The sequence below is a fragment of the Pleuronectes platessa genome, chromosome 3, assembly GCF_947347685.1.
Source record: "Pleuronectes platessa chromosome 3, fPlePla1.1, whole genome shotgun sequence".
Lineage (NCBI taxonomy): Eukaryota > Metazoa > Chordata > Actinopteri > Pleuronectiformes > Pleuronectidae > Pleuronectes > Pleuronectes platessa.
Window position 1 is genome coordinate 4,496,931 of NC_070628.1, and position 60,948 is coordinate 4,557,878.

The 60,948-nt window shown below is 43.2% G+C and overlaps 3 protein-coding genes and 1 non-coding gene across 9 annotated transcripts; 1 reads left to right on the forward strand and 3 right to left on the reverse strand.

Moving 5' to 3' along the window:
- Positions 1-15,812: 15,812 nt before the first annotated feature.
- Positions 15,813-24,934, reverse strand: c1qtnf6b (C1q and TNF related 6b). The gene is made up of 3 exons (XM_053418512.1): positions 24,693-24,934; positions 19,853-20,046; positions 15,813-18,017 (listed from the first exon to the last, which is right to left on the reverse strand). Exons 2-3 carry the CDS (start codon positions 20,031-20,033, stop codon positions 17,470-17,472), a joined length of 729 nt encoding a protein of 242 aa, XP_053274487.1. The 5' UTR covers positions 20,034-20,046; positions 24,693-24,934; the 3' UTR covers positions 15,813-17,469.
- A 12,464-nt stretch (positions 24,935-37,398) lies between these two features.
- LOC128437556 (transmembrane protease serine 6) lies at positions 37,399-50,892 on the reverse strand. Its single transcript, XM_053419765.1, has 17 exons — positions 50,854-50,892; positions 47,605-47,737; positions 47,382-47,524; positions 47,200-47,267; positions 46,573-46,763; positions 45,408-45,612; positions 45,144-45,280; positions 44,834-44,946; positions 44,600-44,709; positions 43,657-43,799; positions 43,446-43,544; positions 42,687-42,803; positions 42,358-42,474; positions 42,051-42,219; positions 41,178-41,455; positions 39,888-40,024; positions 37,399-38,818 (listed from the first exon to the last, which is right to left on the reverse strand). The coding sequence occupies exons 1-17, from the start codon at positions 50,890-50,892 to the stop codon at positions 38,645-38,647; spliced, it is 2,373 nt and encodes a 790-aa protein (XP_053275740.1). The 3' UTR covers positions 37,399-38,644.
- On the forward strand, positions 37,533-37,605 carry trnar-ccg (transfer RNA arginine (anticodon CCG)). The gene has a single exon. It is a non-coding gene; the product is annotated as a tRNA-Arg (tRNA).
- A 755-nt stretch (positions 50,893-51,647) lies between the features above and the next one.
- Positions 51,648-60,456, reverse strand: LOC128436870 (interleukin-2 receptor subunit beta). Of its 6 annotated transcripts, none has more exons than XM_053418769.1 (11): positions 60,285-60,456; positions 56,928-56,975; positions 56,092-56,298; positions 55,893-56,007; positions 55,708-55,822; positions 55,182-55,269; positions 54,971-55,104; positions 54,368-54,590; positions 54,008-54,101; positions 53,850-53,937; positions 51,648-53,100 (listed from the first exon to the last, which is right to left on the reverse strand). In XM_053418769.1, exons 3-11 carry the CDS (start codon positions 56,198-56,200, stop codon positions 52,207-52,209), a joined length of 1,860 nt encoding a protein of 619 aa, XP_053274744.1. In that variant the 5' UTR covers positions 56,201-56,298; positions 56,928-56,975; positions 60,285-60,456; the 3' UTR covers positions 51,648-52,206. The 6 variants fall into 6 exon arrangements, with proteins under 6 accessions (XP_053274744.1, XP_053274749.1, XP_053274748.1 ...); XM_053418774.1 differs by having other exon boundaries at positions 53,850-53,913; positions 60,285-60,453; XM_053418773.1 differs by having other exon boundaries at positions 55,708-55,801; positions 60,285-60,452.
- Between the last annotated feature and the right edge of the window lie 492 nt (positions 60,457-60,948).

Consider the following 60,948-nt stretch of genomic DNA (forward strand, 5'->3'; position numbering starts at 1 on the left):
AACCCTGTGAACTAACTCTGATTCAACAACTGCCAAATCGTTATTGTTGCACAGAAGAACGAGACGCCACCTTTCCTCCGGTGGAGAAAAACACACACAACTCAGATGTTCGTGTTTGGAATCAGAAGAGAAATGTGTTTTCATTGTGTTCGACATTACAACAAATCATTTTAGACCCATAGGGAACTCTCCTCGCAGATCTGAAGATGCTCCTCAGCTACACACATGCAATAAGATATACAAAAACTAGTAGGAATATGTGTAATAAGGAAGATTTAAGGTATTTTCGACTTTTGAAATGAGCTGTGAAATGGCACATGGTCCATTTTTTATTGGCTCAAAAACAGTTTAAAGTCATTTTTTATCTGATCCGTACTAAATTAATCACAGTTACAGACCCACATGATTTATTCTCTGAGAACGATTTAATTCAAAATACTTTATTCGTCCCTCAAGGCGAGTGGGAGAGCGAATGCAGATGATTCATGCAAACACACAAAAGATAAGACTGAAGACTGAAGACTGATAAAAACAAATATGTCAAAGCAGAAAAGAGCCAATCACCCACGAAAGGTCGGGGGGGGGGAACGTGACGTTGTTGGTTTTTAAAGCTCCGGTCGCCGCACACACTCTTTGCCATTTGTCGTGTTTTCATTCCTTTTTTGTGTCTTTGTGAAGTCTCTGGAACTTCAGCCTTCACCTGCAGTTCTCAGAAACTCGACGCCCCTGAGCGGCAGCCGGCCTGAAACGAGACAGAGGCCGAGGAAGGGAGGAGGAGGAGGAGGGAGGAAGAGGGAGGGAAGGAGGGAGAGCCTCCAGGGGGGGTTTGAATTCCCTGCAATCAGAAACAGAGACGGAACGAGGGAGCGACTGCTACTTATAATCACAGACTCCCCCGCGTTTCTCTCTCTGCCGCTTCGATGTTTTTCCCTTTGTTTTTGCACTTATGCTTTTTATGTGAAGTCAATCGACGTGTCTTCTTCTTCTTCTTCTGGGGTTTTTCTACTTTCACAGTTTGAATGTTGTTCGGTGGAACTCTGAGGAACGGAGGGAGGAGCGTCTCTGTTTTTCTGTTTAACTTTGTTTTGTACTTTTCTTTTGTAACTTTATCCACTTGGCAGCTTGATATTTAATGTCTTTTTAAGGCAACGTGTGTGTGTGTCTGTGTGTGTGTGTGTGTGTGTGTATTGTGTGTGAGCTCATGAGCACTGTCTCAGCCGACTGCCACAGGAGACTCCACCTCACAGATCTCTGACCTCCCTCGATGCCGGAGAAAACTCCTTCTTCTTTTCTTTTTTGACTCATAACTGATTTCCCTCAGTTCCCACAGGGCAGATAACTACAAACACACACATTCACAAACATAGGTTCACACTACATAACACCCCCACACACGCACACACAGTACAGCCTCTGTGTTGTTGTTTTTAACTGTGGTGTGATTGTGGTCGTGTTAAACAGTCGGACACTGTAGCTGCTCTGTCTGGGGCCTCGCTGTTGTGCGATGGCCATGAAGGCTCGCCATTGTGTGACCAAAAAACATTTTTGTCGTCGCCCGGCCACTCAGAACCGGTTTGGGCCAGAGACCCGACCCGAGAGAGAGAGAAAGAGAAAGAGAGAGAGATGCCATTTCTGTCCTCATCTTTTGTTTAATGTTGTGTGTCTGTCACACAACAAACCGGTGCTGGTTTCATGCTTTTATTTTGTATTCCCTGACGTCCTGTTTTCTTTTTGCCTCCAAATCGACAAAGATGTCAAAACAAAACAAAAACAAATTACAAAAAAGGAAAAGCTGATTATTTTTCTTTTTTTGGGAAGAGATTTGAGTTGCTTGCTGAGAAGCAGAAAGTTCTTCTGCCTGTAAAACTATGAATTGCACCTTATCGGGGGGGAATGTGGTTTTCTTTATATTTTTATTTTATGCGTAGATAATTATGTATATATATATATATACGTGGGGGATGTATGATGTTTTTGTGTATTTTGGATTTGGACGGGAGATGGAAGTGTTTCTTAAACAGGGTTTTGATTTATTTTAATTTTTTTTCATGCTTATTGACGCCGGGTTTCATCAGAATTGTTTCAGGCACTGTTTGTTGTGGTGGGACGGCTTCATCCAGCAGCGGCAGGGACCGGTGAATTATCATGACACTACAAAAAAATGACAAATCTGATTCTGAATCGTGAAACTGAATAAAACAGTGAGAGAAAAACGTGTTTCTCTATAAACGTGCGTCACAGAAACAGGTGGTTCAGACTGAAACCTTGATTTGACTCTGACAAACTGCTGCTGCTTAGTGAAGCCTGGCCCACACACACACACACACACACACACACGCACACACACACACACACACACACTGGCCAGTCATCACACAGCGACCACTAGGAGGCGCCCTGCTTATCCGCTCACATACCGCACATAGCAAACAGCTCCTCGGCCTAACCTGTCTAGTCCTTGAAAAAAGGACAAATGACTAACAGACACAGGACGCCATGTTGCACACTCACACACTCACACACACACACACACACACAAACACACACACAGACACACACACACAGATGACTGGCAGCAGACACGGTGCTGCCACCCGGCCTCACGTCCCCGGGGCGGAGTTCTGTCTGCAGCCAATTAAGCAGCAGGGCCGGTTGCCAGGTCCGTAGCCATCTAATCCCCTGCGCCCCCCCCCCCTCCCCCCACTGGGTTGCCAGATGTAAACGCCCTCTCTTTACTCTCTACACACTTTGTTGTGTTTAAAAACAAAAAGGAGTAGATTCAGGTTTCACGCTGAAAGTGGTCCGTCGTTGTCGAGACAAAGGTCCAACACACACACACACACAAACACACACAGACACACACACTCCTACCTGATTAGCCACGTTCTGGTGTAGCCCTTTGTGTGTCAGAGCTGTCAGCGAAGGACAGAGGAAGGAAATTACACTTGTTCCTTTTACTTATTGACACCATGGCTTCATATGAGTGTAACACACGACCTGTTGTGGCATCAAACATTGACACAACCTGTGTGCCCTGCCTCCCTCTGTCCCCCTGCACTGATAATGATTGTATATGGCCACATTATTTTTTTATTTTTTATATCATTGTTTGGGGTTGTTTTCTGGGGTTTGTTGATTATTTTGTGTTTTTGAAATGGTTTGTGTTGGGTCCTTGTTAAACAGTGTGAGAGAGAGTGTGTCTGTGTGTGTGTGTGTCTGTGTGTGTGTGAGAGAGGAGGAAGCGATGGGGTGTGTTGTTCAGTGGCTCAGCTCCCAGTACACGTCAGCCCTTTGCTCGTGTTCATCATTGTGCCAGTGTGTTCAGGTGTTCCCTTACCTCCACATCTGTTCATCCAAATGGAAAAGAGAGAGAGAGAGAGCGGGGAGTGAGGAGGAGGAGGAGGAGGAGGAGGAGGAGGAGGAGGAGGAGGAGGAGGAGGAGGAGGAGGAGGAGGAGGAAGGCCTTTTCCCTCAGGGGGGAAAACACACGTATAAATGAGAAAAGAGACTTTTGAAAAAAGGATATTTTTCTCCTGTTCCGTCACAAAGAAGAGTGTAAATTTCTAAGTTAATTGAAAATGATGAATAAAAAAAACGTGTTCTCTATATGAATGGCTGTATATGTTAACCAGGAACAAAAAGTAATGAGTTCTATGACAAAGACATATAATAAATTAATTTTAAAATTGTATCCCCCCGCCTGTGTGTGTGTGGTTGTGTGTTTCTGTTTCAGCTGATGTGTGCAGATGTGACTCGATTGCGGTGGTTTGCATCATCCACGTGTCAGCTCACTAGGGGGCAGCACTGCAGCACTGCAGCACAGGACCACAGCTCATTAGGACGCATCACTCAGCGTCACACTGATCCAGATCCACTTTGAACTGAGGACGTTCACACGCTCCTGAGGCAGAGAAACGGGTTTCACACTGAATCATGTTCTCACTGCAGCTAAACAGCAGCTTGGGTCTGAAACTCACAGTTGGATTAGAAACATGTGTTGTTGTGTTTCAGCTGCTTTGTTCAGGACTTTTAAATCATAACCACGTTAACCAGTTAGAGTAAAGCTGGTTTAGTGTGTGTAGTTGGGCCTCGGTTCAACCTTCTGGTTCTTCTAAGTTCTCTAATATCCTGAAGTCCCCTTAAAAATCAACCTCCTTCCTTTGGAAAAAATAAAGTGTGTCGGTTGATTTGAGCTCATTTGATTGGATATAACTTAAAGTAGGTGTATGAACCAAGTAAGGAAAACATAAACTAAAGCTGGAAAGAAATTAAATTCCCGATAGATACAGATTTGTATTTGGATAAATATCAGTGATGTAAACCTGCCTGTTTTTTTCCATCAAGATCAATGAACTCTCTGAGAAAATGTATGAAAAATGACAAAAAAACAAAACCTATCTCACAAAAAGATCCTGGATCTGCCCCTTTATCCAGATCAGCGGATAAAATGTCCTGGGTCCTGTCTTCACTCAGGCTCAACAGCCTCCTCACAATCAATCAAGCTGCTCACTCAGAGACATCAGTCTTCGAAATGAGCCGGATCTTTGTCATCAAGATTCATGATTATTCTCGGCAGGGAAAATGGTGAAAATGTTAAAAATATGCCAATCTCTGAAAGTTAAAGAAGGTTCCTGGATCTGCTCCCTGATCGGGATCCTTAAAAACCTTAATTAGCCTTGAAGGTTTTTCTTAAACCAAACTGCTTGTCAAAGATTCATATTTGTAAAACATATATAATCAAACTTCCCATCTAACTCTTCCTTTATTCCTTGATTGTACAAACGTCCTCACCATGTTTGTCTCAGATCACCAGAACATTTCTTTGAACGCGGTGCAGCTGCCAAATGTTTCCCAGTTGTAATCCAGCTTCTCTTTTACTAACATGTCATGAATTGACCCCAGGTGACTGTTAAACTCCAGAAGCACATGTGCACTGGGACTGTAACTGGGCTGAAACCATCAGGAGTCACCAAAACCCCAACGTAACTACAGGGTGTGTGGACATGAACCAAAATACAACAAGTACACTGGGAAAAACAGACATATCTACAAAATACAACCACAGTGTCTTTCCACCGCCACACGTCCAGATGTGAGGATCCAGCTGCTGCGTCTGATTCTCCGGTTCAGGTGCCAGAGGAGCCGCGGAGGAACCAGGGTGTCACAGCCCCGGAGCTCCACACACTGAGGAATGTTCTGCTCTGGTTCTTCTGAAGCTGAGACAATGAGCCACGAACAAAAAAGCTCTTTAAATATCCGAGGACACGTCGAGGAAAAAGGCAAACAGCCTGCGTGCACTGTACACACATGAAATATACATGCAGCTGCAGAGACGCATGAATATGCACACCGGCAAAAACAGATGTGAATATTAGAGCAGCAGGAAAAACCATGACAACTGTATTCTAATGCAGGAGACCGGTTGTGTTCATGTCCCATTAGTTGAGAGCGCTGAGAATAGTTCATATCCCACTGACACCTCAGCAGATGGTCTTAAGATGGGCGGTGAATATTCATGACGGCCACAGGTTGGGTTTTATCATTTCTGTCAACAAAGGAACACGAGACGCAGATTTGTTCTTAACTGACGCTTGAGTCTGTCCGAGGCAGAATCTCCAGGAATCTGAAGAAGAGGCTGAACCCAGAACGTGTCCCGACCACAGACATGAACCCAAAGCGTCTCCACCACCGACTGGTCGCTGGCTGCAGACATTAACCCAGTCTCCTCCCTGTTAGTGGACAGGACATGGACCAAAGTTTTCGTTTTAAGTTGTTTTTATCACACTGATGTTTAAGTGTTAAGGTTTCTGCATCCTTCAGATAACAGGCAGCAGAAAGAGAAGTGCCCCAGTCTCTGTGAGTTTGATGCAGGAGGTTATTTCTTTTAAAAATTCTTCTCACTAAAGAAAGTGTTTTTAATTCAAGATGCAAACAACACGTGTCCTGAGCTGCTTTTCATTTGAACTGTTTCCATTCACCTGCAGGTTAAGACCAAAGCCTGAGGGTGGATGACATCACTGCTCCTGTAGAGTGAAGCCAAAGCATCTTGACTGCCACCTGGTGGCCGGCTGCAGTACACACCATAAATCTAGCCTCTGTTAACGGATGAGACACAGACCATAAAAAATAAAGTACAAGTTCATGACAAGTACATTATTATTGTATTTTAAGTTAGTTCTTATCAAACTGATCTTTGTTCCAGCGCTGACATTTCCTTTAAGTTTGGTGTCAATTATATGATGCTATAAAATCAGGGTGAAACGTCCTGATTGACAGCTGACACCGACTCGTGATTGGTCGATCATGTGTCCTCACTACCATGGCTCCACCCCCCAGTTGCTCCACTCTGGCTGCTCATGTGCAACGAGGGTTCATATCTGGGATATTTCAACACTTCAGTGTGTGTTTGCAGACTCTTGAGTCCAGAAGCAGCTTCTCAGGTCACACTGCTCCTCAGGAAATCATGGGGGGGTGCTCAGACTCAACTCAGACTCTGTATTTGCAACCAAAAATAAATAACTAGACGGAGGCCGGCAGCAGGTCACTGGGCAGAGTGGTGTGGCTATGGCCGCTCTGACAGAGCAGCTCAGGATACAGAGCAGCCACTGGAATGAGTTCTGGTGGTTTCCAGTGGGACCTTCACTTGACAGGCTGTAAGATAAAGAACACGGTTTGATGATGTAAATAAAAACAGAACCGTACTGTGCCTGATCGTTTTGTGTGTCAAAACCAGAATCCTAATTTGTAGACGCACAAACATCCTCCTGCGACCCACACACTCTGCAGCACACACACACACACTCTGCAGCACACACACACCAGTACAGATGTTTCCATCGAGTGGAGGATCAGCTGACGCTCTCTCGGCTCTGCACCGACACCGTGCAGGCAGCAGATAAGAGTTTGTTCTGCGGCCCAGAGAGAAGCACCGGGGCAGATCCAGGATCAGAGGAGACGTCTCATCCGTCTCCTGGAGGATTCGCCCTGTCAGCTGCATTCTCTGGCTCCGAGAGGCAAACGACTAAATCAGCCTCTGATGGGAAGATAAGTCAAAGAGAAAAGGTTGGTTGTTGTTTTTCTGGTGATTCCTCGGCCTCAGGAGACATCTTGCACAGAACCCCGGCCTGGTTTCTACTTTACAGATGTAATGACTGTGTAGTGCTGCTGAAGAGACGCAGGTAAACCAGGACATTGTGATATTCTGGAGCACTGAGTGTGAACTGCTCAGGAAAACGTTTACTGATGTTATAAATCAAGTCATTTTCTCACGAGTTCTATAAAAATTACTTTTGCAACCAGTGGAGTCACCCTCTGCTGGCCAATTGAGAGAATACAGGCTTCAGGGCTATTCTTATACCAAGTCTGTGTCTTAATCATTGTTACCTTTCACAAATACTCACAAGTAATCAGGACAGAACAGAACATGTGGTGGACTTAGATCCTGAAGCCTCTCGTCTGTCAGGAGCTGCTAGGAGCCGTCGGCAGCCGGTTTGGGATCTGGTTACTGATCGGCTCGTTGTTCATGTTTACTCAGGCTTTAGAAAATATCTTCCAGCTTCATTATTACCCCGAAATGCTGCTATTGTTTCAACGGATTTTTGATTCTTTGGCCTCTCAGACGTTTTTCTGGAGAAGAGAATAAACAACTCGTAAGAATCCAATGATTCAAGAAATCTCTGTTTGTCTTCTCTTCTATTCACGATGTGTATTTTAAAGTATGCATAGAATAAAAGAGTTAAGATATAAAATGTATACAAATATTTGGGCTTGTACACTATGTATAGTTTATATTTCGGGTGAAGTTATACATAATGTATAAAAGCCCTAAAAGTAAATAAATCATATATAAATAGCTGTAGACGTCTTATCGTTGCCACTCTGAACGTTACGTGACTATAAACAGGTGTCTCTTTAAAAGTGTCCGTTACTTTAAGAACGTGTTTTTCTATAGTTTGGCTGAAAACATCCTTCGACAGGAAGTGAGACGGACGAACTAACTGCAGGTGTTCCTTTCATCTGATTGGTCCGTGATTGGTCCTTACGTTTCTCTCGATATGATTGGTTAAGGGGCGGGACTAACAGAGGGAGGAGAGGGAAGTGTGAGAACGTGTTGTGTTTGTAGCTAACGTAGCTAACAGCTACTAAAGTGACGTGTTATATGGCTAATGCGTGTGTTCTGACTGTTTTTTGAGAATTCAGGAAGTTAAACTCGACTCTCTGACTCATCAACAGAGAATCCTTGACTGACTGATTCCAACAGATCGACCTGTCGGTTGTCGAGTGTGAGCGGATTCCAGATTTCTGTCCTTCGGGAACATATTCAACCTGAATCCACTCGTCTCTGCTCGACTGTGATCTTCATGAATAGATGAGATGAAGGCAGCAGAGCGGGGAGCGGTGTGCCCCCCCCCGGTTGGATTCAGCAGCTCTCCTGAGGCCTTTAGCCAATTATTAGGGAGTGAAGCTTTAACAGGGGAAACACGGAGGAGTGAGTGATGACGGACGAATAGAGACACTTTGATATATAAGTGTGAATAAAGGACAGAGAGGGAGTTGAAGTGTTTCATTTCATTTACAGTTATTTAATATTCAAGTCATAATTATGATTTAAATCGACAAAGTCAGAATTCTTGTGCCAGTGTCTGGAGGCAGAGTGTTTTCAGGTTGCTCTGCGATATCTCAGGAGTGCTTCGACGAAAATTCATCAAATTTGGTAGAAATATTCACCTGGACTCAAGGATGAACTGATTTGATTTTGGTTAACAAAGATCAAAGGTCAAGGTCGGGGTGACCTCATAAAGCACATTTCTCGCCTTGAGGAGCCGATAGCTAACCTTCCCATTCACAGGCAGGACTCTGTGGAGAACCAGTCGACACCAGCTTCAGCTCTCATCACCACAAACTCTCTGGACATTCCTCATCTCTTTCATCCAGACACATTTGATTCCTTTTCTATTTCATTTTTTTGCGTCTGTTGCTGTCAGAAATGTCATCAGCACTCACTCACAGTCGGTCCTGCAGAGGATCTCCTGCTGTGCTCTCACATCGGCTCCTCCTGAGTGTCTGCAGGCTTTGTACCAGGGGGCCAGCGGGAGGAGGTTAGAGAACCCGCTGGGAGCCTCTGGAGCTCGGTGCACGTGTGACGGCTGCTTGAAGCTGTTCAGTCTTATCAAGGGTAAACGATAATGTCACCTGCATCCGAGAAAGAACTTCTAATTGTAAAAATGCTCTTTAAATTACATAAATACAAATGTGACTTCAATTCTTGGACCGATCCAACAGTTTGTTTCATTTTTAACATATTGCAACGAATCCTTAAAAAAATCTTGCAACTTTATTTTGGTGCACGCTTCGTCTTTTTCCGTCTCCGCTACAACAACTGCAATGTGAGGCCAACATACATGACCTCAGTGTGTGTCCATTAGCTAACACACACACACAAAGACACACATACACACACACACAGACACACAAACCCACACTCTGCAGCTGTAGAAATGCTGTTGCTTACATTGGAGGTTATATAAAAGGTTTGTTGGCTCTCTCTCTCTCTCCCTCTCTCTCTCTCTCTCTCTCCCTCTCTCTCTCTCTCCCTCTCTCGCTCTCTCTCTCTCTCTCTCTCTCTCTCTCTCTCTCTCTCTCTCCTCCCGTCATCTCTGTTTATGCAGCACTTCTTGAGTGTAGATGTAGAAACTATAGATTTTACTTTACAGAGTCATATCTTTGTGGATTTTCTGCTTTTAAAGAGATGTAATTTTCTTTCTTTCCATGAACTTCCCCTCTTCCCGCTCTTACCTGTTTTCTCCCTCAGCGCTGTCTCCCTCTGATGAGCGAGGTCAAAGGTCACGTGGATGTAATTAGGAGAGCGCCGCCTCAGAACTCGCCTGTTTCTAATCTGCGAGAAAACAGGTTTCGGTTTGGTCGCCCCCCCCCCCGCCCCCAACCTAAATTAAACAGCCTTTAAACTGTCTTCATAGGCTCATAACATCCAGTCATCATTACCCTCCCCCTGCCACGCTGGCCCCGCCCTCCAATTTCCCCTCTGCATCAGTTACACAAGTGCGGAGCTGGAATGCAGGAGGCCTCACGGAGCTGCGCTGATACTGTCTCTATCTGCCCCCCCCCCCGCCCATCCGTTGCTTTTACAGACTAAAGGTATTAAGATGTTAGTTTTGGTTCATTGGAAGAGATCCGACTTTATGCTGCTGCTCCTCTTTAACTCCTTCTGCTCTGTTTCCCACTTGCACCTCCTCCGTCCGACAGGTGGCTCTTGTTAACCAGGTTCGGTCTCCAGCTTCCTCCTGCAGGTCTGTGAGTGGAGAGAGAGTCGGGCTGGTGCTCCGTGAGAAACCACGTTAGAGAAGAAGACAAATGCTCGACCTGTGACCTCCACAGTAGAAAATGATCCACCGGTGTTTACATCTGTAGTTTTACTCATTTCTCTTCATACGCTTCACATCACTCATCTTTGTGCAGCCTAAGTTAAAAGGTTTTATACGTCAATAAATGTTTGACGTATAATACATGTTTTTTCAACACATTTTGATAAATAAACAGATGAAACATATTAAATTATTTCTAAATGTATAAAACGTGCAACATACTGCATTAAAGTTTTTTGAACATTGTACTTTCTTTCTGTTGTGAGACACAAACATAATGACATCATCATAACTGCATTATGTAATGAGGCCTCGTTTTTCTGACTCTTTTAATCTGCACATAATGAAAAGTGATGTAATAATATCAGAGAATTCCTATTTCCTGCTATTACAGGGTCCGGTTTTTACGTTTTTTCTCGGAGACGTGAAAAACTGACAAGAGATATCGAGCATTTATGTATCTTCCAATTCTGTCCAGCTGTTTCAAACACATCAGTGTGCAGACAGTGATTTGTTGTAATTGTATCCGTGAGTGACACCCACATACTTAACCTCGACTAATAGAAGCTACAGTATGTGGACAATGCAGCGGTGAGGAGTTCAAGCTGCAGCTGAAGCCTCCAGCTTCAACATGTCAGAAATCCATCATCAGGATGGCTCACAGGTGAACGAGGGAGGAAGAGAGGAGACCACCTGGGTTTCTGCACTGTGTGTGTGGGGGGGGGGGGCACAGATTCATTAGAGTGTTTGGAAACTGTCACTGCAACACACTTATCATCCAATTGTTGTTTTCTAATTGCGACACACTGATGACAAGATTTTTCATGTTTTAAAAATAAATGGAAATAATGCGATGAGTGTTCATTTGCACATCTCACATCTGTGACAAGAACCTGGATGAGAAAGTGACATTTTAAAATATCCACTCACACGTTTTCCATTCAAAGCTGCTGATGTGTTTTCATAACAATAAACCGACAACAAATCTTTTCTACACACTCAACAGCTTCACCTGTCAACAAATAAATACCAAATAGCGGAAAGTTTTATCCAATTACAGTTTTTTCCTATCGTTTTCGGTCATGTACCCATACTATGGTCACTTTTCCCTATCACTTAACACAGTGGGCTTTAGAGACACACACCTCTGCATATCTGTTAACCTTTGGTGCAAAATGCACTACAACAACCACACCACAAACAATGCTGCCATAACTTAACACATGTTTCCTCTCAGAACACTATGACCTAAAAAACACTAACATCTTGAAGCATTGCCAATTGCATATATAAAATGTTGCTGTGTCCTCCAGTTTGGCCGAGATTTCCTGTAGTGTTGCATTGAAAAAAAGAGAAAAAACACAGACAAACACTTCTTTGGACTACAGTAATAAAGTTTGTAATATTACAGTATGACAATCCAAGCCAAGTATCTGCTGACAGTGTTCATATGTCGGTTTACCTCCCACAAAAGATGTCACAATTGAGTGTGGTAAATGTACTGTAATTGTAAATACAGTAAATACTGTAAGTGTTTTATGAGAAACTGAGAATAACAATTTTCAGTTTTTGTAATGCAAATTACATACAGTAAGTACGTAATATATGATCCAGAAACCTTCACCTCCACCTCACCTTCACCTTCACCTCCACCTCCACCTTCACCTTCACCTTCACCTCCACCTCCACCTCCACCTCCACCTCCACCTCCACCTTCACCTTCACCTCTTCCTCTTCCTCTGCCTCTTCCTCTGCCTCTGCCTCTTGCTCTTGCTCTTGCTGCATCCATTTTCCTATACCAACTACGTAAAGAAGTCCAAAGCAAATGCCAAAGAAGGCCCTTTTTCAACGAGGCACAAATTACATGTAAAACACCTGAGTAGGTCTTTAGCTGAAATGACCACCAGGTGTTTTGCATTGCAAAACTTATCCTCTGTGTTTTGTACAGATCATTGTATGTAGTGTTGCAGTTTTTTCCTATCGTTTTAGGCAATTTACCTAAACCATGTTCACATTCCCTAAACACTTCACACAGTGAGCATACCAGTAGACCATGTGAACCAAACTGTGGTTACTTGCCCCTATGCTAAGATACAAATGCTGGCAATGATGCCTTCTTCCAAATTTCATGGATACCTGCCCCAGTCAATGTTCACTACCGGCAAAACGCTGTGGAACTACAGCATATTTTACCAATGTTTAGATACTCTGTTCAAAACAGTGAACTTTCTGTTCAAAACCTAACTTATCAGTAATTTAGATCACTGTAGATGGAAAGATGCTGCATTTGGACAGACAAATGAAGTTACATGTTTGAATAAGAAAAAATATTTAGTTTATAGTTTATTTACTTTATTTTACAGTAATTTAGATTTTTTTCCCCCTGTGCACCATAGTTCTTGGTGAATTGGCATGGAATTACTTTTTTTACGTAAAAGCAACACTACATACAATGATCTGTACAAAACACAGAGGATAAGTTTTGCAATGCAAAACACCTGGTGGTCATTTCAGCTAAAGACCTACTCAGCTAAAGACCTACTCAGGTGTTTTACATGTAATTTGTGCCCTGTTGAAAAAGGGCCTTCTTTGGCATTTGCTTTGGACTTCTTTACTTAGTTGGTATAGGAAAATGGATGCAGCAAGAGGCAGAGGCAGAGGAAGAGGCAGAGGAAGAGGAAGAGGTGGAGGTGAAGGTGAAGGTGGAGGTGGAGGTGGAGGTGAAGGTGGAGTAGGAGGAAGAGGAAGAGGTAGAGGAAGAGGAAGAGGTGGAGGTGAAGGTGAAGGTGAAGGTGGAGGTGGAGGTGGACTTTGTAATGTATTTTCTGTTTTGTGTAACACTTGCACTGTGACAAAATCTCCAAAAAGTAAAGCACAGTGAAAAAACCTGTTGTGTTTGTGATTTGTTTCTGGATCATATATTACGTACTTACTGTATGTAATTTGCATTACAAAAACTGAAAATTGTTATTCTCAGTTTCTCATAAAACACTTACAGTATTTACTGTATTTACAATTACAGTACATTTACCACACTCAATTGTGACATCTTTTGTGGGAGGTAAACCGACATATGAACACTGTCAGCAGATACTTGGCTTGGATTGTCATACTGTAATATTACAAACTTTATTACTGTAGTCCAAAGAAGTGTTTGTCTGTGTTTTTTCTCTTTTTTTCAATGCAACACTACAGGAAATCTCGGCCAAACTGGAGGACACAGCAACATTTTATATATGCAATTGGCAATGCTTCAAGATGTTAGTGTTTTTTAGGTCATAGTGTTCTGAGAGGAAACATGTGTTAAGTTATGGCAGCATTGTTTGTGGTGTGGTTGTTGTAGTGCATTTTTCACCAAAGGTTAACAGATATGCAGAGGTGTGTGTCTCTAAAGCCCACTGTGTTAAGTGATAGGGAAAAGTGACCATAGTATGGGTACATGACCGAAAACGATAGGAAAAAACTGTACGTAAAAAAAGTAATTCCATGCCAATTCACCAAGAACTATGGTGCACAGGGGGAAAAAAATCTAAATTACTGTAAAATAAAATAAATAAACTATAAACTAAATATTTTTTCTTATTCAAACATGTAACTTCATTTGTCTGTCCAAATGCAGCATCTTTCCATCTACAGTGATCTAAATTACTGATAAGTTAGGTTTTGAACAGAAAGTTCACTGTTTTGAACAGAGTATCTAAACATTGGTAAAATATGCTGTAGTTCCACAGCGTTTTGCCGGTAGTGAACATTGACTGGGGCAGGTATCCATGAAATTTGGAAGAAGGCATCATTGCCAGCATTTGTATCTTAGCATAGGGGCAAGTAACCACAGTTTGGTTCACATGGTCTACTGGTATGCTCACTGTGTGAAGTGTTTAGGGAATGTGAACATGGTTTAGGTAAATTGCCTAAAACGATAGGAAAAAACTGTAATCAAGTTAAATAAGTAAGAGTTTTGATATATGATAGATTTTTTCTATAGCAAATCTGTCAACTCTGCAACCTCTAAAAAGGCTGTTTTTTTTTAAATTGTTGTATAGAATTTACATATATACATTAATAAGCACCGAGTCAGAGCCCGGACTGTGATTTCATCCTCCCATCTCTTTGTTAGTCGGCGTTAAACAGTCTGTGTGTTGGTTTGTTTGTGTTAAACAGTGTTAAACCGTCTGTGTGTTGGTTTTGTTTGTGTTTAACAGTGTTAAACCCTCTTTGTGTTGGTTTTGTTTCTGTGTAACAGTGTTAAACCCTCTTTGTGTTGGTTTTGTTTGTGTGTAACAGTGTTAAACCCTCTTTGTGTTGGTTTTGTTTGTGTGTAACAGTGTTAAACCCTCTGTGTTGGTTTTGTTTGTGTGTAACAGTGTTAAACCCTCTTTGTGTAGGTTTTGTTTGTGTTAAACAGTGTTAAACCCTCTGTGTTGGTTTTGTTTGTGTTAAACAGTGTTAAACCGCCTGTATGTTGGTTTTGTTGGTATTAAACAGTGTGTATCGCTCAGCGGGGATAATTACAGGTGATTTTACAGTGAAGCTTCATTGTTCCAATGGTTTTCATCGTTCCTGTAAAAGTGGAGTTAAATGAGTTGATTGTTGCGTCTGACTGGGAGGGTAAGTGTGTGCAGTTATCTTTAATGGGAAACAAATCGAGCGTGAATACAGAATAAAGTGTTTTAGGTGGAAACTTTCTGTTTGTGGTTATTTATACGTTTAGGTTTGATTGATTTATTACCTGGATTTGGTCATAAAGCATTTTTACCTTAAAGGAGGTTATGTTTTCACCTCTGTTTGTTTGTTTGTTTGTTTGTGATCAAGATTCCACAGAAACAAGAAGGACCGATTCCCACAGAGCTCAGTTAACTATTCTCTCTGCTGTTATTCTAGATTTCAAACAAATGTTTAAATATTCTGCTCAAATGACAGAACTAAGTCCAAACTAACCTGAACTGGACCAAAACAAATCATTTCATTTGACCCACTTGTACATATATATGATGAAGTGAACTGAATCAGCCTGTGCTCACTTGAACTAACATCTCTCCTACTGTGCATGTTGGAACACCCCCCCACTGGTCTGAGCTGATGATCCAGGAAACTGTTGAGTTGTGTCCTGCTCTGTTTCCCTGCAGAGCTTCTCAGATCTCCACTCGGAGCTTAAAGTATTTATAGCGCTGCAGTCTGCCTTCCCTCCAGCACAAGCTCCCTCAGGACGGTGTTACAGCTAATGGGAGACGTGGCCGAGCAGATGGAGCCGGCTCGCTGACGAATGCTTCTCTCTTTGTTTTGTTTATTGGCCGGTTTTTAAAGGTTACATCACAAAAAAACATTTCCCGGCTCAATGGTGAGTCAACTCCTGCACTCTGGTGTCTGGACAGGGATGAGGAAAGTGACCATGTGATGTGTGACGTGTGATTGGCAGAAACAGGCGTCTGGTTCTTTGGAAAATGATGAAAACCTTTAATTTCTTCTAATCAAGTGTCTGGAGGATGTTGAGTGATGCAGAACAACAAAGAAGGAGAAATAATAAAAACACAAACACACACAGTCCAGCCCCAACAGCATTAAGTGTTCGCACAGATATGAGCTATTATACAACTATTTACATACACTGATCTGCAGTCTGTGACAATACATGACAATTCATCATCAAGAACCATAACACATTCCTGCATCTGATAATAAAGCACCACAGTTGTTTTTATTATTTTTTGATATGTTATGAAATGTTCACGTTTAAAGGGTCAGTTCAAGAAATGGCACAAATTATTTTACGGCAACTTTCAAAAACGGTCTCAATGTCAATTTAGTTTTTTAGTTTCATAGATCAGGGATTTTGTCTGAGATTCAGGATCAGCATCTCTGAGACGGATCTGACTGTAAATGTTTTGACCTGGTTTGTGGGCAGAGGAAGAATCTGTATTTTTGAAAAGCGTAAACACACAGCTCGACCATTTCCTCCAATTACAGACACCAGAAATGAATCATGCTTATGTAAAAGCTCTTCATAGAGTCGACCTGGTCTCTCACCCAGATGATCTAACTTTTTCTCTTACCGATCAATTTCACCTGAATCGATGCTCGGTTGTTCTAACGTCATTTGGTCTGTACCCTGGTCGGTGGTCGGTGACCATCCATAAAGATTTTACTGTCTTCATCAGGCAGGTAGGACTCAGCACAAACTCAGTAGATACCAGTGATAGTGAGTTTACAGGCATCGAGACCACCGGGACCATCACCCTGTTCAAATTAAACCTTCTGCTCGTGATGGACAAACGAGAACATCATGACAACGAACAGGTTCTAGAGGTAAACGTTGCATCTGATGCTAAAAACACTCCAGGGCCGAAATATCATAGGGAGACATTTAAAGTCATTGAAACCACATTTAAGTTTAAAATACTAATTTCTAGAAATAATTAAACTGGATCCGACATCATATTCCATCCAATTAGCTCGTTTACAAGCCTCTGAGGTCGTGGGCCTGTGAGGGAAACGTTTTTAAAATCTCCTGCAGTGGATAAATCATCATGTAACATCTATTTAAACTATTTGCTTGGCCACACTCTGTCTGGAGAAGTGAGGAGAAGTGAGGACGGCTGAACTGACCCTTTAAACTGTTCTTCTGAAAGGCACCAAGCAAACGTGCTGAGCAGACACATTTCAATCTCACTGCTCATCTCAGCACCAATATAAAAACGATTGCACAGATTTCATGATTCCTGACAAGTGAGAGAACTTTAACACAAAGTCCCTGATGTGAGAGGAGAAGCAGCTCAGCACAGAAGAAGGAAACATTGTGGGCTTTGTACAAAATTGTATTTCTGGCACAAAGGAAGTGACTCAACATTCTTTCCTAATCGTGTGCTTCGTTACCTTTTCCTCTTAATTATTGCTCCTTTTGATTCTAATATGTTTTATGGGAAGTCCTCGTTTACGTTTGTTCATTTCCAGGCTGAGAGGAAAAAAGCACCAAACTTGTAACGTCCTGTAAAGTTTCATCTGTTTTGGGACAAAGTGGAATCCACGGCCAAAAAAAAGTAAATAATCCGACCCAGAGCTTTGTGCCGATCTGCTGGTTGTTCCCAGGTTCTCACTGGAGGCTCGGCGCCACCAGGTACCCGTTGAAGGTGATGTAAACATCCACGTCATCGCTGTACACGGCGTTCTCCCGCTCCCGCTTGTAGAGTCGCACCCACACCTCGTCGTTCAGCGCCAGGTTCAGCATCACGCTCTGACTCTGCATGATGGAGCGCTCGCTGGGCTGCGCGTACAGGATCACCTGCTCCTTGTCGTTGTGCATCAGGTGCAGGTAGGTCTCCTTGAAGTTCCAGGTGTGGATGTTGATGTTGAAGAGGAACACCCCCGGCACGTAGCAGTAGAACTTGCCCTTGAACATGTTGAAGTGCTCGTCCAGGTTGACGAACACGGTGTCGAACACCAGCGCCTGGTAGTAGTCCACGCTGTGCAGGGCCTTCCGGCGGCCCACGGAGAAGGAGGAGTGAGGGATCTTGCAGGCGTCCCCGGGGGAGCCCGCCTGGCCTTTGCTGCCCTTAGTGCCCGAGGGTCCTCGCCAGCCGGCCGTGCCCTCCAGACCGGGCTTCCCAGGTGTCCCTTTATCTCCTCTGTCTCCTTTGTCCCCTGAGAAGAACAGAAACATCCGAGGTTAGCGTTCCAGATCATGTCTTTGGCACAAGATGGCATTTTGATGGCACACTGGTTTTCATCTGGGTTATGGGACCTGACAACATGCTCTGAAAATGATTACTGAGCCAACGTCCACCCACTGAAGCATCACTGCTTAAACTCCATCCTCACATCTCAATGAAGCAGATGTAAAACAAATAAAAATGCCTCAGAGCTGTGAAAACATTCCCTCGACAATAAACTGAGAAACTTTGCAGCTTATTGAAACTGTTGAAAGTGACCATGTTATATGAGGGATGACACATTTTCCCTTCATGCAGCGCTGAATAAATCTTTTTTAAATCAACTTGGTGAATTCAAAACCATGAGCCACACATGAATCTCTCGTCACATCTCTGTTGTTGTTTCTAGGAGGGAGCCTTGTTCCCTTCAGGCAAGACGTGAGCCCAGCATGGGCTGAGTTCACCACAGTCATCCCCCCCCCCCCCCCCCCCCCCCCACACACACACACACACACACACACAGGGATCTGTCTGCCCACACAACAAACCCAAGACGAGACTCTTTCCACAAACAGCAGCTCAGCAGCCACCTCTGCTCTCACAGCCATATATGGAACTGATCCTTCGTCCTGAACTCAGACACACTAGGCCGCCTGGTGACTCCTCTTCCTCCTGCTCAGTCTTTGTAAAACTGAAGTATCCACTTTGAGAGAAGTCACTTCCTGGTTCCTGCAGTGACCCTCAACCTGTCTCCCACCAATGAACAACCAGACAATCACTCAAGCCTTCAGGGATCATAAATCAAGTTGCTGATGGAGTTTGGAGGGAGGCTCTTTCTTCAACTTGATCTTGTTTGCATCAACATCGTGCCACAAACATTTTATACCACAGTGGAAACTACTGTATTTTTATACCAGAAGGTCGAAGGTTCGATTCCAGTCTTTTACATCTGCATGCCAAAGTGCCCTAGGGCAAGATCCTGAAACCCAAATGGCCACCTCTTAAATGTTGAATGCACTAAGTTGAGGTCAATGACATGTGATGTAGTGTGATAAAGGTGGAGTTTTGGAGAGTTAATCCTTAATCAACTTTACCAGGACTTCATGTGCAGTGGTGCAGATCATTGTGCGACCTAGGGCAGTGAGTTTGTGGCTCATTGGAAAGTATTTTTGAGAAACCAACTGTGTCCAAGAAATTAAAAGTTGGACCGAAGTTCTTCAGATGGAAACTTTCACTGTTTCTCTGTGGTGTAACAAAGCCTTGATTAATCCAAACTATGTGTGTGCTAGTATCTGGTGTGTGTGTGTGTGTGTGTGTGTGTGTGTGTGTGTGTGTGAGAGTGTTTTTGTGTGTGTGTGTGCTAGTATCTGGTGTGTGAGAGACCAACAGAAGGATATTTCTTTGGTTTGTGGTCCAGCAGTTGGACTGGTTTCGGGGGGGTTGCTGGTGGGTCAGATCAGACTTGGCATGTTCACTAATCCAAGAACCAGCAGATTAAACAACAGAGTGATGACTCATCAGATGGAAGCTGGCTGCGACGTCTCCGAAATCCAAAACACATGTTCTCACAAAACTCTCGGATTGTGTAGCTGTCGAAAAACTTTTGTCTATTTAATCTCTTTTCGCACTATTCTGCCTCGTTCTCTTTTCCCAGAGGTTTTCAAACTGAGAGAATTATTACTTGAACAAATACCAGCGCGATAAAAACTTCCTAAAATGAGATTTGACCTGGACTCTGAATTATAAGTTTGCTACGTGTCCTCTCTGCTAACGTGGAGGAGGTGGAGGTTCACGACCTGTGGATTCCTCGGTCAGTTAGTTACTCACCTTTGAGGATGGTCATGTTGATGACCGTGCGGACCTCGGGGATCTGGTACTGGCCGGTGGGCGGCGACGGCTCGATGTGGTCGCAGCAGCGTCTGCAGAGTCTGGAGGGGGGGCGGGAGGGGGAGGGGACACAGCAAACCAGGGGGAGGAGCCACAGCAGCCTCAGGCACAAAACCATCATGGTGTTCACTGACCTGAGAGGGGGAGGAGAGAAGAAGGGAAGAGTTAAAGGAGAAGAATGGTAAATTGGACATTCATATTGTGCAGCAGCAGCTCAGCCACAAGGTTCTTCAGACTGAGTCTAGATCTAGAACGAAAGCTGCCACCATGGTTTCCTTTGGTCTTTAAATCTGTCAGATGATCAGCTACTCGACTGGAGTGGAATCTAAATGACCAATCAAAGGAAGGGATCCTCAGCCACTGGCCCCGCCTCCAAGGTCTCTAAGTTCAACCAGCTAGAGAACGAAAAGCCATGAAACCAAAACCAAAATCGTTTGTGTTAGTTAGTTGTGTATTTTATTACATTCATGTGGAAAACTGGCCAAGTGTCAAGATATCTCCAGAATAAACTTGTTAGATTTTGTAAGGTTTCCTCAACTCAGGATTTTAAAACTCTGACAGTAAATCCCAGGCGTTGATGGAAGACTCGTGGTTTTGTGCCCATGTTTAGTCCGTCCAGAGAAATCCATCGTAAAAGTAGCAGAGATTAAAGTTTCTGCAGGAACAGATGTCTCAGTTTGATCAAAGTGCATCGCAGCCAGGACGTCTCAGCCAGCTCACACTTCTGCTTCGTTCTTAATAAGCATGAATTCATCACATTTATTCTCTGGCAGCTGTTGAAAGGTTTCTGGAAAATGTGGGAAATCCTTCATTCCACGTGTCGGATTAAGAGAAAAGCCTTCACACCGAAAAACGTAAATTACAACCAACAGATTTAAATCATCTCAAAGTGTAGAACAGGTCGTCTGAGGGAAGTCCCTGAGTTTCCTTTGATTTATTCACTGAAGGTCAAAGCCAGAGATTTACACTTGTGTGTCGTATGTGGGATCCAGTTTCGAATAGAGCGATGTAAAAAACATGTATTTGACCGTCCACACACAGACACACACCACACACACACACACACACACACACACACACACACACCTGGAGCGAATCGAATATAAAAACATCAGCAGTTATTCGATGCTCTCTGAATCTCTCTCACAAACATTCACACACTTTTCCAAGGACGATATGAGCTGCTGATCTTCCCTAGGAATGCCTCATCGAAACCTCCCCACATACCCCCACACAAACACACACACACACACACACACACACACACACACACACACACACACACGCACACACACACAGACACACACTATCCCTGTGGGGAACAACTCGTTGACATAATGCTTTCCTTGGGAAGTTTATGAAACCAGGAGATAAGAAATGTCCTCAAACCAGCTGATGCTGCTCTGGGAGCCGGCCCCTCTTCAGACGTGGCTTCTCCTCCGATGTCTGAAGAAGAGTCCGTGCCATTACTTTGGATGTATTTAGAAGTTTTTGTGAGCGTCAGCTGGTGTGTGGACATTTAACGTCTTCTTATAATGTTTTCTTTATCCTGACCTTAACCATCAGACCACATCCCTGCCCTCAACTTGTCCAAACCCTTCTATTAAACCACTTGTAGCCTGAATTCCCCAAAAAACTAAGACCTAACCCATGAAAAGCAGCCTCTACCCACGAGAGACTCAATGTTAGTCCCAGTTCGTTTCCTATAGTCTCCAACTAGGAATAAAAACAAACACAAACACACCCACAGTTGTGTTACTATAACTTAGGAGGACATTACACTGACCTAGAATCATTTCCAGGAGACTCACTCTGACATTAACCATAATTACAGTTTGCTGCACTTCTATAAACAGATTCTAGATGTGAATCTGCAGAGTCTGAAGCAGAGGGACCAGATCTTTGGGTCAATGCTGTCAACCCCTGACCCTCTGAACTCAAACTCAAGTCTCACACCTCAGTCAGACTGTAAACAGTGACCAGCGAGCAGAAGAAGGAGACTTGAACCAAACTCCCACTGTTTACACAGGAAGCCCCAAAAGATACTGGACATTGTCCCCAGTGGATAATTTGTCATCAGACGATAGCCGAGGTTTGTTATTAGCCAAAGACTAACAAACACAAGTCCCAGTTTATTGTCCTTGAGTTTAAAAATAAGTATCACTTGTAAAAAACAATACTAAAACATGACTTTGACTTTTTCCCCTCATTCAACTTCATCAATAAACTCCCTCTTGTCTCCCTCAGCTTCCTGTCATCAATCCCCACGTTAAGCGTCTTCACTTCCAGTTCCTCACATGCCGACATAAATCATCGGAGAAGAGATCTACAGTGAAGAGAGGAGGAAAATACAAAAGGCTGGACAGGTAAGCTGGAGCTAAAGAATAAAAGTAAACAGAGGAGAGAAGGCCGGGGGGAGATAAAGGAGAGAGTCCCTGAAGCTTTCACTGAGACGGATGAATGTGAACACGACCTGAGATGATGGATGAAGCTCCACTCGGAGAAAATGTAACTCCATATTTCTCTCCAGCTCCTGATGATAAAACATAACCATAACTGTTGCTGCCTCACTGTCACAGTCAGGCTCGGGTCAGAGGAAACAGTTCTATCATTCATTTCCTCATATCGCTGTTAATTTGCACTGACTGCAACAACAGACAAATGTTGTCTCCTCCATGTTGGGAGTTGGGACAAGTCAAAGTTTGTATTGGGTTCATTTCTGGGTCGTGGGAGAGAAGTAGAGATGTGTCACCCATCTATGTTGTTATCACGTTAGCTGATAGAGCCAGAATTTAATTTATTGTGATTCCATAATGAACACTGGAAGAAAAATGCTGTTCTCCACAGACCAGTCAGATTAAAACAGAGACACACTAAAGACATATTTAAAAACAACAGACGGGTTTTAAAAGAAGCTGATGATACGTTTAATGTAATAACTTTCAAACTTTAAATGATGGCAGCCTAGCACCACTGAATCTAAAATAGAAAAGTGCTGATGTAACTGTGCTCCCATTAGACACAAACACAGTCTAAATAAACGGACCAGTAGAAGCTGCTGAGCTCCGCTGCCAGAAATTATGAAACCTCACTAGGAAACTCTCTGATTTATGTTTCCATCCTATTTGACACTGAGGACTTCGAACACTAAATAATAGAAGCTATAAAGCTATAATATAATTTTCATTGAGTGTTTCAACTTCCTCAGAAACCTTAATACATTATAAAGAGAAGGGGACAGTTATACTATCTTGTGTTTCTTGCCAAAAGAACTCAAGCATAAAACATCTGCTGATTCTCCAAGTTATGAAATATTTGGCAAGAAGCTCTTTTCCCCGATCAACTGCTAATGCTGACACGCGGATTTCTGTCATCTGTCAAACATGCTTAGACACAACGTGATCAGCGCTTCAACACAAGGTGGATGTGCCACATATGGGTTTGTGTGTTTGTTTCCCGCCCTGTCCTGTCATGCACCAGGGATAAAAGAATGAACTTTATTCATATAGCACCTTTAAGTCAGAGCTACAGTTTGTTCTACAAGTTAATCTGGGGGCAATTAATTTAAAGCAATTGGAGGATCACACAATATTAACGCACAACTGTGAGAATTTGTCTCTGTCTGTTTGTGTGTGGAAGGAATAGAAGGAAGAGCAAGTTCAATATTCATAAACTTATCTTTATATAGCCAAGGTTTAGTGTTCTTCGATGTCCTTGGATAAACCACAGCAGCAGTTGGCAACTTGTGGACCTCAGGCCAAAACTGCCGCCAGAACATTTTCATAACTTGATAATTTGTATTTCATCATTTGGAACAGATCTCAAGAATCAGAAAAACAATTCCTCTTTGACAATTTCTCAACAAAGTTAAAGCAAAATGTTGCTTTATATCCAGCTGAATCAAAGAGATGTTATTTTGAAAGTTGTGAACTTAGGTGTAGGACGCTTCACAGACTCTGAAACCATAAATCATTCAAACTTATATGAGCCACACACGTGAACAGTAATTAATCAGATTCAGTTGTGTATTGTGTTGACTTAATGAACCAGGGAGGATGAACACAAAGTTTTCTAACTTCAGCTCCGCAGCATCAACACAAGAGAACAGAACATTCTCTAAAGTTATACATCATCAACCCCCCCCCCCCCCCCCCCCCCCCACAGCAACAAGCACAATTTGCACCATGATCTTGATAACACACCAATAATGAACTGACACAAACAAAAACACACACAAACTCTCTCTCCCTCTCTCTCTTTGTCTAACACACACACCCACCCCCCCAAACACACACACACACACACGCGTGCAACAACGGAGTCATAATGAAATCATTGAGGGAGCCACGTCTACAACAGAGCCAGAGCATCAGTTTGGCACGCGCCTGCAGTCCGGAGAAACCACGCGCGCACGGCTGAAAACACACAACATGCACACACACAAAACAACACGCACACCCGCACACAAAAATCGTGCACGTATCGATAAATACGTGCATGCAACTTTATAACACACACGTACACATCCACACACACTGCTGCTGAGTTGTTCGACTTGTGAATAACTTCTAGAATCCTGCACGTCTCTGCACGAACGCAAACGCGCCGCCGGGTGTTTCCTCCTCTTCTCCTTCTTCTCCTTCTCCTCCTTATTCTTCTCCTCCCTCTCTTTATTTATCAATTTACACCTCAGGTCTCTTATTGTCCCGCAGCGCAGCGGGACATGTCGTCAGAAAGTGTCTGTCCCCGGGTCGCGGTGTGTGGAGGAGGATTGTCTTACCTGCTGGAGTCTCTGCAGCCGAGGAAGAGGAGGACAGACTGCTGGTGTCAGCCTCAGAGGAGGAACTAAACCTCTCTCTCTCTCCCTCTCTCTCTCTCAATCCCTCTCTTCCATACACACTCTCTCCCTCCCTCTCTGTCTTTACACACACACACACGTCTCTCTCTCCATACTCCTTCCATAATGTCCTTCATCTCCTCCCCTCCCGTCCTGCCTTCTCCTCCTGTTCCTCTGTTCCTCCTCCATCCATCCGTCCATCCATCCTTAAACTCCACATCCATCACTGCTCCTCAGAGAGTCCAGACTAATGGGAGTTTTATTCATCCCATCACAGAAGTTTCCATCTTTCTGACTCTTTTCTTCTTCTTCTCCTTTAATCAGCCCCTTACCTTCCACCTCCCATAACTCCCCCATTGGAGTCCTTGAATCACACCTCGCTGCAAAACTTCCTTTATATCCATCATCTGCATAAACCTGTCATCTCATCATCGGTCTCATCCTCTATAGAAACATCTTATCGCAGAGTGAAGAATGAGAAACAGAAAAAAACAAAACACATCTGCTTGTTAAAGTTAATGTTTTTACACGCTCCACATAAATGTCTCATCTGTAAATACAGGGTAACATCACTCAGACGTGTGACTGCTCCTCAGCAGATGTTACTGTGGTGAGAGCTGCAGACAGGGATCTGACTCAGGGGTCACGGCTGGTCTCAGGCACAGTCATCTGTCTGGCCTTGGTAGAGGTTTGTGTTTTTAACCATAGACTGTTTTAACAGCCATGATAAGATAAGATAGGAAAAGATAAGATAAGATAAGATAAGATAAGATAAGATAAGATAAGATAAGATAAGACAGGATAAGATAAGAAAAGATAAGATAAGATAAGACAAGACAGGATAAGATAAGTCAGGATAAGATAAGATAAGAAAAATAAAAGATAAAATAAGATAAGATAAGAACAGATAAGATAAGATAAGTCAGGATAAGATAAGTTAAGAAGAATAAAAGATTAAATAAGATAAGATAAGATAAGATTAGATAAGATAAGTCAGGATAAGATAAGTTAAGAAGAATAAAAGATTAAATAAGATAAGATAAGATAAGATTAGATAAGTCAGGATAAGATAAGAAGAATAAAAGATCAAATAAGATAAGATAAGATAAGAAGAATAAAAGATCAAATAAGATAAGAAAAGATAAGATACGTCAGGATAAGATAAGATAAGATAAGTCAGGATAATACAAGATAAAATAAGAAAAGATAAGATAAGATAAAACTATTTATTTAATTTATCATTCCCTCACCGAAGAGAAGAGAATCAGGAGACATAATGCATCCATATAAATAAATAAATGAAAAATACAGTATATATATATAATTTACACCTTTTAAACAGAAGTTGTTTTTATAGAAATATAAAGAGCAGTGGCACAAGACGACTGAGTGTAGACTGCGTATATGTTTACAGGCAAATATACATGGTAAACAAAAAGAATATGACAGTATATAATGCTACATATATATACTCATATTCAATCCACAGTACATTCTGTATAGTCCAACTTGTTGAAAGGTAATTTGGGAATTGTAAGACTACATAAACGTCAGTAGAGATGAATCGTTAAGTAAAAATCCCCCAGGTAAAACAGAATAATAAAACATCAATGTGGGGGGGGGGGGCTTTGACAAGCAGACCCTGTGATCTGGAACAAAGCCCCTCCCTCCCTCAGCAGCCTCGGCCCGAAGCCAGCTTCAGCTCATCTCTCTCACTGGTTAAAACCCACTAGGCCTTGAGGCTGTGATGGTTTTAAAGTGTCCAGTGAAGATGATCTGTTCCCTGCTGCACTTTAGCTGCTTCAGTAAATTCCTGCAACATGTTCCAGCCCAGTGTCGCTTGTCCTGGAGACCACTGGAAACATCAATCCAACCAGTGGACCCAGGGATGATGTCATGAGTTGATCTGACCGTGTTCCTGTCGCTGTCTTTTCTCTTTTCTCCTGTTCTGCACATCTGTAAAGTTCTTCTCTTAAATTCTCCGTGATCTGTCTTTGTGCTGTTTTTAAATCCCTCCCTCTCCTCGGTCTGCTTCACCTCGGCTGCCCTCCTCCTCTCACCCGGGTCCCGGTCGTGTTCTGCTCGGCCTGTTTCCCGTCGCCTCGCTCTGCTCAGAGGTGAAACAACAAAGTGGAGCAAACACACAGAGAATAGAAATGAAATCTCATGTGTGAGGTAAAAGAACTTGTACTTCTGTAATGAGGACACAATGTCCCGGCGGATAAGAGTGTGAGACGCTCCCCCGAGGCCCCGGAGACGTCAAGACTCCTACAGGCTCTGTAAATTACCTCTGCACTGATTCTTCAACTCAACTTAACAACAATTGAGCTGTTTTCAGCCTGAACACCAGAGTTTCTCCTGTAATGACCTAGAGGGGCGGTTTGAGAGAATGCAGCGCTCAGTAGCTCTGGATTTACTTTTTTTCCTGAGAATAGAACGTCTGACTGAGCCCAGAGAATTCACCGCAAGAGGGTGAATGTTGGACAAGACGCTCACTTGCTCCTGGTGGATTCTCCGGACGCAAAGATAGACGACAGACGCAAAACTGGAGAAGCGAACAAACAAATATATCAGAAGAACAAGAGGAATCAGACTCGTAGAAGAATCCAACGAAGACGTCCTTTTCTTTCTGCACCGTGTGAACTGGAGAGCTGAGAATCTCCTGATGAGATCTCGGTTGACTCATGTCTGCACAGTATTATCTGGAGTTCATGTCTGAGAATGTTTTATGACCTATGCAGTGAATATATTGACTTTTGACCCGTGTGTTGTTCTGTGTGTTGCAGCAGGAATAGCTTTAGTTTGCATTCCTCTATTCCACTTCCACTAAATGCAGAACAGGAGCTGCAACCTCAGTAAAACTCCACTACAGACGTAAAGTATCCATCTTTATGGAGACATCTTTCTTCTGTGTGCTTAGCTGAGCCCACGAGTTCAAGAGTTCAACACCGGATTTGTGTCAAACAGGAAGCTTGAATGCAGAAAGTTTATAATCCCTATAAATCAAACTCTCCATTTAAAGTGTCATGAAGTGAGGGCGTGGAGTTTGGAAGGTTTTTGAAATATATGATTTTAACAGTTTGTTTGAGTTTGTGGCTGCATGAACCTGAGATGTTCAGGGAGTGGCTTGTGTTGCTTCCACAGAAGGCGACCAGGGAGACACAGTGTTCTTCTGCAAATACACAGTTCCTGATTCATCTTCTTATTCAGTCTCACGTCTCGGCTGCAGGACGCTGAGCAGCTGCACCGGTGTAGAGAGAGACATTCATCAGAGTAGAATATGTAGTAGCTGGAATCTTCAGCCTGGCTGGAAGGATCATCTCATTTATCTGTTATTAATGATGAAGGTTTGTTTCTCAGTTCAGAGGCTTCATCTGAGGACGTCACAGCGGCGCAACCATTTCAAAGGCTCTTTCATCACGTGGCCGACAAATGTGTCTTTTCATCCGTGATTTTGGAGCCGTGGTTATCGTAGTCCCACTTATACACTCTATAGACCAATCACGAGTCAGTCAGTCATTTCACCCGGTTTCTTATGTTAGCCAATAAAAACTTACAAACTTACTCGAAAAATGTTCATTCGAACGAACACCAGTGTTATAAGAACAATACCAAAAATTACAGAAAAAATGACTTTTAACTTTCAGCTGAGATGGGGGCGGAGTTTATGACCTACACTGCAGCCGGCCACCAGGGGGCGATCAAGACCCTTTGGCTCAACAATTGGGGAGCTGTCGTCCATCTTTATTTACAGTCTTCGATTTGGAATCCCTCAAAAGAAGGAACACCTTTTGACTAAATTCTGTTTTAAATAAGAAAAAGTCACTTCAGGATCTCAGCAACTCAAAAGTTACAAAACCCTTTGAACTTCAAAGATACTTTTTGTATTTCATGCTGCGACTCCTCTGAGGAGGATTCAGAATGTCAGGAGACACAAACACATCAGAAAGACCAGAGCACAGCGATGAGTGAGCTAAACGTCGCTCGGGGCTGATCGCCGGGGGTGTGGGGGGGGGGGGGGACGGAAGAGACCGACAGGTATCACTCACTCCATCGCCTGTGATCTTCAAAGCCGATCATTACAGAACATTTTCCCAAACGCAGAACGACCGTTTGGCCTGAGCCGCTCGTCAGTTTCCTTTAAGTCTGCGATCGGAGTTCTGTGCTTCCTGCGGCCTCCATATGTTCCACGTTAATCCACTCTCCCTCTCTCTCTCACTGGTCCCATTCCCATTCCCCTTGGCTCCCAGTGTATGAACGCATGTCATCAACAGCCGGCCGAGCAGGATCAGAGTCTCCTGCAGGACTTGGCTGCAGATGTGGATTTCATGTCCTCGCTCATTTGATGTGGAGTTTGAGACGGGGGGGGGGGCTTTACAGAGAGGGAGAGGGTTCTTCTAAATCTTATTTTGTAAAGAGAAGTAAGTTAGGTTTTCCTTTCACGTGTCCAAAATATTCTCATTTTCATCTGGTAGCTGGATTCATGGATGTAAAACTTTTATATAATTGGCTCAGAGCTCAGTGTGAAACCTTTGGGCCCGATGCAGAAACTCAACGTGGTAGAAGAGACAGATGTAGGGAAGGGCGGGGGGAGTGTGTGTGTCTGTGTGTGTGTGTATGAATACAAGTACTTTCTGCAGTCTCTCTCTCTCTCTCTCTCTCTCTCTCTCTCTCTCTCTCTCTCTCTCTCTCTCTCTCTCTCTCTCTCTCTCTCTCTTTCTCTCTCTCTCTCTCTCTCTCTCTCTCTCTTTCTTGTGTATATCTGTGGGTTAGAGAGTTTGCATGGCCGAGAGCATTAAACCAGTTAAAAGCTGAGCGTACCTCTGTGAACATGAAAGCCAATTACTGAGGAGCAGTGCATGTGCAAGATGTTAAGTAGTTACAGGACAAACTTCAGAACAAACGCACACACACACACACACACACACACACACACACACACACACACACACACACACACACACACACACACACAGAAATACCTTTAGTTTGTGTTGATCTCTCATGCAGCGTCAGTACATGAACATATAAAGTGTTGCACATTAGGTTCACTCATCTTCTTCATTCGGGCTACAGAAGGTCAGAAGTGTTGCATCATCGCCCAGCGGCTCACAACTGTAGGCAGGTGCAAAGAGAAAGGACGATGATTGGTTTACCGACAGTTGTCTCTGAAATGCACCAATCAGGAGAGAGTATAACACGTGTGACTCATGTCTGGTGCAGACACACGTCTTTGTTTGGCTGTTAAACCAGCAGACGTGTATTTGGACACTTGAGCCGTGTACTTTGGACCAAGTGCTCAGTTTGTATAAGTGGAGTCCTGTGTCCGTCTTTTGCATAATCTCTAATTCTGACTTGTTTCTGTTGCATTTGGGGGAAAAGGAAAATGTTTTGTCGTCCCCTTGTCTCCAATAACTCTGCATTTATGAGTCAAACCTTGGATCAACCCTCTGTGAACTTTTCGCTGAAGCTCCATCGCACCAGGCCGGCTTTGGGTTGTCATGGAATAAACTTAGATTTTTCACTTCATTGTAATTCAATGAAAAAGCCACTGGAGGAGAAGTTATGACACAAGATGTATGATTATTAATAACCTGCTGACTGGAATTATGACTGAAACTATGAGAAGGAGCAGACTTTATTTATTTTATCGGACTTTAGCACCTTCTCAGTCCGCCTCTCGTTCTATCTTTCTTTTCCTTCATCTCTTCTCTCTCACTCTAAAATCTTCCTCGCTCTCTCAATCCAATTTTCTCCTCCTCTGTCCGTCTGTCCCCCCCCCCCCCCCCCCCCCCCCGCTCCCTCACATCACTGAGGTCTTTTCATGCCGTCTCTTCAGCTGAAGCTTGACATGATGGAGTTTTCCATCATGTGGCTTAGCGGGTCATTTGGGGTCTGTGTGTGTTCATCCCCCATATCCTCCTCTCATATTGCTTATTTTTCATCTTTCTTAAGTAACTCTGAATCCTCTTTCCTCTCGCTCGCCCCTCTGCCTCGTCTCTCTCTCTCTCTTTCTCACTCGGTTTTATTCTTTTTTGTGCGTCGCTCTCTGCCTTCTCCCTTTCACTGTGCTGTCTTTTTCAGAAGCTTCTACTTCTCCCTCTGACCTTTTCTCCGCTGTTGCATGTTCTGCCTTGTAGTCCTCAGCCTCCCACGGTTCTTCTCACTTGTGCCCCAGTTCCATGTTCTTAAACTCTTTTGCCATTTAACAGCAAGGGAACGGTTTGTCAGCCTCAGCGGTTTAATGAAAGATTCCAATTGTTTATGATCTTTGTCAAGCACAACAGATTGGAAGGAACATCAGAGTCCAATCAATAACTTACACTTCCCCATAACTGAAGATAAGATGAAGTAGTAGGAGTACAGAATAACCCACACCAAATTATCTCTCACACTACAGAGACAGTTGGAATCCAATTCTGACTGGGGTGTTTCCATTATTGTTATTACTTTATTGACTTCTGTGGATGCTTGACACCAAAACATGTCTCCAAAAGAAAGATGTTTTAAAGCGAGATCGAAGTAAAGGAACAAAATCTAGTTGTTTGTTTGTTTGTTATTTGTTCTGTATCTCTCTCTCTCTCTCTCTCTCTCTCTCTCTCTCTCTCTCTCTCTCTCTCTCTCACACACTCAAACAATGATTGACATTCACATCCTATGGTTTTATTTACAGTCTTGTTGTGTTCTGGCTTCAGGAGGAATAAGGAGAGAAAACTGTCACCACCATCTGATTGCAAAAATGCTGAAAATCCTCCAGTTGATAAAAAAAAAAAAAAACGTTTGACTTGTAAACTTCACTTTCTAACTGATCCAAATGAGTGTGTTTGGCTCCAAGTCCCCCCCCCCCACCCCTTACTTCCTCTTTACAGTGTTAAACTGCATTCAGTGGCGATGAGCCGCAGCCGTTCAGAGCCTTGATTAAACAGGACTTTCAGAGGGAGTGAATGTGGGTCAGGCTAATCAGCGCTCGGCATGCGCTCGCTCACAAACGAGTGAAACCTAACGAGGCCTCTCCATCTCTGTCTGTCTGTTTCCTGTCATCTCTCTCTCTTCAGCCAGAATCTCTCTCGTCTGATCTCTCTTTTCTCTTTTCTCTTTCTCGAGTGATGTGGTTGATGTTTACCTACTTCAACGTTCTGAAACTGCAGTGCTGCTTCTCGTGATGAATCACCCTGTGGCCCCGAGGGTGTTTAAATGTTAGACTGTGATTTTCCATATGGTTATGTATTTCATTTTGTGCTTTTCTCAGAAGCAAAACCCACACATCTACTTCAAAGCTCTCGAGCTGAGTATCCACTCCTTCTTCTCGGCTCTTATTTTTCTCTCTGGTCGTTTTCTTTCCCTCTTCTACAGGAAAAGCATACATGCTTAACCCTCCCCCCTGTTTTCCTCTTTATTTTACAACACCACCAAAATAAAGAGCATTGTGGCATCGGGGGGGTACTGGTCCCCATACAGCCATGAGCATCACAGCGGGAAAACAAGAAACACGTGATCCCTATTAACCAGAGTATAAATACACAAGTGGTTTCACATTACAGGGGCAAGGCCGGCTCCTTCCCAGTCTTCATTTCAAGGCCGACAGTCAAAGTTGTCCCATAACAAAGGATCCTCAGTTTGAGCTGAGCACGATTCCCAAAATGATTCAGGGTCTTCTCCTGGCTGAAGGTTCAAGGTTTAATTTCACGCTCCTGCATTTCTGCGGGAATCAACACAACCCCCTCAATGTGGGGGGGGGGGGTTCCAGCAGATGAGTTCAGGGTCATCTGGCAAAAAAAGTTTAAATCTAGAGGATCTGTTATGTCAGATGGAGTTTGTGGGTCATACTCAACGTCCCTGCGTCTCTGAAGCTCCCACCTTGATGTGTCTTGATGCTACACAAACCAACTGAACCACAAGTGTCGCTCGTGCCCACGTTGTTGATGTGACGCACACTCGGGTTCCACAATATGCTCAAATTTTCCAATGTGTGTGTCAGTGTGTGTCAGTGTGTGTCAGCACGAGTAAGACAGAGAAAAAGTGAGCGAGCAAAGTCAGGAGGGACTGAATGAATGAGAGAATATAATAATGAACATTTATATTCTAAGAAGTTTGCAGCTTCCATGTGGTGCATCACATATTATGGTTTGTTTCTATGATATAGACTGTAACACCATAATGCATGATCCCAAATCCCTCTCCGTTAAATAGCAAATACTTTTTTTGACTTTATTACTTTAAAAACTATAAACTTTCTGCCAAAACATCGATTGAGTTGCAGAAAGTATTTTTTTTTTAGGCAAGGAAACACAGAAAGTAGAATCTCAGCTCTGCGTCAGCCTGTAGAGAAAACATGTGTTTTAAAGTGTTGCCTCGTTCTTCATCCTGTCTTCAGTTCTTTTCCGTCTCTCTCACTTGTTTCCTGCTGGACCTCTGCACACCCTCCTCCTCTCCTCCCACATCCTCCCTCTCTCCCAGCGTAACCGCGTCTCCCAAGATACATCGAGACCGCAACGAAAACACACAGCCGTCAGCCGGTCAACCCATCAGCGCCGAGAAGGAGGGGGGGAGAGGCCCCAGGGGAGCGGGGGAGAGATGGAGGAGGGAAAAACTAAGCTGAGTTTTTCTTTTTTACCTTTTGAAAAATGTACATAAAATAAAAAAGCTCATAAACAGCTGAAGGCAGGAATCACAGACGAGTCGAGGGGCAGCGTGAATCATAACATGGAGGCTGTGGACGGTGAGACTGACTGAACTAGAAACATTTTGAAATTACAAGATTATTTCAACGATTCAGATAAAAAAATACGTCTCGTACATTTTAAGCAACGTTCTACTTTGACCTAAAATAAAAGCTTTCAAAATCATATTGACTGAAATATGATTTTTAAACTGTGAGGCCGAACTGTTGATGAGTTAAAAGTCATTAAAAAACCCATTGTTTGTCGCCAATATTCAACAAGCAGACTTTTAAAATATCATAATTAAGAATGGAGTTTGGATAAGTTTAGGCCATCAGGATTAGTTTCCACTTGTGGCTGCAGAGGGCGCTGTGGCTCAGTTCAATTGACACGGTGTTGATTTAACTGGCCAGGAGTGTTTCAAGTAAACTTGGGGACCCCGTGGTAAAAAGGGACCCCCCCCCCCCCCCCCACCACCACCACACACACACACACGCACACACCTAGGAAACACATGATAGACATGATGGGGGGGGGGGGGGGGGGGGGGGGGGCGGTGTCCTTGAGGGTTTTTAACTTTGCAGAATCTTTTTATCCACAAACCAGTACAACACACACACTGAAAAAACATCACATGTCTCTTTAAAAGCTCCTCTCTCTCTGACTATGGTTGGGAAACAGAAACAACCACTCACAGCATCACACAAGGCACAAATTGCACACAAAAAAATTGAGGTGGAGCTTTTTGAAATAGGCCGTAGATGAGTGAGAGTGAGAGAGAACAGCAAGTGTGACCTTTACCACTTCAGCAGTTGAATAAGTGATGCTAGTAAAGTGCACTTTACAGCAGTTTCCTGTTCAACACCACAAATCCTGAAGAGCAGCAACACAACAATAGAGCTTTTCAACAGTTTTAGAGACGAGCAAGAGGTCGACAGCAAAACTGAACCAGCAACTTTCTACTGGTAGTTTGGATGGTTCAATACAAAACAAGGGAAATGTGTGTTCACACTTTTAGTCTAATGTGGAAAAAAGGGGTTTTCCCACCTCCTCTCTTTTATGTCACCTGACTAACTATCATTCCTATAAATAGAAGCATATTCTACGGAAGCGTTTTGCACCCACTTGAAAAAAAACGACTCTACTTCTAACTTGATTTATAACGTTATGTTTTCAATCTTTAGTTTCAAGTCTTCTTCAATAGTAGATGATGTTTATTTAGTATATTATGATTCCATTTGCAGTCAAATAGACGATAAAGCGCAGTATGCATCGAGACGTGAATACCACGTGATTGACAGCTCAAACTGTCCAATGGGTGCAGGTCGCAGGTGTAGGTGGGCGTGCAGTGTCCTTGAGCTCTCAGTCAGGCTCCACCCCCTGCTCCTCCACCTGTGGTCACTCATTTAAAAAAAAAAAAAAAGATGGCGGTGAACAGAATATCAAACTCAAGGCTTCAAAACATCTGCATCCTGTTGTTTCTACTCTTTTTGAAGGGTAAGAGGTTTCTTTAAAAAACGATGTATGCAACTTGTGCCTCTTTGTCTCTTTGCTGGTTTTGCTTCACTTCCAGCGCACGTGTCACGTCTCTGAGTTATGAAGATAAACACGATGCTTCTGAGCCTGTGTCCACGGCGCTGGTTCCCCAAACCGTGAAGAATTGGTTTGTAAATCTCATCGCGCACGAGGCCACTGCTCACACTGCGAGGCCAGTCTCCACGGTTCAGCGAGTGCAGTGAAGATGTTTTAATCTAGCAGCCCCCGGGGAGAGCGAGTAAACTACTCCATGGAGATGAAGTGGATTTCATGTTGCTGTGGACAGTTGTTACCACAAACACACACACACACACACACACACACGCAGACTCTTAAAAGCCATGGCTGCAGTGTTAAGGCGAAGACTGAGCAGAATGTGTGATTACAGTTTGACCTGTTTACGAGGACGTGATGTATTAAATATCAAGGTCAACGTCTTCTCACTTTCCTCGATCATGGGCGAATATCTTTCATTGATTCAAACCATTAATTCAAAACAACAGATTTTCTACTCAACTGTGTTTGTGTGGTTTGAGCAGCTGTGAAGAGTTTGATAAACGGCTGCTCAGTTGTGCAATGTGAAATATGTTCCAGTGAATGAGACCTACTGGAGGCTCTGGGGTCAGAGAGGCCGTTTTGGAAACTGCCGAATACTTTAATTTCATCTCAGGGCGTTTTTCACTTGGCCTGAAACCCTTGAATCATTTTCTTTCTGACGAGAGGTCTCTGCTGCGGCGATACGTGACACATTCAAACAATCACTCTGCACCAGCGTGAAGTGGAAGGATTGATTTTCAAATCAGCCGTTGGATATTAGACACAAGGGCTCGTTTTCTGAGCTGCACCCACGTCCCAAATATCACACAGAGAACGGACCAGAATGAGGTTTGTGTAGGTCTATAGATCTGTGCATGGGACTTTAGCCCAGGGGAGCATGTCTGGTTGCTCACTGTGGCTCAGGCAAATTGTGTACTTTTATTTGTCCTTAGAAACTGTGACTAAAGTGTCCAGCTAAGTTGTAGTAGAGCTACTACCAACCCTAACCCTAAGTCGTAGGAAGAGGGGAAAGGCGTATTCACTAAACCCTCCTCCTCACCTCTAAAAGCCTCCATGACCTTGCTGCACAGCATCCGTCTGACCTCCTCCAGCCCTCGACCACATCCCAGGGTCAACAGCCCTCGGAAAAGTAGAGTATCTGCTCTCACTCCCCTGCATCGACCTGATAACTCTTGTGAAGCTGCAACCAGCCAACAGATGACGGAGCAGAGAAAAAACATCTGCAGACTGTCATCACTGTCTTCAGCCAAGAAAAGTCGGTCATGGCATTCGTCAAACTTCGGCTTCACCTGGCAGCCGCTCCTCTGCAGACTCTGGTCATTCAAGGGCTCCAGGGGCTCCTCAGCTTTTATTTGACTTCCCAGTGATGAGAAGAAGAAGAATCCTGGATCCAGAGCGTAAATAAAACCTGGTCCCAGAGTCAATATGTTCTTTTTTAGCCTGTGTCCCACCCATCCAATGGTTTTTTGAGTAATCTTACTAAACAGACAAACAGCAATGAAAACAAAGCTTCCTTGGTGGAGGTACAAAATCTGAATAACAAAATATGGAGATTTTTACTCATTTTTAAAGAACGTATCCTTCATTTCGCTTATTGTTCCTCCAAGTATGAGCTTCTAGACTCTGACGGTAGATAATCATGTTAACAAAACCATGAAACACTCTGACATTCAAAGCAAAAGTCCCTCCAGCACATGAGTCTCATTGTTATTCGATTTTAACTTGTTTCACTGACGCAGAAAAACAAACAGTGTTTCGTGAAATATGGCTCTGCAAAGGCTCTGCACTTCTAAAAATAGATTTTCATGTGGATGATGATGTTCCAGTGCAGCGTGTCTGTTCATGAATGTGAACGCCGCGGTCGCTCGCCTAATGAGATTTGAGGAAAGATGGCACTTGTTACTGTGTGGGCTGGAAATAGGTCGGCTCCATCTGTTGTTACAGGCAAAGCAAAACAAAAGAGCAGCAAAATGGCCGATGTCCATGATTTAATCAACGTCCTACGCTGCTGACCTTCTCCTTCTGGCTCCCTCTCCTCTGATAATCACTCCTCTGCTCTGGACCACACTCGTGTTCCTGGTGAATTACACTGATTGGAGTCTGAGGCCGATCTGTACGACACGAGGATGAGCTGCCGAATCGTCTGAATGCAGAACTGATTGGCTTTCTGAAGAAGAACTGATTGAAGAGGCTGCAGACGTTTCCTTTGATTCAATCATCTTCTTTCTGCTGCTCTCCTCACGATGCAGGAAAAGCAAACTGAGACGCCACAGTTTCCTGAGACCTCCCAGGGAAACGGTTTAACGATCTCACACAGTGGATAGAGACACATCTTTTTAATAAAAGCATTTTATTTTCAAACAATAAATAAATACATTTTATTGTGATGGAGGAAATTGAGGATACGTGTGTGATTTTAGTTTTTTCTCTAAAAGAAGAACAATCGACGATGAACCTCAGATGAGAATCATGTTGGTGCATCTCTGTGGCTGCTGGTGTCATTAGTCACTAACCATCACTGCAGACTATCAACCCAGTGGCCTAATGGATAAGGCATCAGCCTCCGAAGCTGGGGATTGTGGGTTCAAGTCCCACCTGGGTTGTCAATGAGGAAACTCAACCTTTGTCATTCAGGTGCAGATACTGTGACATTCAAGTGGAGCAGGTTCTGGACTGGTTTTGAAAGGATTCAAATCTTTGATGGTTTGGTATTCCAACCTGACACTTGTTATGACCTTGACCTCAATAAATGAATTCCTGTAATAAGTGAAAAACCTATAGATATATCTGGAGCATTATTGTGCCCCTCCCCCCAAAACAAAGCAAAGTTTTGCAACAGAGAAACCAGTTTCACCATTTTGTGGAATTTCACTTTGACGCGTGAAAAGAAAATGTATATGTCTTAACGTCCCTATTGAGTTTTACCAGCATTTTTCAGCAAGTTACAATCAGACTGTAACATGTTAACATTAATATAAATGGAATATTCTACAAGCAAATCATGTTATCATCATAATCTGAGTTATTTCTCTTTCACAATCAGGTCAAAAGTCGAAACATTGCTGATCATATCACTTTCCCTCCCAACTGAAGAATGAAGGTCATTTTTTAAACATTGAACAATTACTGGGTGGACAACTGGGATGATGGATGGTCTCTGTGGCCCCCGGGGGCCAGTTTGAGAACTGTTGATACGCTTCACAGGGCATGATTGCCGTTATGGTTTACAGACTAATAAAATAATAATTACACTGGAAAATATTATGATCTTCCAAATATCTCCTGTGGATTTTGGCTCTTTTCCAGAGAGAAGGAGAAGAGATAGATAGATAGATAGATAGATAGATAGATAGATAGATAGATTGATAGATTGAGAGAGAGAGAGACAGATAGACAGATAGATAGATAGATAGATAGATAGATAGATAGATAGATAGATTGAGAGAGAGAGAGAGAGAGAGACAGATAATTCTTAGTGATTTCTGAACAAGATTTCTAGCTCTATTATTTTATTTAAATATGTATTATCATATTACACATTTCATTACATGTTTTATATTTTGGCATGATTATTACTGTACAGATGAAAAGCTTAAACATCATTTACATCATCACTTGTCCTGATGATGATGACATGGATCCTCAGGGACTCACTGGGGGGGCGATGACCTTCTTGATCCAGTCAGTGAGCCTGGTGATTCGAGTGTAGACGCCATAGTAGCCTGGACGCGCGCAGCCTTTGCCCCAGCTCACCACCCCGACCAGTAACCAGCGACCGGACGGCCCCTGACAAACCAAGGGACCCCCGGAGTCCCCCTGACAGAGACAGGCAGCGTTACAGCGGCATGAAGTGAGTTATGACAGCTCTATGTTCAATAAAGACATTAATACTAAAAGCTGGTGGTCAATACTGGTGACTGGGCTGTTAAATCACCTGGTGCATGGATGCCTGGCTTTTAAATATAACTGATGGGCTGTTTATGGGGAAGAGGCCGCCCCCTTTCAAGATGCATCCAACTCACACCAGTTAAGTTCAACCTGTTTTGCCGTCTTGCATATCTTGATAATAAGGGGAAACTGAATACACCCCGAGTGGATCATTCTATTTACATCTAATCTGGTCAAAGCTTAAATATTATATGAACCTCACTGAATAGTGGGAAGCTGTTTGTAGTGCACAACGTAACGCTTTGCTCACACTTGACACTAGGGGGCAGCACAGCGACCTGCATGCAGCTCTTTTATAGAGTGAGAGTGTGATCACACTGTGGACGTGAAAGTGCTGTTTATCTGCTGGGTGTGTGAAACTGCAGCAGTTTGAGGTGGAGTTGTGATTTCTGTCCAACTGACAAATACAGATTCACTGTGTTCAGCTCCATGCTTCCAACCGTCTGCCGTCTCAACCCGAGTGGGTCAGGACCACAGTTGGGTTGAGTTTGGACAGAAGTCTGGAAATGATATTGGGGTTTGGGTCTGATCACACTGGCTGTGCCATTTACTAGTCTTTTTTTTATATTACACGTGCCGGTAATCTGGGAAAACATCAGGTTTGGGTTGAGCTCGGCTAATTATCTCCCTGGCTCAGTCGGCTTCAGAGAGAAAATAATAGCCAAACTTTTATGGGCTCATAGTTTTAAGGCTTTTTCACTGCAGCTCAAAGCAACGCTGAGGAGATAAGACTTAACCGGAGAAATAAAAATGTTAAAACAAAGCAGAAAACATTTAGGATGGTGGCTCAACTTCTCTGGGAGCTCCTAAGTGCCATCTTTCATTTCACATAGTAACTGAATCCATGGTTGAGATACAATATTAATTATAATGCAGCTTTATATTAAAGCTTCACTGACGTGGAGAGGAAACAATCTTTGGTTGTGTGTGTTCCTACCTGACAGGCGTCTTTCTCTCCAGCGCTATAACCAGCGCAAAGCATTCTGGGAGTTACAATGTTGCCGTAGGAGAGGACGCAGTCTTCCTCACTGACCAGACGAACGTCCACCTTCTGAAGCGCATTACTGGCTTTGCCTGGAGGAGGTCAAAGGTCAAACAGGTCAGTGAGTAGTCTAGAACTGATTTTTCCTCTTTTTAGTAAAGACAAAAAATAAACTATATTTTCCCTTCTCCCTCAAGTTACTGACGTCTTCACTGCTCTGTTTTAATTCGACTTCTGGACGTCAGCTCCTCAGTGACTCCTCAACTTGACCAGAACTCACCTTGTAAAGTCAAACATTAAACTTATGGATGTTTATCACAACAACAAGCAAAACAACATCCCGTCAATTCTCAGGAAACTTTAGGTGTGACATTAAACGTGCGACTGATGAACTGACTTTTTTTTTTTTAAAGACCACACAAAACAACATAAGAGCACTTCCTGTGAAAATAATGTGTTATTATTGCATAACACAAAAAAAGCCAGTGGAACATAAAGTTTTATATTCGTCCAGAAACAGGAATTAAACAACTTTATAGCGAAACAATAAAAAAACCTGTGTTTGGACTTAATTCCATATAAATGAAACCTACAAGTCAACTGCACCAAATAAAAGTCCACTTTAGGATTGTTAATGTTTATAAAGCTGCATAGTTATTGTATAAGTGTCTTTTTACAAGGTTCAGTGAAGGTTTAATATATTTTGTTTTAAATACAAACATTCCTTGACCTTTTGTCCTGTGGAAAAGATTTTTAAAGATTAGAGGTTTGCACTCAGATTTTTGAATTTCTTGTGGTGATCATGAAAATACAATTGATCAGGATGTAACTATTAGCATTTGAACAACTTGGAGCAAAAATCTGCTGAAAAAAGATTTGTTTCATGAGCTAAAGTGAGTTCTGATTACTCATTGGAATTAATTGCAATGAGACTGTGGGACTTAGATGTAGTTTCTTCTTCTTTAAAAGTCTGTTATTCAAAGGAGACTAATTCATGATATTTTTTAACTTTGTTATTACTATTAAAGGTTCACATCTCTTTCCTCAAACTGTCGGTTGCTGCAGATCCTCTTTTCAGCCTCTGTCTGAGACTACATCCTGTCTCTTTAAAGCCCCCCCTCCCATAAAGCCCAGAGTGGTCTGATTGGTCAACCGCTCCCAGTATATGTAGGAAATGTCCATAATCTATTTTAATACTAAAATCCCACTGTGTACCAACACCTCACCCTCCCATTCCCTTCTCACCCCCCTCGCTGAGAGCCCCCCAGCCGGTGACCCAGCAGAGCAGGCCCGGTTCCAGCGGGTGGGTCGGCGGGGGCAGGCAGACGGGAAGAGCCGGTCCAGCCTGCGGAGGGGAGGGGGGGCGGTCCAGCTTCAGGAGGACCAGGTCGTAGTCGTGGGTTCTGTTGTCGTAGTCTTTGTGGAGATGGATCTCCAGGACTCGGGCCACCTCCTCTGTGGGGCTGCTGGGACTGAGGAGGAGTTTCCCCAGGTGGACTCTCCACAAGGAGGCGGAGCTGTGCCTTGAGGAGGAGGAGGAGGAGGAGGAGGAGGAGGAGGAGGAGGAGGAGGAAGAGGAGGAGAAGGTCACTTGTCATATGTTATAGGAGCTTTATCTTACACTTGTTCATTCTCTATCGATTAAGAACTAAATATCCCAAGATTCAGTATCTAGATAATTTACCTCTTTCATGTCTTTTAAAAGTAAATTTATTTTGCATACAAAAGCCTCATAAAAGTTTTACGACTCAGTAAATGCAAACTTTAATCATTACTAATTATTAATTATAAAACAGTAAAAAAAAAACAAGCCGAGCAGTTTTTAATCCTCCACAGGATGTTGCAGCAATAAGTTTGGCCTCGGTCCAGCCCGTCAGTTCTGGTCATAAATAGAAATGTGTATTAATACAGAAATATGCTGATTTCGAGTCAAACAAGCTTTTAAACTTAAAGTCTGAACAGCAAAAACACGACAAAAGCACTGCAAATAAAAGTAAATTCAAAGAAAACAGAGAAATAGTAATTAATAATTAATTTAATTTGTTTGTTGAGGAAGCACTTTATAACACCTCGCTCATCCCACCACTTCCTCCTCACTCTCTCTCTTCCTGCACGTACCGGTCGTCATAGAAACAGTGGGCGGCGGACACCACCCACTGGTTGGAGATGAGCGCCCCCCCGCAGATGTGGGCCCCCCCCAACTGAAGGCTGGCCTGCCATGGCCACTCCCCCTCCGAGGCGTTTGTGCCCCCGACAATACGACTGGAGGCCTTCCTCAGGCCGCAGTCTGAACACACACACACACACACACACACACACACACACAAACACACACACACAGACACATACAGACAGTATTCAGCATGTACTTGCTGTCTTTATTTGCAAAGTGTGTGTGTGTGTGTGTGTGTTTGTGTTATCTGACCACACTGTTTTTCATCCGAGGCGTCTGGGCAGTCGGCAACAGAATTACACTCTGGGTTTGGCTTCTTCAGACACGTTCCATCAGCACACACATACGTCACATCTGTGCACTGTACACCTGGACACACACACACACACACACGCACACACACAGATGAAAACACAAACTGCTGCAGCACGTATCCAACCTGTGTGTGTCCCAGTGTCACATTACCCATGACCTCCAGTAAATATTCTACACAACAGCATGTAAAGAAGCATTTATCTTATGTGCTGTGTGTGTGTGTGTGTGTGTGTGTGTGTGTGTGTGTGTGTGTGTGTGTGTGTTACCTTGAGTGCAGTTCATCTCATCTGAGGCTCCAGGGCAGTCCGGCTGTTGGTCACACAACTTGGTGTAGTCCACACATCTACTGTCATCCTCTGGACACTGGTACTGAGCCACACACACTGACACACACACACACACACAATATGACAATCTATGCGATTGAAATACTGTTTAAAAAAGCAATAACTGGCTTTTTATAGTATTTTTCGAGGCTACTTCATGACCCGGCTATATCAACACATAAAGAACAAAACTAATATTGGCCTTGTATTTTAATGAGCTGCCAAATGCCACATGTTTTTATACTGTGAGGAACCGTCTGCCATCACAGTGGAGAAAAGAAATCAAGGGGAAGAAGCAGGCCCATCAAATCTGATTAGCATCACTCTGACTTTTAAAGCCAGCTTGCTTTCATACGCAGCGGCACATCCACGAGGCTCGTGTCTCAAATGTTTAAACGTTTCTGCAGTTAGCCAGTTCTGTCACATAAAACTGGCTCAACCGTCACAAGTGGCACCACAAGTTGTGTGGTGGAGGCTTGTGGTTTGTTTCACCCCTGAATACACCGTGCTGTTGTACCCTCGTGTCAAGAATAAACACAATCAGGAAGTCCTGTTATAAAATACCAGTTTCATTTGGCAGTAAATGGCTCAAACGTATAAATGTGTTGGACTTTACTGGGCTTCGGTGAACTTATCTATTGTTGTTGTGTCTCAAAGAAAAAAAATACATTATGTCGAAACGAGCATTGATGGAAATACCACAGTTCCTCTCATCGAGTCCATTGGGACAGTCCTTGATTCCATCACAGGCAGGAACACACAGGCCAGTAACGGTGCACAGAAACCTGCCTGGGCAAGCTACACAACACACAGACACACAATTAGATAACATGTACACAACTGAAGCACAGTCCAATCGTCTCTCTTGTCTAAACGTCTTGTCTGTGTCTGTCCTGCATCCACAGCTTACGATCTGATAGGTTGAAGACGCTGTAGTGCAGCTGAAGGCCCGGCCCTGTGAGGGACACCTGGGACGTCAGGAGGACGGTCACCACCCTGGACAGCGGGGACAGTCGTTCAATGTACGGCTGTGGACTCCTGGTCCCGCACAGTCTAAGCAAGGGACAGAGACGCGAGGATCAAAACTCCACTTACTGTACGTTTGTCTTCAGAGTCGACGAGAAGTTAGAAAAACACAAACGATTTATCATTTTGAAGTAAAAAGCCACATATGGGATGTTGCTGCCCCCTGTTGTTCAATACAGAATCGAACAGTGGGATGATTTGAACGCTAAATTTTTTATTTCTTTCGTTATTTGTGTTTTTAAATAGGCACCTTTCTGCAATGGCGTTCTGATGAGTAGTCTGCTGTGTGTGTGTGTGTGTGTGGGTGTGTGTGTGTCTGTGTGTGTGTGTCTGTGTGTGGTGTTTATACGTGAGTCTGTCACACAGCTGTTGGTCTGCACCTCGTGACCTGTTTGGAACATTTCACAGGCTTCCTGTCACATGTCTCACCACAGACAGGTGTATGACCTACGTGTGTGCTGATGATTACTTTCGTATATGGTCTATTTATTGCCGCCTCCAGGTTTGGCCTAAAAAAATATTAAAGTAGGTCGAACGTGTTGTTGTCTAGTTTGAGGTTCACTGACCTTTCGATCCTACGTCAAAATGGTACATGTGGTAATTTGTGGAAACATAAGCGAATAAAGTCACACAAATAACAAGTAATGATATGGATGATACGCAATTCAACATTTACAGTATATTTGTTGACCCAAGTATTAATTTCATAGTGTAAAAAACTCTCTCAGACTCCATTGCACGAGTTCTGCTGATCTAATCTAGACTCATCCGATTGGACCAATCAACAGTTCCCACCCAGCAGCAGGCCTCAGCATGGCGGAGCTCACCTGCGGTTCTGGATGATCCACTGACCCTGGGTGCAGACCTCAGTGTCGCCAGCTCTGTTCAACTTGTAGCCGTCGAACTCCAGGGACAGACCCATCCATGAACTGGGCACCTAGAGTAAATACAAAAATACAATAAAGTGCAAACACACACCAAATAAAACAAGTCATGCATCAATGCAACAATCATTAAATCAACCGGCAGAGAAAGAAAAAGGATGAGGTAGTGTGTCTTACAATAAAGACCCAGGTGCAGTTGGTGTCTGGAGGGTAGTAGCTTGGGTAGAAGGGGGTCCTCAGTGTCCCCTGGTACCCTGACACTGCCCACAGCTCTATGGTGGAGTTACACTCTGCGAGAGAAATATTTAAATTCACAATATGAATCCAGAAAGTTCATCTTGAATTCTCTGGCATCCAGGCCTGAGCTTCACAGATCTCTGAGGAGAGAACCCATTGACCAACACCTTGGCCGTCAACCTCTGGGTCAGCATGCTAGTGGGAGGATTTTAGGACTAGTTAGGGAGGTGGGGTGGTTTGATGGTCTTACCTTGGCGGTCCCGGGCCTGTGCGGACCAAGAGAAGGAGTCCATGTTGTTGTAAAGTTCCTGTGTCCAAACCACAGTCATCCACTCCCCTGAAGAAAGGATTCTGAGCACACTCTCCAGTCGACTGCAGCCATCAACACTGAGAAGATAAAAATAGGAGAATTTGCATTTCTCTAAAGGTGGACGCCAGTGAACCATCGTCACACAGAGGGTCAGGATTGAGCTAATTTGTCACAGCCGGTGAAAGATCCATGAAAGAGACTCACGATGCGATGAGGCGAGTATCGGTGGGGGTGAGGGAATCGAACACCGACAGCCGGTCCCGGCACTGTGGCAGCAGTCTTACCATGCGAAGCTCCAGCTGGGAGCCAGGTTCCGCCTGGAGGTGCCACCGGCAGGAGGAACGCTGTGTGTCGGGGCCACTGAGAGCCACAAGGCCACCGGACAACACCTTCTGGTGGTAGGAACAGTCTTAGGGAAAGCATACGGATGATAATGATAAATCGTGTGCTTAAACTATGGATTTTAGCATAGCTGGCAACTATTAAACCTAAGATTCCGTGGGGGCCAGGAACAATCATTAGCTCGTGTAAGAGAATGAGCTAAAAGTCACTGAGTCATAGATGGTTCTGAAAACAAGGAATTAATTCAGCCCGAGAAAGAGGAAACTCAATTTCCCACAAACAAGGGTTAGAGGTAAAAGGAACTGATATAAATATGAACAAACCAACTAACTAACTAACAAACTCACTAAAGGGATCATATACTGGGGGATCAGCCCAATTTCACACTTATTGGCACTTCCTGTATTTAAATCCATTGTTTCCTGGGTCAAACCATTTTGCCAGATGAGCCCAGCATTGGACGTTAGGAGACCTCCCCAGAACTGGTGAAACAGAAAATGAGATTAATCTAAAACTCAATGATTAACAAAAGTTAACTACGCTACATGTAGAGAACAAAAGAAGCCCTGTGTTGTTGTGTGTCTGTGGTTAACTAAGAGAAATGAAAGTGTCGCAGCTTGCGGGTCACACTGTGGCTGCAGATGAGGCCGTCACAGGCTCTAACCCTTGTGGCTTGTCTCAGTTTCTCTTACTGAATACAATAGAAATCTAGCATTAGCTTACCTCCAAGGCCAAGAGCACAGCGTTGGCTAACCACGTATGACTATGAGTGTCCCAGCCAAGACGCTAACATCGCACGCTATCTTCTGTCATGTGCTCGTTTCTGGAAACGTAACTTAAACAAATACTGAGGTTTCAAAACTGAAATTACATCTCATTGTGACAACGTCCTTCAGAAAAAAGAAACATACTTTTAAAGGTCTCTAAAGTTCTGTAATCTTTAAGTTCAAGACAAAAGAAGCTGATGCCAAAGTGACGATTGTTCATATCTAACATGCACGTTCCCCCTCTCCTCCATTTCTCTCACCGCTGACCGACAGTGAAGGGAGGTGGAGGAGGTATCCATCGACGCTGACCTCCTGTCCCTCCTCCCCCGACCCTCCAGCCTCCCTCAGGCCCTTCACCAGGCTCGTAGCGACCTTCGTCTGCGTTAGCCACCCAACTTGGCTGCTTGGCACCGACATCACTATCCAGACGTGAGCCACAACACTCCCATTTCTGAAACAAACAAAAATGAGTACAACCCCCACGACCATTAGCATTAATCGGAAAGTTCAAGGGTGTAGCACATGTGGACGGATACTAATTTATTTCCCGCTGGTGAGCCAGATGATCTGTTTTAAGTTTTGAAAACTTAATGATTGTGACTAGTGAGGGTGATGCCAATTCTGCTCAATGGGTTCTTCTCTGACCAATATTGCATCCTTCTTTTGTGGTATCTGTCCAGTAGTTTTTGCCAAATCCGTTAAACAAACAAACAAAAGCAGATAAAAACACGGTGAGCTATGTTAGGTCAAACCCGGCTGTTCTGGCTCTGGGGAGGAACATCCACTTTCAGCTAAGATGGTACCAGACTCGAGCCAGTCCCGTCACACTGGTTTCCCCTTTTTGCAGTTATTATTGATCTGTACATGAAAAAGTTTGATCCACGTACGCAAAGGCAAAGACACTGGCGTCGATGAAGTATCGAGAAAGACTTGAGCCTGTCATTATCTTCGCTACCTAAAAGAAGAAACAGAAAAACACCATCAACATCCCTAATCTGCAATCTTAACTAAATTACCAAAGCTAATCCAGTTTAAATCAGCATCACATGAATCCACAGTCCCTACTCACCATGGTCTTTACTCCCACGGCCTCGTTCCAGAACGCAGGGCTGCTGGGAGAGGATAGATCAGCAGTGAAGTTCCTGTTGAGGATGGACATGTAGGCTGCGTACTGCTGCTGGACACGAGGCTCCTCAAACCAAACCCGGTACTCTGTTGGAGAGGAAGGTGAGTAAATCATGGATTAAAACTAGATAAGTACTGAATAGAGAAGACAGGAAATAGGTACTCACCCAGGAGGTACCAGGCCAGCATGGCCCCTCCGACAATGAGGATGATGAGGAGGTTGAGGGCGGCGGCCAGGAGACATTTGAAGGATCGAGTCTTCCTGACGGGTGGAGCCACAGCTTGTTCGCCAGCTTCAACCTGTGGAGGAGAACAGATACAAATTACAATATAAAATCCGATCACAAGTGTTTTGTCTCACGCAGTTTCTGAGTGGGATAGTTTCCCAGTGGGTTATATTCAGGCACTGGGTTGGGAGGCTCTGCTGCTTTATCTCCCACATTGACATTTATGTTTATTGAGGATCCAGACTTGTATTTGTTGGAAAATAACTTTTTCATTGACTTTTCGTGAAATGTCACAGTTGCCCCATAAGATTACATTGTAGCTACTGGCTTTCCCCTTTAAAGCCCCCACCTGACAAACTATGAAAGACATTCGCAGAAGAACACGTGAGAAGGACGGGTCAGGTTCTCGTCCCTCTAGCTCAGTGGTTCTCAACCTTTTTTCAGTGATGTACCCCCGTTGAAAAAAAAAATTCTGCAGAGTACCACCTAACCAGCGCAAAGCATTTTTGGTTGAAAGAAAGATGTAATGTGATTTATTAATCCTTGTAACTAGACACATTCAAATGTCCAATGTTAAAACTCCATCAATGTCCATAACATTGCTCATTTGTAGTGGTCTCTCTTGAACTATTTGGAAATAAAAAGATATAAAAATAACTAAAGACTTTTATTATTATCTCTATATAAATAAAGATTTGTGCACATCAAAATAATTATCAACTTAAAGTGACCTCTTTTGGGATCATAATAAAGATATTTTCTCAAGTTGAACTCATGAACTTAATTATAGCTAAACACTTAGTTTTAAATAAAAGATTAGCTCAAAACATATTTTTTTAATATTTATCATCTTAAAATATCTTCTTTAAGGATCGAAAAGAATACTGACAGGTAGCTTGTTTCCGTTTGCTTATGGGAGGCTTTTCGCATCGTGTCTTGAGATGACCTGAATTCAGAAAGTTTCCTCTTAAAAAATTCAGGTGGCTTACCAACATGACTTTCATGTTTTGTCTGGAGATACCGCTGATGATATGGTGGCTTAATGCCACTGTTGGCTAATCTCTCCCCACAGAAAAAACAGTGTAAATAACAAGTGTAAATAACCCAATCTATGTTATTGTTAATATTGTTGAAGTGTCTTTCTGTTATTTTATTGTGAAATATTTGCTCGCTTTAAGGTCATACAATTTCATTTCCGTTTTTGTATTACATGCTTTTATTTTGAAAGGGTACCGGTAGAGACACGGACTTCTTGTTATGAATCATTAACTTCACAACGGAAAGCTTTTACGTTTTAGCGACCCTCCGAAGAGGCACAAGCTCTCACGGTGTTGTTTAGGGAAGGCTCTCTGCTCTGGTTTCGCCTTCTCTGGTACTTGTCCCTACCCCGACGTTGTCATACTCACAATTCTAGTCAGAATGTGAGTCTGAGACCGCTCCAGTGGGCTGTGATTATGGGGCGTGTTTCAACTGAACCAGAAAAAAAAATGCCTCTTGTCTCAATTGGATAGACCTACAACCAATCAGAGCAACGTAGTATGTGACGTATGTTAAGCGACGCATTGTGAGTTATTTACTAACGCCGGGTTCACACCGGACGCTTCAGCGCAGCGCCAAGCCTTAAATAACAGTTGGCTCCCATCCACTCCAATGTTAAAACTTTGTGCCGGTCACATCGGAGGCTGAAGCGCCGCGCTGCACCAAGGCTGCCTCGTGCCATGCAGCGATCGTTTCGACTTCGAGTCTATTTTTTCCGCTTGACGCGAGCGTATCGCGCCAGGAAACACACTGAAAAACGATTTTTAAACGATATTGATGACATATTTTATATGATATAAATGATCAAATATGCATCCCATACTTTGAAGTCCCCTTCTGTTGTCCTGGAGTTTTAATTTGACAAATGACATTATTAAATGTCCCCCTCTGCCCATCCACTACAGCCACACAAGCAGTGATGGGCTACGTATTCTCCACATAGGCTTGAGAGGTGAATACGTAATTTACCCTCGACACCCGACATTTACCGGAGCTAACAGCGGAGAAGTTCTTCGACATGGATGACATTAAATTAATAATTGAAGTGGAGAAGTGCAGTGAGTTGTATGATCCTCGGAACATACTGTATAAAGACAACACCAAGGAGGACAAATGTTGGGACGCTGTTGCTTAATGTTGGAGCAACAAGTAAGTGTATGCTTTTATACTACTGGATCAACGGGTGATATTATTAGCGCTGCCCGGCGGTTCAGCGTCGCTTCAGTGTCCGGTGTGACGGCCAAGCGCCGGCGCGATAGGGATTAGCGCGGTGCTTTGGCGTCGCCTCCACGTTCTGTGTTCCTCTTTCAAAATGAATGCGCTGTCGATGTCTTCTAAAACAGACTCAATGGCAACATCTACACATCTCAGCTCTCCAACGGCAGGCATGTTTGTTGAAAACGAATTCAACCCAAGGGCACTTTGATGACGTGGTTGATAACGTTGTCGTTGATCATCTGTCCATCATCGTATAAAGCCCGCCCTGACAATCTGATTGGTCCGGTCACTTTCGAACCGGGCATAATTTCTCCCCAACGTAGCGACTCCAGACCAAACTTCCCGACCTCAAATGTTGTGGGCGGGGCTAAGCTTGTCTGGCATCCAGGCTAACTTGTCCCTCCGTGTTTCAGCAGCGGCAGTGATGACAGGTGATGACAGGTGGCGTGTGCCAGGTTGGGTCAAACCATCGGTATGGGGGAGACTCTGTTTTTTAGGATAATGAAATTGAAAAGCCTATTGAATATAACATTTTGTTCATGAACTTACACTTATATTTTATTGAATATTTGTTAAATAACAATTTTTCAAGGACTTTTGAATGGATGCTAATTTTAAATATATAAAAAAAAAATCTCAAGTACCCCCTGGAGTACCTTCAAGTACCCCCAGGGGTACGCGTACCCCCATTTGAGAACCACTGCTCTAGCTAACACGTCTTAGCTTAAACTCCCTCTACCTAGAACACCTTTTGGTTTGTGTTCATTATTTCATTCTGTTTATTGTTCAGAGATTCCTGTCTGTCTATAATTAATATACAGCAAAATCAAGCACAGCCATCTTTCTAACATCAAGTTCGCCACACAGAAGTCTGAATATGGCGACTGATAAAACTCCTACTGCAAATGTATTTCTGTTTTTAGCATCACTCACCCCATCCTTCACAGAAGCAGGTGTGATGTTGAACCCCATTACGTCACTCCACGTCCTTTGTTCCATGACAAACCATCTCACCGTCCATACGAGTCTCCAAGTTTAACAGCTGTTATTTAGCATCTCTGGAAAGTCACGTTAGCACAGACTTCTCTCCGACAGAGAACGAGGCCGATATCTGTTAGTCAGCCCGAAAGTATTTTTCAAAAAGTCGTTATTTCCCTTGTCCCTGGATGATTAAGATGAGGAATAAATCTCCATCGTGTGAGTCAGGTAGGCAGCAGCTGCACTGATATCCTCAGCCTTCACCTGGCAACAGTCAACTCCCCTGCACAGGTAGGTCTGATGGGAATGAAGTTGTGTTCGCCCAGTAAGATACCCAACCCGTTACCCAGAGTTCATTTCACCTTCCATGTAAACAAGAAATCCCAACGGGGCCATGACGTGAGTCAGCTGCACCGAGAGAAAAACCCTCTGAGGCCGAGAGGCTCTGCAGGTCTTAAATTCTTAAAAAGCAGTGAATGCACTGACTTCATGGCCTTGATCCAGCCATATAATTAATTTGGTATGTTTTCTAGAGCTACCTAAAATTGTATATATAATGTGCAGCGCCCAACCTATGGATTTTACTCAGTCTGTGTGTGTGTGTCTTTGAATGTATTGGCAATGATTCCTAGGATGTTGTTTTCTGACCCCTATGGTAAATAAATCCAATTGAGGCTTGATGCTTTACTTTTTAATCATATCCTTTATTATAAATATATATATATAAAAATAAAACACAAATACAACCATTTTAAATAACATACACAGCTTTAATGCATATGAGGTAAATCAGTCACTGATATATATATATCCATGAAAGATATCGGCTGTTTAAATTATCATTCAGACTCTCATGATATCATAAAAACCCATTCACATAAAGTTATACTACAATAAAATAGAAATTTTTCAGAAGCTTATACAAACACATTCAAAGAATATCAAATAAACTGGAAATAAGCTTGTTTCATTTTTCAAAAAGAGCGTCATCCCTACATTGAAGGATATCGCTCACTTCATAAATCTATGATATTTTGTGAGAGGTGTTGCTTTCACACCTGCACTGAACTCTGGGTAATCTAATCTGAAATTAGCTGAAGAGCACAAACATCCGAATCAGTTGTTAGAAGAACACAGAGTAGAAAGTGTGACTGGAAAGTTTCCTGCTACGTTCTTCATCTGTGACAGTCAAACGTTTGATTTCTGCAATCGGCCGAACTATTGAGAACTTGCACGAGCTAAACGTCTCCAGCTGTCATCGAGTGCTTCACGTTTCATGTTGATGGATGAAAAGTTTTCAGTTTATTTTCAACACGGTTCCTGTTTCACTGGCATGTATCCGTCACCGGAGGGTCTGAGACTTGGACTTGGACTCAAACCAGAGAACTGTTGTGGGAAAGAAATCCCTGAACGTGGCAGAGCACTTGAGGCGAGAGGTGGAGGAAACAGGAAGTGTGTGGATTCGCTGGACTTGTCTTCGTCTTCCAGGCTCTCATCGTGGCTCGCCCGCTCCTCGCCCCCGCTGCTAACCCCTGAATCCTGGCTGGGGAGCTCCGGGCTCTCCGGCTGCAGCCTCTGCACTTGCTCGTAGTCGGAACAAACCTGAATTGACCCTTTGCCAAAAGCGCTTCCACTGACTCCAAACAGTTTCTGAAAATCGACTGGTCCGATTCCTCCCTTATTCTCCTCCGGTGCTTTGTCATGACTCTTATTGGCATTGATGTTATCGGCCTCCAGACTCTCTTGACTGACCTCTTCACCACTGCACATCCCTGAGTCTAGTCTCTGGAGCCTCAAGCCTTCCACCTGGAGCTTCTCAACCTTCTCATAGTCAGAAACGACTGGCAGTGGCTCACTGCTGCTGTTGCCTTTGGAAAGCAGCAGCAGCATCTCCAGTTCTTTCATTCTTTCCTCCTCTCTAACCTGTTCTGCATTTTTGCCGTCACCCAGACTGTGAGGTGCATCACAGGCAGAGGGCAGGGGGAAAGGTGGAGGTGGACAGAGGTGGGAGTAACTGGGGTTCAGAAAGATGGAGCTGGTCAACTGGCAGAGGCTCTCACTTCTCATCTTCGCCAGCAGGGCCACCTCTTTGCTGCAGAGTGTGGCAGCATCCACGGAGGAGACCACCTCCACAGAGGAGATATCCTCCACTTTCCTGGAGGAGAGAAAGGACTCGTTTGCCAGGTGAGGGCTCAACCAGTTCTGGAAGAGATAAGGTGGGAGGAGGCATCAAGGTGATTAACAATATGCATAACAAAAACAATTTAGAAGGTTATAAACCTGCAAAAATCAACTGTAAAAGGAGAACTATAGGTGGCTCATGAGGTTTTCTATCTTCTTCCTGTTTTTCTTGATTCTGTAAATGCCACGTATGTTTTGTCTGATGATTATTTTTTTCTGTCTGGTTTCACATCCCACATAAGCACATCTGTTAGTTTGGTTCTCTGCCTTCTTTAATATGTGTTGAGATTTTTCCATCATTAAAACGATACTGTGGATTTGTCAGAAAGCGTTTGCTGGTGGTGACCAACCTGCAGAGAGCTGTGCAGCTGGTTCACACCTTTCACTGTTTAACATTTTTAACATTTTCCAGCAGGCGGTTATCAGCCAGTTATCTGTGGAAACCACCGAACGCTAACTGCCCCAACAACCAATGACAGACAGAGCTATTACTGACTTGCTGAAGAGGTGACATTGGACTAACATGTGTATGGTAGTTGGACGCAACTCCCTATGAACACAACTCATTTCCTGCATTTGATAAATGGGTAAATAAGCTATTTTAATAACACGTTAGAGTCACGCTGGTTGTTCTGTTGCCCAAATATGTGAAAAGGAATACTGTAATATTCCTTTTCACACCAGAATCTAGTGTTTCTTTATTTAGAATACACTGGAACAAACTAAATCAAGCGATGAGCACTAAGATTGAAAGAATTGAATATGCTCACCTGGAAATTGACATCTTTAAGGAAGGACTTTCCAGGGTCTGGACCTCTCATCTTCTCGTAAACCCTGAAGTACAGGATGACATGGTAGCTGTCAGGAAACACAGAATTCAATGCACGTATAGGACAGATGTCTTCTCTGTGTGGTGGTGTCTGCTCACCAAGAGGCTTTTTCAGTCCTAAAGAGGATGACGGCCAGAATCGAGGCCAGCGCTGCACCCCCGATGATCACGGCCAATATGCCTCCAGTTAAACCTGACGAACACAGGGCTTCTCATTAGCTCAGAGGTCGGCACACTGTGTGACAAAGCTGGGTTGTGTGCATACAAAAAGAGAATAAGCTTATTTGACATGTCGTATAAGAGAATCTACGGTTTTTCTTTATTCATGTAAAGTTCGTCCAGCTGGTTTCCTTCCCTGGAATTCTTGACATGAAACAAATCTCCAAATGCTAAATTTATCTCGGAAATTAGGTTGAATTAACCAATTTATTTTGGTTATACTTGACATTGAACATTTACTTGATATTAGTTGTGATGGTGGTCTTCTGATTCCCACAGGGGACACCCATGATGCAGTAGGGCTCCATTCACTCCACGTTGACACGCCACAGTCTTCATTAGACTTCACTCGAACACGTGCCTCGTGCTTCTCTCCGAGTGTGAGCGTCTCATCGTCCAGCTGTGCCGTGCAGTTCAACTCACAGCTTTTGCTTTTTGTCTGCTTAGTCTGCACAGAGGGATCCTGGTGAAGAAGAAAAACAAACAGAGGGACGTTCAACACGTCTGTCCGTCCACTGATGTTTGGGTTTTCTACAGATCATGTGTAAGTATTAGAGAGGCCCTGAGGGTCAAAAGTCCACAACAGTTCACACAACACAACACTTTAGAAAATAACATTTTGAAAAACGCAACAAAACATCCCGAAACAAAGTACAACATTTTACAAAACCCAATCCAACATTTTAAAAACAACACAATATCGTTACATGTGGTTTGGTTTTGACCTTCAGGGCCACTGTAGTAAATCATCCAAGATTCACTCTCAAGATCTCCAAACACTTAGTTTTACCACACACACACACACACGCACACTGTATTAAAACAAGCACAATGTATACACACACTCCATGACTGATCCCATCTTTTCCACTGCAGCTGGCCAGTGTAAACTTTGATTCTTTCGTGCTTCTCCACTTCAGAGATCCAGGAAGCGGTGGTGCCGTTGATTCCCGGTTCACCTGGAGGATGCAGCTTGACTGCGGGATCACACAAATGATTTGTTGGTCACCATGGATCACAAGGTAAGTCACAGACACTCACTCATCACACTCACTGTGGCAGCTTGGCTTGAAGCAGATGGTCAAAATCTGCTTTGCAGGGGCACACTCCAGGTTTATGGACAGGATGTGAAAGGCCTGGAACTGAGAAACATTAAAAAAATTAATGTTAATACAATATGAAAAACATGTAAATGAATCTGAGCTGCTGGACAGTTTCTCTCCTGAATAAGAGCTTTGAAGGAGACACGTTCCGCTCTGATCTGGGTTTGTGTTATCACTTGAAACATGCTCCAATTTACAAAACACATCACTTTCCCTGACTTTGTTCTGTGTCATAACAAACTTGACATGATTATGCAAATGTGAGGCATTGGCAGTATGGACTGGACTAGGGGGGGAGTCGGCTTTTAACTTGGCTGAACTTTGACACTCACAAAATCACCTCTCGAACACAGTAGAGGTGTTTAAATGTATAGATGCTGTGTCCCTGCACGTTAGACAGGTTTGAAGCAAATGAAAAATACAGGAACATTTGTCTCACATTTGATTTGCACAGAGGATCTCGAATTTCAAACTTACCTTGTAGCTTGTTTTAAAGTCCAAGGTGCACTTCCTCAGCGCCGGTCCGGACACATGAGCGGGCTCCAGGTTACAGGAAGCGTTGTATGCACGACTAATAAAAAAGGGGAAAAAACTACGCTAATTTCACTGCATGCTGTGTTACTTGAGAACATATATGATATCTTTGTGGTTTCGGTCCTTACCTTGCATTATCAGTTAACCTTTTGGCGTGAAGTGTGCACAGAGCCTCCCTGTGCTCATACGCACTGTTCCACACACAAGTGATGGAATGGTTGTAGTCAGTGTGGCAGGTGAGATCTGTGGGGAAATAGTGAAATGCCAAATCTGTCATGTGAGATTTTTTACAGAAAGATATTTTCATAAAATCATTAAATCACTTACTTTGATCCGGCTGGTCGGGACAATCCTCCGTCCTGACGCTGAGGACTTGAAGCACAGCGAGAAGAACCAGCAGAGCTATTTTCTTATTTCTCTCCATTTGTTGTGTCATCAATCATGAGGGGTGTTTTTTCTGGGAGATCTAAAACCTCCGGGGATTGTTGTGTGGGATTGCTCCGGCCTGCAGCTCACTGGTTCCTCCTTCTCATTCTGTGCAGATGAAGCAGATGCAACCGAGGACGAGTGAGAGAGGGATTACATGTCATATTTTATACCTGTAACCTGCTGATAACGTTCTGAAATAACCCCCGACCACAAAGACGTCAAGATATAGATACCCGTGACGCCCACGGTAAGAAAGCAGAAATAGACATGTTTCACATCTGCCCTCAGTCTGGCTCCATGGCTGACAAACACCTGTTTGAATGTTCCACATTTCTTATGAATTATAAATATAATTCTATGTTTAGTCAAACTTCAAGTTTCAGGATCAACACTTTGGATTTTTTTTTTATCTTTTAAGTTTGATTTAATTAATTTCCAGCCCCCCCCCCCCCCCCCCCCCTGTAGCTGGGATCCAGAGTCCTGTACAGCAGCACTTAGATCCCCTTTGATTTGTATTTTAAAAGTAGATTTCAGATTTTAGTATTGAAAAAGCTTCAGTAGTTAGTTTCACCCCTGTCACCACATCAAGCACCACTCGCTGAGAGGTGAGATGTTTGTTATTCTTCACACATGGAGGTTTACTCTTGTATTGTGAAAGATGTGAAAGTACAAAACTAATCCAAGCTCTACATCTGTAGTCCATCGTTTGCACTAAAAGACTTTAACTGCCTCACCTGTCGATGACGCTGCTTCACGGTGCTGGCTTCATTCCACCTGACTCCCTGGAAGAGAACGTCAGGCAAGTGTCAAAGAGGATGTGGAAATAATGGTCACACTCGCTGCAGGTCACTTCTGAGAAACAATAATCACGATGACTCTATATGTGAATCTAGCTCTTTCGCCCCCCCCCCAAACTCAGAGGTGAGTTTGTCGCACTGTGGTCACGTATGTTCCCATTTCAGAGCAGTTTCTTCTTTTACCCTCCATTAACCTGTGAGTAAAGGTGTATTTACATTTTGTGTCGTGCATATTTGTCTATTAATACTTTTTAAAGTCCTACATACAAACTAAAATGGTTATTCTTTGTTTTTAGGGTATTTAAAGGATAAGTTAGGGTTAGTATAGTCACAGTGCGTTCATAATAGTGTGTATGTCTGTGTGTGTGTGTGTGTGTGTGTGTGTGTGTGTGTGTGCGTGTGTGTCTGTGTGTAACATATTAGTAAGAATACATTTCTATAAAACCTAACTTTTTGTGCAAACAACATTTAAACATATTTTTGTATTTTTCCATTTTCATGCACAGGGGAAGCCACAGGTTTTCTCCCCTGTTATTGTGGGTTTAACAAAGGATGAAGGTCAACGTTTTTTTCTGAGAACCCAAATGTTTCATGATGCACTTCCTGCGTACTAGACTTACTATTCTTAAAACGACAGGTCTCAGATTACAGATTAATTTACCTTATCTTTGAGGGGATGTCACACACCATCAAGTGAACATTTCCATTAGCGTGTTTTATTGGAAACGAGCGAACGTGTCAGTTACCAGGAAGACAACCAAGTTCCCTTTTCAAGTTCTCAACTGAATAGATCCTCTGAAGAGCTCAATATATATATATATAATGATTTATAATACTCTTTATATATATATATATATATATATATATATATATCCACTTCCTCCCACTATCCAGACATGAAGCTGCAGTATCCTGGATATGAGCACAGCCAGCAGATCACTGGGGGGGTTTCAACTCTTTCTAATCTCAATTCAAGAAGTGCTGTGCTCGATAGACGACTTTTTTCAAAACCATAACAAGTTTCATTTACCTTTTTATCTTCTTCTGACATTTGGACTTCCCCCAACCTGCTCTCTACTCACTTTCTCTCTCTTTTCGCTCCATTTCATAGAGACAAGCAAGGAAATCGAACCACAAAAACTACACACGCACCAAAAAGCACACACACACACACACACACACACACACACACAAACCACTTCCTCATCCTTTTCTCTTCCCAGTAAGCTAATGTTGTAACAAGAAAAAAAAACTCTCCTCATGCTTCACGTTCTCGATGAAACTGGTGCAAAGGTTTCTAAAGTCCCAGCCTCTAATGGACTGTATACATAAAGATGGACGACATGACAGCCCCCCAAAACTGAAGCCAAATATCTGGATCACCCCCTGGTGGTTGGATGCAGTATAGGTCACAAGTCCCACCTCCTCAAAGTTGGTTGTCGGGACATGGACCAAACTAAAAAGTCAAAGTACACGTCAAGCTACTTTCTCATAGTTGCCTTCTGTCATTTTAGGTCTGTTCATTCAGAATGCCACAGTGACAGCTGAGATGCTAGTTTCAATATATAGATATAAACATGGATTCCTCCTGTTTCAGAAAATGAAGCCAAAATATTGCGGATACAGATTTCTATGAGACAAGAAAAAGAAGCCATTACATTTCCAGTCAGATCCAGTAAACTCTTCTTTTTGGGGGGGTTTCTTTGAAAATGCAAGATCTAGAGAAAAACATTTTCATTTGTGGATCTTATCACAGAAAGATTCAATGTTTTAAAGGTCACTATCGCTGACAGACAACCACACACACGCACACGCACACGTACACGTACACACACACACACACACACACAGTATATACACATTTCGATCCGTTCTAATCTTTCTTCATCACATAAACCAACCACACTCGATTCTATCGTCCTGTAAAAACTTCACAATCACTTCTGCTAAAGCCTCACTTCCTCCCACAGACTGGCTCAATTACAGTTCACTCATAGAAGAACCTACCCGTCCTGCGAGAACTCGGCCGGTTCTGTCAGACTAACACACACACAGCGGTCGAGAAGTCCTGTCCATGGCGGGTGTGCTAAAAAAGCTACGTTCTTCTCTGAGGATCTGAGCTGATATGAAATGACTTACAGGAAAAGAGTGGTTGAGTGTGGTTTCTGTGAACGAGGTGTGATGCCGCATCTGGGTGACACGTTATCCATGTTTCAATAGATGTGAATCAAGGACCTGGAAACCCCGTTCGACATGTGATACTTTCCAAGAGGCCGTGTCACAATCACATGTTTTTAGAAGTGACAGAAGTGTGTGTTCTCCTAATTTAGGTGCCGAGGAAATTCCCCTAAATGTAGAAAAACAAAACCCAAAACTGTCAACTCGAAAATCCCTTCGATCTGAAACTTAAAGGATTCCTGTTGGAGTTATGATTTTGTCTGTGTTCGTTAACAAACTAATTTCCATCATATTTTCAGAAGTGCTGGGGCCGGATCCAAGGAAGAACCCTTTCAGTTGTGGGGCGGATTTTGGATCAAGGGGCTGGATCCAGGAATCTGTTTCACTTTCTTCAACATTGTGAGATAGTGAAAAGAACCTAAAACTCCCAACGAGGGATTTTCTCTTTAATCGCACAAGATGATTTGTTCCCACACAATCAACAAACTTTAACACACAATAACCTTGAGAAGACGAGTTTGTCCAACAAATAATTCCCGCTGATGACAAACCTGTGTTTTCATATAAGAGCAGAACAAATTTGATCATGTGACTCTTCAAGGTGAAAATAGAACATTCTGTGCATCAAGTTGACTGCGTGCATCTGAAGTCATTAGAGACGCACATGAATTCTTATTAGATTAAGTTATGCACACAAGATAACAAATAAAAGTAAGGGCACGTGTTGAACTAGATGAGTTCAGGCTGTAGCTGTAACATGAACTGTAGTGAAAAACTGTTCTAGTGCTCTGCTGCCCTCAAGTGGAGAATGTGTGAACTCATCATGAAAAGCGTTCTGTTGAGAATCAGACATTTATTCACATTGTAACAATAAAATAGAAAAATATATTAATACAGTGTTTAAGTACATGTCACAATTGTCCAATATTTGACTTTTTACTTTTTTGCTAGAACGACTATATCAGATTCCCTGTTTTATTTTTACAGATGATTTAAGAAAGTAAGAATTTAGGACTTTTTGGACGAGGTTGCTCACAGGGACAGTTCTCTGCCTTTAGACTCCATGTTCTTAGCAAGATAAGAGAAATAATTTCTTTGTCGGATCGACACACTCACCAGTAACGACCAGGATAAGACGGCGACTCCCTCTGACTGGAAGAGTCGAGATAAAGGACCAGGTCGCTGCTTCCTCGTGCTGCTTGTCCGGCTTCCATGAAAGGAAGTGGAAGGTTATAACTTTTCCGAAATGCCCTGCTAAGTTCTCCTATTAAAGAGGAACCGGATATTCTCACTTCTCCTAATTTCAACTGGTCTTAGTTGATGTTTTGTATCATTGTCAATGCCGGGGGAGATGTTTGAGTAGTTCTGTCACATGAAAATGACTCTTAGAGCTAAAAGTGCGTTGGTGCGTATTTCTATTATTCTATTATTACTAGAGCTGTGAAAAATAACGCGTTAACGCGTTATGATTAAATTACAGGATTAATTCGTTTTTTTTTTTTAACGCATTTAACGCATGCGCAGAAGGACCTTCCAATTCCGCCGCCTCTGCACTAGTCGCCGCTCTAATGCAGTCAGACGGCAGCTGCCATTCAAACAAACAAACAACATGGATAATTCTGATGAACCTGAGGACCTTCTGGACGGGAAGATCGTGTTCCAAAAAAACAAAGATCGAACATTCAGTAAAACCAAGGTGATATGCACACTCTGCGAGAAGACGTTATCGTTTCACCGTAGCAATACCCGCCTAACCACCGCAACGCGAAGCATGTGTTGG

Coding starts and splice junctions, on each gene's coding strand:
- LOC128437556 (XM_053419765.1), bottom strand. CDS start 50,892: ATGGGGTTCAACATCACACCTGCTTCTGTGAAGGATGGG. Junction 43,545..43,656: donor CGTCTTCAACCTATCAGATC/GTAAGCTGTGGA, acceptor TGTGTTGTGTAG/CTTGCCCAGGCAGGTTTCTG. Junction 38,819..39,887: donor GAGAGAAAGACGCCTGTCAG/GTAGGAACACAC, acceptor TGTCTCTGTCAG/GGGGACTCCGGGGGTCCCTT.
- c1qtnf6b (XM_053418512.1), bottom strand. CDS start 20,033: ATGATGGTTTTGTGCCTGAGGCTGCTGTGGCTCCTCCCCCTGGTTTGC. Junction 18,018..19,852: donor CAACATGACCATCCTCAAAG/GTGAGTAACTAA, acceptor TGTTCTTCTCAG/GGGACAAAGGAGACAGAGGA.
- LOC128436870 (XM_053418769.1), bottom strand. CDS start 56,200: ATGACACAACAAATGGAGAGAAATAAGAAAATAGCTCTGCTGGTTCTT. Junction 55,823..55,892: donor AGGTTAACTGATAATGCAAG/GTAAGGACCGAA, acceptor AAATTAGCGTAG/TTTTTTCCCCTTTTTTATTA. Junction 55,270..55,707: donor ACTTTAAAACAAGCTACAAG/GTAAGTTTGAAA, acceptor AATGTTTCTCAG/TTCCAGGCCTTTCACATCCT.